Source organism: Enoplosus armatus, chromosome 19, assembly GCF_043641665.1.
Source record: "Enoplosus armatus isolate fEnoArm2 chromosome 19, fEnoArm2.hap1, whole genome shotgun sequence".
Classification (NCBI taxonomy): Eukaryota; Metazoa; Chordata; class Actinopteri; order Centrarchiformes; family Enoplosidae; genus Enoplosus; species Enoplosus armatus.
Genome location: NC_092198.1, coordinates 21,387,304 through 21,457,216, shown reverse-complemented (window position 1 = coordinate 21,457,216; position 69,913 = coordinate 21,387,304). Strand labels below are relative to the sequence as shown.

Sequence of the window (69,913 nt, the reverse complement as noted above, 5' to 3'; positions counted from 1 at the left end):
CTGAACGTGAACTTATGATTCAAATCCGCTCCAAACTCACGGTTTGACTCAAAACAGGTCAAATATGCAGTTTGAGACTGAACGAGGGCCCAAAGTGAAGCTTTCATTCAAAACAGGAGGAAAGGACAAGTTTTCAGTGAAAGTGGCCTGAATGTCAAGTTTTCACTCAAAACAGCTCCAAACTCACGGTTTGACTCAAAACAGGTCAAATATGCAGTTTGAGACTGAACGAGGGCCGAAAGTGAAGCTTTCATTCAAAACAGGAGGAAAGGACAAGTTTTCAGTGAAAGCGGCCTGAATGTCAAGTTTTCACTCAAAACAGCTCCAAACTCACGGTTTGACTCAAAACAGGTCAAATATGCAGTTTGAGACTGAACGAGGGCCCAAAGTGAAGCTTTCATTCAAAACAGGAGGAAAGGACAAGTTTTCAGTGAAAGCGGCCTGAATGTCAAGTTTTCACTCAAAACAGTTGAAAAGGTCAAGTTTTGACTGAAATAGGCCTGAACGTGAACTTTTCATTCAAATCCGCTCCAAACTCACGGTTTGACTCAAAACAGGTCAAATATGCAGTTTGAGACTGAACGAGGGCCCAAAGTGAAGCTTTCATTCAAAACAGGAGGAAAGGACAAGTTTTCAGTGAAAGCGGCCTGAATGTCAAGTTTTCACTCAAAACAGTTGAAAAGGTCAAGTTTTGACTGAAATAGGCCTGAACGTGAACTTATGATTCAAATCCGCTCCAAACTCACGGTTTGACTCAAAACAGGTCAAATATGCAGTTTGAGACTGAACGAGGGCCCAAAGTGAAGCTTTCATTCAAAACAGGAGGAAAGGACAAGTTTTCAGTGAAAGCGGCCTGAATGTCAAGTTTTCACTCAAAACAGCTCCAAACTCACGGTTTGACTCAAAACAGGTCAAATATGCAGTTTGAGACTGAACGAGGGCCCAAAGTGAAGCTTTCATTCAAAACAGGAGGAAAGGACAAGTTTTCAGTGAAAGCGGCCTGAATGTCAAGTTTTCACTCAAAACAGCTCCAAACTCACGGTTTGACTCAAAACAGGTCAAATATGCAGTTTGAGACTGAACGAGGGCCAAAGTGAAGCTTTCATTCAAAACAGGAGGAAAGGACAAGTTTTCAGTGAAAGCGGCCTGAATGTCAAGTTTTCACTCAAAACAGTTGAAAAGGTCAAGTTTTGACTGAAATAGGCCTGAACGTGAACTTATGATTCAAATCCGCTCCAAACTCACGGTTTGACTCAAAACAGGTCAAATATGCAGTTTGAGACTGAACGAGGGCCCAAAGTGAAGCTTTCATTCAAAACAGGAGGAAAGGACAAGTTTTCAGTGAAAGTGGCCTGAATGTCAAGTTTTCACTCAAAACAGCTCCAAACTCACGGTTTGACTCAAAACAGGTCAAATATGCAGTTTGAGACTGAACGAGGGCCGAAAGTGAAGCTTTCATTCAAAACAGGAGGAAAGGACAAGTTTTCAGTGAAAGCGGCCTGAATGTCAAGTTTTCACTCAAAACAGCTCCAAACTCACGGTTTGACTCAAAACAGGTCAAATATGCAGTTTGAGACTGAACGAGGGCCCAAAGTGAAGCTTTCATTCAAAACAGGAGGAAAGGACAAGTTTTCAGTGAAAGCGGCCTGAATGTCAAGTTTTCACTCAAAACAGTTGAAAAGGTCAAGTTTTGACTGAAATAGGCCTGAACGTGAACTTTTCATTCAAATCCGCTCCAAACTCACGGTTTGACTCAAAACAGGTCAAATATGCAGTTTGAGACTGAACGAGGGCCCAAAGTGAAGCTTTCATTCAAACAGGAGGAAAGGACAAGTTTTCAGTGAAAGTGGCCTGAATGTCAAGTTTTCACTCAAAACAGCTCCAAACTCACGGTTTGACTCAAAACAGGTCAAATATGCAGTTTGAGACTGAACGAGGGCCCAAAGTGAAGCTTTCATTCAAAACAGGAGGAAAGGACAAGTTTTCAGTGAAAGCGGCCTGAATGTCAAGTTTTCACTCAAAACAGCTCCAAACTCACGGTTTGACTCAAAACAGGTCAAATATGCAGTTTGAGACTGAACGAGGGCCCAAAGTGAAGCTTTCATTCAAAACAGGAGGAAAGGACAAGTTTTCAGTGAAAGCGGCCTGAATGTCAAGTTTTCACTCAAAACAGTTGAAAAGGTCAAGTTTTGACTGAAATAGGCCTGAACGTGAACTTTTCATTCAAATCCGCTCCAAACTCACGGTTTGACTCAAAACAGGTCAAATATGCAGTTTGAGACTGAACGAGGGCCCAAAGTGAAGCTTTCATTCAAAACAGGAGGAAAGGACAAGTTTTCAGTGAAAGCGGCCTGAATGTCAAGTTTTCACTCAAAACAGTTGAAAAGGTCAAGTTTTGACTGAAATAGGCCTGACGTGAACTTTTCATTCAAATCCGGTCCAAACTCACGGTTTGACTCAAAACAGGTCAAATATGCAGTTTGAGACTGAACGAGGGCCCAAAGTGAAGCTTTCATTCAAAACAGGAGGAAAGGACAAGTTTTCAGTGAAAGCGGCCTGAATGTCAAGTTTTCACTCAAAACAGTTGAAAAGGTCAAGTTTTGACTGAAATAGGCCTGAACGTGAACTTTTCATTCAAATCCGCTCCAAACTCACGGTTTGACTCAAAACAGGTCAAATATGCAGTTTGAGACTGAACGAGGGCCCAAAGTGAAGCTTTCATTCAAAACAGGAGGAAAGGACAAGTTTTCAGTGAAAGAGGCCTGAATGTCAAGTTTTCACTCAAAACAGCTCCAAACTCACGGTTTGACTCAAAACAGGTCAAATATGCAGTTTGAGACTGAACGAGGGCCCAAAGTGAAGCTTTCATTCAAAACAGGAGGAAAGGACAAGTTTTCAGTGAAAGCGGCCTGAATGTCAAGTTTTCACTCAAAACAGCTCCAAACTCACGGTTTGACTCAAAACAGGTCAAATATGCAGTTTGAGACTGAACGAGGGCCCAAAGTGAAGCTTTCATTCAAAACAGGAGGAAAGGACAAGTTTTCAGTGAAAGCGGCCTGAATGTCAAGTTTTCACTCAAAACAGTTGAAAAGGTCAAGTTTTGACTGAAATAGGCCTGAACGTGAACTTTTCATTCAAATCCGCTCCAAACTCACGGTTTGACTCAAAACAGGTCAAATATGCAGTTTGAGACTGAACGAGGGCCCAAAGTGAAGCTTTCATTCAAAACAGGAGGAAAGGACAAGTTTTCAGTGAAAGCGGCCTGAATGTCAAGTTTTCACTCAAAACAGTTGAAAAGGTCAAGTTTGACTGAAATAGGCCTGAACGTGAACTTATGATTCAAATCCGCTCCAAAATCACGGTTTGACTCAAAACAGGTCAAATATGCAGTTTGAGACTGAACGAGGGCCCAAAGTGAAGCTTTCATTCAAAACAGGAGGAAAGGACAAGTTTTCAGTGAAAGAGGCCTGAATGTCAAGTTTTCACTCAAAACAGTTGAAAAGGTCAAGTTTTGACTGAAATAGGCCTGAACGTGAACTTATGATTCAAATCCGCTCCAAACTCACGGTTTGACTCAAAACAGGTCAAATATGCAGTTTGAGACTGAACGAGGGCCCAAAGTGAAGCTTTCATTCAAAACAGGAGGAAAGGACAAGTTTTCAGTGAAAGCGGCCTGAATGTCAAGTTTTCACTCAAAACAGCTCCAAACTCACGGTTTGACTCAAAACAGGTCAAATATGCAGTTTGAGACTGAACGAGGGCCCAAAGTGAAGCTTTCATTCAAAACAGGAGGAAAGGACAAGTTTTCAGTGAAAGCGGCCTGAATGTCAAGTTTTCACTCAAAACAGTTGAAAAGGTCAAGTTTTGACTGAAATAGGCCTGAACGTGAACTTTTCATTCAAATCCGCTCCAAACTCACGGTTTGACTCAAAACAGGTCAAATATGCAGTTTGAGACTGAACGAGGGCCCAAAGTGAAGCTTTCATTCAAAACAGGAGGAAAGGACAAGTTTTCAGTGAAAGCGGCCTGAATGTCAAGTTTTCACTCAAAACAGCTCCAAACTCACGGTTTGACTCAAAACAGGTCAAATATGCAGTTTGAGACTGAACGAGGGCCGAAAGTGAAGCTTTCATTCAAAACAGGAGGAAAGGACAAGTTTTCAGTGAAAGAGGCCTGAATGTCAAGTTTTCACTCAAAACAGCTCCAAACTCACGGTTTGACTCAAAACAGGTCAAATATGCAGTTTGAGACTGAACGAGGGCCCAAAGTGAAGCTTTCATTCAAAACAGGAGGAAAGGACAAGTTTTCAGTGAAAGCGGCCTGAATGTCAAGTTTTCACTCAAAACAGTTGAAAAGGTCAAGTTTTGACTGAAATAGGCCTGAACGTGAACTTTTCATTCAAATCCGCTCCAAACTCACGGTTTGACTCAAAACAGGTCAAATATGCAGTTTGAGACTGAACGAGGGCCCAAAGTGAAGCTTTCATTCAAAACAGGAGGAAAGGACAAGTTTTCAGTGAAAGCGGCCTGAATGTCAAGTTTTCACTCAAAACAGTTGAAAAGGTCAAGTTTTGACTGAAATAGGCCTGAACGTGAACTTTTCATTCAAATCCGCTCCAAACTCACGGTTTGACTCAAAACAGGTCAAATATGCAGTTTGAGACTGAACGAGGGCCCAAAGTGAAGCTTTCATTCAAAACAGGAGGAAAGGACAAGTTTTCAGTGAAAGCGGCCTGAATGTCAAGTTTTCACTCAAAACAGCTCCAAACTCACGGTTTGACTCAAAACAGGTCAAATATGCAGTTTGAGACTGAACGAGGGCCCAAAGTGAAGCTTTCATTCAAAACAGGAGGAAAGGACAAGTTTTCAGTGAAAGCGGCCTGAATGTCAAGTTTTCACTCAAAACAGCTCCAAACTCACGGTTTGACTCAAAACAGGTCAAATATGCAGTTTGAGACTGAACGAGGGCCCAAAGTGAAGCTTTCATTCAAAACAGGAGGAAAGGACAAGTTTTCAGTGAAAGCGGCCTGAATGTCAAGTTTTCACTCAAAACAGTTGAAAAGGTCAAGTTTTGACTGAAATAGGCCTGAACGTGAACTTTTCATTCAAATCCGCTCCAAACTCACGGTTTGACTCAAAACAGGTCAAATATGCAGTTTGAAGCTTCACTTTGGGCCCAAAGTGAAGCTTTCATTCAAAACAGGAGGAAAGGACAAGTTTTCAGTGAAAGCGGCCTGAATGTCAAGTTTTCACTCAAAACAGCTCCAAACTCACGGTTTGACTCAAAACAGGTCAAATATGCAGTTTGAGACTGAACGAGGGCCCAAAGTGAAGCTTTCATTCAAAACAGGAGGAAAGGACAAATTTTCAGTGAAAGCGGCCTGAATGTCAAGTTTTCACTCAAAACAGTTGAAAAGGTCAAGTTTTGACTGAAATAGGCCTGAACGTGAACTTTTCATTCAAATCCGCTCCAAACTCACGGTTTGACTCAAAACAGGTCAAATATGCAGTTTGAGACTGAACGAGGGCCCAAAGTGAAGCTTTCATTCAAAACAGGAGGAAAGGACAAGTTTTCAGTGAAAGTGGCCTGAATGTCAAGTTTTCACTCAAAACAGCTCCAAACTCACGGTTTGACTCAAAACAGGTCAAATATGCAGTTTGAGACTGAACGAGGGCCCAAAGTGAAGCTTTCATTCAAAACAGGAGGAAAGGACAAGTTTTCAGTGAAAGCGGCCTGAATGTCAAGTTTTCACTCAAAACAGCTCCAAACTCACGGTTTGACTCAAAACAGGTCAAATATGCAGTTTGAGACTGAACGAGGGCCCAAAGTGAAGCTTTCATTCAAAACAGGAGGAAAGGACAAGTTTTCAGTGAAAGCGGCCTGAATGTCAAGTTTTCACTCAAAACAGTTGAAAAGGTCAAGTTTTGACTGAAATAGGCCTTAACGTGAACTTTTCATTCAAATCCGCTCCAAACTCACGGTTTGACTCAAAACAGGTCAAATATGCAGTTTGAGACTGAACGAGGGCCCAAAGTGAAGCTTTCATTCAAAACAGGAGGAAAGGACAAGTTTTCAGTGAAAGCGGCCTGAATGTCAAGTTTTCACTCAAAACAGTTGAAAAGGTCAAGTTTTGACTGAAATAGGCCTGAACGTGAACTTTTCATTCAAATCCGCTCCAAACTCACGGTTTGACTCAAAACAGGTCAAATATGCAGTTTGAGACTGAACGAGGGCCGAAAGTGAAGCTTTCATTCAAAACAGGAGGAAAGGACAAGTTTTCAGTGAAAGAGGCCTGAATGTCAAGTTTTCACTCAAAACAGCTCCAAACTCACGGTTTGACTCAAAACAGGTCAAATATGCAGTTTGAGACTGAACGAGGGCCCAAAGTGAAGCTTTCATTCAAAACAGGAGGAAAGGACAAGTTTTCAGTGAAAGCGGCCTGAATGTCAAGTTTTCACTCAAAACAGTTGAAAAGGTCAAGTTTTGACTGAAATAGGCCTGAACGTGAACTTTTCATTCAAATCCGCTCCAAACTCACGGTTTGACTCAAAACAGGTCAAATATGCAGTTTGAGACTGAACGAGGGCCCAAAGTGAAGCTTTCATTCAAAACAGGAGGAAAGGACAAGTTTTCAGTGAAAGCGGCCTGAATGTCAAGTTTTCACTCAAAACAGCTCCAAACTCACGGTTTGACTCAAAACAGGTCAAATATGCAGTTTGAGACTGAACGAGGGCCCAAAGTGAAGCTTTCATTCAAAACAGGAGGAAAGGACAAATTTTCAGTGAAAGCGGCCTGAATGTCAAGTTTTCACTCAAAACAGTTGAAAAGGTCAAGTTTTGACTGAAATAGGCCTGAACGTGAACTTTTCATTCAAATCCGCTCCAAACTCACGGTTTGACTCAAAACAGCTCAAATATGCAGTTTGAGACTGAACGAGGGCCCAAAGTGAAGCTTTCATTCAAAACAGGAGGAAAGGACAAGTTTTCAGTGAAAGCGGCCTGAATGTCAAGTTTTCACTCAATACAGTTGAAAAGGTCAAGTTTTGACTGAAATAGGCCTGAACGTGAACTTTTCATTCAAATCCGCTCCAAACTCACGGTTTGACTCAAAACAGGTCAAATATGCAGTTTGAGACTGAACGAGGGCCGAAAGTGAAGCTTTCATTCAAAACAGGAGGAAAGGACAAGTTTTCAGTGAAAGCGGCCTGAATGTCAAGTTTTCACTCAAAACAGTTGAAAAGGTCAAGTTTTGACTGAAATAGGCCTGAACGTGAACTTTTCATTCAAATCCGCTCCAAACTCACGGTTTGACTCAAAACAGGTCAAATATGCAGTTTGAGACTGAACGAGGGCCGAAAGTGAAGCTTTCATTCAAAACAGGAGGAAAGGACAAGTTTTCAGTGAAAGAGGCCTGAATGTCAAGTTTTCACTCAAAACAGTTGAAAAGGTCAAGTTTTGACTGAAATAGGCCTGAACGTGAACATTTCATTCAAAACCGCTCCAAACTCACGGTTTGACTCAAAACAGGTCAAATATGCAGTTTGAGACTGAACGAGGGCCGAAAGTGAAGCTTTCATTCAAAACAGGAGGAAAGGACAAGTTTTCAGTGAAAGCGGCCTGAATGTCAAGTTTTCACTCAAAACAAAGGTCAAGTTTTGACTGAAATAGGCCTGAACGTGAACTTTTCATTCAAATCCGCTCCAAACTCACGGTTTTGACTCAAAACAGGTCAAATATCCAGTTGAGACTGAACGAGGGCCGAAAGTGAAGCTTTCGTTCAAAACAGGAGGAAAGGACAAGTTTTCAGTGAAAGCGGCATGAATGTCAAGTTTTCACTCAAAACAGCTCCAAACTCACGGTTTGACTCAAAACAGGTCAAATATGCAGTTTGAGACTGAACGAGGGCCGAAAGTGAAGCTTTTATTCAAAACAGGAGGAAAGGACAAGTTTTCAGTGAAAGCGGCCTGAATGTCAAGTTTTCACTCAAAACAGCTCCAACACACGGTTTGACTCAAAACAGGTCAAATATGCAGTTTTGAGACTGAACGAGGGCCGAAAGTGAAGCTTTCATTCAAAACAGGAAGAAAGGACAAGTTTTCAGTGAAAGCGGCCTGAATGTCAAGTTTTCACTCAAAACAGCTCCAAACTCACGGTTTGACTCAAAACAGGTCAAATATGCAGTTTGAGACTGAACGAGGGCGAAAGTGAAGCTTTCATTCAAAACAGGAGGAAAGGACAAGTTTTCAGTGAAAGCGGCCTGAATGTCAAGTTTTCACTCAAAACAGCTCCAAACTCACGGTTTGACTCAAAACAGCTCAAATTGGCAGTTTGAGACTGAACGAGGGCCGAAAGTGAAGCTTTCATTCAAAACAGGAGGAAAGGACAAGTTTTCAGTGAAAGCGGCCTGATGTCAAGTTTTCACTCAAAACAGTTGAAAAGGTCAAGTTTTGACTGAAATAGGCCTGAAAGTGAACTTTTCATTCAAATCCGCTCCAAACTCACGGTTTGACTCAAAACAGGTCAAATATGCAGTTTGAGACTGAACGAGGGCCGAAAGTGAAGCTTTCATTCAAAACAGGAGGAAAGGACAAGTTTTCAGTGAAAGCGGCCTGAATGTCAAGTTTTCACTCAAAACAGCTCCAAACTCACGGTTTGACTCAAAACAGGTCAAATATGCAGTTTGAGACTGAACGAGGGCCGAAAGTGAAGCTTTCATTCAAACAGGAGGAAAGGACAAGTTTTCAGTGAAAGCGGCCTGAATGTCAAGTTTTCACTCAAAACAGCTCCAAACTCACGGTTTGACTCAAAACAGGTCAAATATGCAGTTTGAGACTGAACGAGGGCCGAAAGTGAAGCTTTCATTCAAAACAGGAGGAAAGGACAAGTTTTCAGTGGAAAGCGGCCCTGAATGTCAAGTTTTCACTCAAACAGTTGAAAAGGTCAAGTTTTGACTGAAATAGGCCTGAACGTGAACTTTTCATTCAAATCCGCTCCAAACTCACGGTTTGACTCAAAACAGGTCAAATATGCAGTTTCAGACTGAACGAGGGCCGAAAGTGAAGCTTTCATTCAAAACAGGAGGAAAGGACAAGTTTTCAGTGAAAGCGGCCTGAATGTCAAGTTTTCACTCAAAACAGCTCCAAACTCACGGTTTGACTCAAAACAGGTCAAATATGCAGTTTGAGACTGAACGAGGGCCGAAAGTGAAGCTTTCATTCAAAACAGGAGGAAAGACAAGTTTTCAGTCAAAGCGGCCTGAATGTCAAGTTTTCACTCAAAACAGTTGAAAAGGTCAAGTTTTGACTGAAATAGGCCTGAACGTGAACTTTTCATTCAATCCGCTCCAACTCACGGTTTGACTCAAAACAGGTCAAATATGCAGTTTGAGACTGAACGAGGGCCGAAAGTGAAGCTTTCATTCAAAACAGGAGGAAAGGACAAGTTTTCAGTGAAAGAGGCCTGATGTCAAGTTTTCACTCAAAACAGTTGAAAAGGTCAAGTTTTGACTGAAATAGGCCTGAACGTGAACTTTTCATTCAAAACCGCTCCAAACTCACGGTTTGACTCAAAACAGGTCAAATATATAGTTTGACACTGAACGAGGGCCGAAAGTGAAGCTTTCATTCAAAACAGGAGGAAAGGTCAAGTTCTGACTGAAATAGGCCTGAACGTGAACTTTTCATTCAAATCCGCTCCAAACTCACGTTTGACTCAAAACAGGTCAAATATGCAGTTTGAGACTGAACGAGGGCCGAAAGTGAAGCTTTCATTCAAAACAGGAGGAAAGGACAAGTTTTCAGTGAAAGCGGCCTGAATGTCAAGTTTTCACTCAAAACAGTTGAAAAGGTCAAGTTTTGACTGAATAGGCCTGAACGTGAACTTTCATTCAATCCGCTCCAAACTCACGGTTTGACTCAAAACAGGTCAAATATGCAGTTTGAGACTGACGAGGGCCGAAAGTGAAGCTTTCATTCAAAACAGAGGAAAGGACAGTTTTCAGTGAAGCGGCCTGAATGTCAAGTTTTCACTCAAAACAGCTCCAAACTCACGGTTTTGACTCAAAACAGGTCAAATATGCAGTTTGAGACTGAACGAGGGCCGAAAGTGAAGCTTTCATTCAAAACAGGAGAAAGGACAAGTTTTCAGTGAAAGCGGCCTGAATGTCAAGTTTTCACTCAAAACAGCTCCAAACTCACGGTTTGACTCAAAACAGGTCAAATATGCAGTTTGAGACTGAACGAGGGCCGAAAGTGAAGCTTTCATTCAAAACAGGAGGAAAGGACAAGTTTTCAGTGAAAGCGGCCTGAATGTCAAGTTTTCACTCAAAACAGTTGAAAAGGTCAAGTTTTGACTGAAATAGGCCTGAACGTGAACTTTTCATTCAAATCCGCTCCAAACTCACGGTTTGACTCAAAACAGGTCAAATATGCAGTTTGAGACTGAACGAGGGCCGAAAGTGAAGCTTTCATTCAAAACAGGAGGAAAGGACAAGTTTTCAGTGGAAAGCGGCTGAATGTCAAGTTTTCACTCAAACAGTTGAAAAGGTCAAGTTTTGACTGAAATAGGCCTGAACGTGAACTTTTCATTCAAATCCGCTCCAAACTCACGGTTTGACTCAAAACAGGTCAAATATGCAGTTTGAGACTGAACGAGGGCCGAAGTGAAGCTTTCATTCAAAAACAGGAGGAAAGGACAAGTTTTCAGTGAAAGCGGCCTGAATGTCAAGTTTTCACTCAAACTGTTGAAAAGGTCAAGTTTTGACTGAAATAGGCCTGAACGTGAACTTTTCATTCAAATCCGCTCCAAACTCACGGTTTGACTCAAACAGGTCAAATATGCAGTTTGAGACTGAACGAGGGCCGAAAGTGAAGCTTTCATTCAAAACAGGAGGAAAGGACAAGTTTTCAGTGAAAGCGGCCTGAATGTCAAGTTTCACTCAAAACAGCTCCAAACTCACGGTTTTGACTCAAAACAGGTCAAATATGCAGTTTGAGACTGAACGAGGGCCGAAAGTGAGCTTTCATTCAAAACAGGAGGAAAGGACAAGTTTTCAGTGAAAGCGGCCTGAATGTCAAGTTTTCACTCAAAACAGTTGAAAAGGTCAAGTTTTGACTGAAATAGGCCTGAACGTGAACTTTTCATTCAAATCCGCTCCAAACTCACGGTTTGACTCAAAACAGGTCAAATATCAGTTTGAGACTGAACGAGGGCCGAAAGTGAAGCTTTCATTCAAAACAGGAGGAAAGGACAAGTTTTCAGTGAAGCGGCCTGAATGTCAAGTTTTCACTCAAAACAGCTCCAAACTCACGGTTTGACTCAAAACAGGTCAAATATGCAGTTTGAGACTGAACGAGGGCCGAAAGTGAAGCTTTTATTCAAAACAGGAGGAAAGGACAAGTTTTCAGTGAAAGCGGCCTGAATGTCAAGTTTTCACTCAAAAACAGTTGAAAAGGTCAAGTTTTGACTGAAAATAGGCCTGAACGTGAACTTTTCATTCAAATCCGCTCCAAACTCACGGTTTTACTCAAAACAGGTCAAATATGCAGTTTGAGACTGAACGAGGGCCGAAAGTGAAGCTTTCATTCAAAACAGGAGGAAAGGACAAGTTTTCAGTGAAAGCGGCCTGAATGTCAAGTTTTCACTCAAAACAGCTCCAAACTCACGGTTTGACTCAAAACAGGTCAAATATGCAGTTTGAGGACTGAACGAGGGCCGAAAGTGAAGCTTTAATTCAAAACAGGAGGAAAGGACAAGTTTTCAGTGAAAGCGGCCTGAATGTCAAGTTTTCACTCAAAACAGTTGAAAAGGTCAAGTTTTGACTGAAATAGGCCCTGAACGTGAACTTTTCATTCAAATCCGCTCCAAACTCACGGTTTGACTCAAAACAGGTCAAATATGCAGTTTGAGACTGAACGAGGGCCGAAGTGAGCTTTAATTCAAAACAGGAGGAAAGGACAAGTTTTCAGTGAAAGCGGCCTGAATGTCAAGTTTTCACTCAAAACAGTTGAAAAGGTCAAGTTTTGACTGAAATAGGCCCTGACTGTGAACTTTTCATTCAATCCGCTCCAAACTCACGGTTTGACTCAAAACAGCTCAAATATGCAGTTGAGACTGAACGAGGCCGAAAGTGAAGCTTTCATTCAAAACAGGAGGAAAAGGACAAGTTTTCAGTGAAAGCGGCCTGAATGTCAAGTTTTCACTCAAAACAGCTCCAACTCACGGTTTGACTCAAAACAGGTCAAATATGCAGTTTGAGACTGAACGAGGGCCGAAAGTGAAGCTTTCATTCAAAACAGGAGGATAAGGACAAGTTTTCAGTGAAAGCGGCCTGAATGTCAAGTTTTCACTCAAAACAGTTGAAAAGGTCAAGTTTTGACTGAAATAGGCCTGAACGTGAACTTTTCATTCAAATCCGCTCCAAACTCACGGTTTGACTCAAAACAGGTCAAATATGCAGTTTGAGACTGAACGAGGGCCGAAAGTGAAGCTTTCATTCAAAACAGGAGGAAAGGACAAGTTTTCAGTGAAAGCGGCCTGAATGTCAAGTTTTCACTCAAAACAGTTGAAAAGGTCAAGTTTTGACTGAAATAGGCCTGAACGTGAACTTTTCATTCAAATCCGCTCCAAAACTCACGGTTTGACTCAAACAGGTCAAATATGCAGTTTGAGACTGAACGAGGGCCGACAGTGAAGCTTTCATTCAAAACAGGAGGAAAGGACAAGTTTTCAGTGAAAGCGGCCTGAATGTCAAGTTTTCACTCAAAACAGTTGAAAAGGTCAAGTTTTGACTGAAATAGGCCTGAACGTGAACTTTTCATTCAAATCCGCTCCAAACTCACGGTTTGACTCAAAACAGGTCAAATATCCAGTTTGAGACTGAACGAGGGCCGAAAGTGAAGCTTTCGTTCAAAACAGGAGGAAAGGACAAGTTTTCAGTGAAAGCGGCATGAATGTCAAGTTTTCACTCAAAACAGCTCCAAACTCACGGTTTGACTCAAAACAGGTCAAATATGCAGTTTGAGACTGAACGAGGGCCGAAAGTGAAGCTTTTATTCAAAACAGGAGGAAAGGACAAGTTTTCAGTGAAAGCGGCCTGAATGTCAAGTTTTCACTCAAAACAGCTCCAAACACACGGTTTGACTCAAAACAGGTCAAATATGCAGTTTGAGACTGAACGAGGGCCGAAAGTGAAGCTTTCATTCAAAACAGGAAGAAAGGACAAGTTTTCAGTGAAAGCGGCCTGAATGTCAAGTTTTCACTCAAAACAGCTCCAAACTCACGGTTTGACTCAAAACAGGTCAAATATGCAGTTTGAGACTGAACGAGGGCCGAAAGTGAAGCTTTCATTCAAAACAGGAGGAAAGGACAAGTTTCAGTGAAAGCGGCCTGAATGTCAAGTTTTCACTCAAAACAGCTCCAAACTCACGGTTTTGACTCAAAACAGCTCAAATATGCAGTTTGAGACTGAACGAGGGCCGAAAGTGAAGCTTTCATTCAAAACAGGAGGAAAGGACAAGTTTTCAGTGAAAGCGGCCTGAATGTCAAGTTTTCACTCAAAACAGTTGAAAAGGTCAAGTTTTGACTGAAATAGGCCTGAAAGTGAACTTTTCATTCAAATCCGCTCCAAACTCACGGTTTGACTCAAAACAGGTCAAATATGCAGTTTGAGACTGAACGAGGGCCGAAAGTGAAGCTTTCATTCAAAACAGGAGGAAAGGACAAGTTTTCAGTGAAAGCGGCCTGAATGTCAAGTTTTCACTCAAAACAGTTGAAAAGGTCAAGTTTTGACTGAAATAGGCCTGAACGTGAACTTTTCATTCAAATCCGCTCCAAACTCACGGTTTTACTCAAAACAGGTCAAATATGCAGTTTGAGACTGAACGAGGGCCGAAAGTGAAGCTTTCATTCAAACAGGAGGAAAGGACAAGTTTTCAGTGAAAGCGGCCTGAATGTCAAGTTTTCACTGAAAAGAGTTGAAAAGGTCAAGTTTTGACTGAAATAGGCCTGAACGTGAACTTTTCATTCAAATCCGCTCCAAACTCACGGTTTGACTCAAAACAGGTCAAATATGCAGTTTGAGACTGAACGAGGGCCGAAAGTGAAGCTTTCATTCAAAACAGGAGGAAAGGACAAGTTTTCAGTGAAAGAGGCCTGAATGTCAAGTTTTCACTCAAAACAGTTGAAAAGGTCAAGTTTTGACTGAAATAGGCCTGAACGTGAACTTTTCATTCAAAACCACTCCAAACTCACGGTTTGACTCAAAACAGGTCAAATATATAGTTTGACACTGAACGAGGGCCGAAAGTGAAGCTTTCATTCAAAACAGGAGGAAAGGTCAAGTTCTGACTGAAATAGGCCTGAACGTGAACTTTTCATTCAAATCCGCTCCAAACTCACGGTTTGACTCAAAACAGGTCAAATATACAGTTTGAGACTGAACGAGGGCCGAAAGTGAAGCTTTCATTCAAACAGGAGGAAAGGACAAGTTTTCAGTGTGAAAGCGGCCTGAATGTCAAGTTTTCACTCAAAACAGTTGAAAAGGTCAAGTTTTGACTGAAATAGGCTGAACGTGAACTTTTCATTCAATCCGCTCCAAACTCACGGTTTGACTCAAAACAGGTCAAATATGCAGTTTGAGACTGAACGAGGGCCGAAAGTGAAGCTTTCATTCAAACAGGAGGAAAGGACAAGTTTTCAGTGAAAGCGGCCTGAATGTCAAGTTTTCACTCAAAACAGCTCCAAACTCACGGTTTGACTCAAAACAGCTCAAATATGCAGTTTGAGACTGAACGAGGGCCGAAAGTGAAGCTTTCATTCAAAACAGGAGGAAAGGACAAGTTTTCAGTGAAAGCGGCCTGAATGTCAAGTTTTCACTCAAAACAGTTGAAAAGGTCAAGTTTTGACTGAAATAGGCCTGAAAGTGAACTTTTCATTCAAATCCGCTCCAAACTCACGGTTTGACTCAAAACAGGTCAAATATGCAGTTTGAGACTGAACGAGGGCCGAAAGTGAAGCTTTCATTCAAAACAGGAGGAAAGGACAAGTTTTCAGTGAAAGCGGCCTGAATGTCAAGTTTTCACTCAAAACAGTTGAAAAGGTCAAGTTTTGACTGAAATAGGCCTGAACGTGAACTTTTCATTCAAATCCGCTCCAAACTCACGGTTTTACTCAAAACAGGTCAAATATGCAGTTTGAGACTGAACGAGGGCCGAAAGTGAAGCTTTCATTCAAAACAGGAGGAAAGGACAAGTTTTCAGTGAAAGCGGCCTGAATGTCAAGTTTTCACTGAAAAGAGTTGAAAAGGTCAAGTTTTGACTGAAATAGGCCTGAACGTGAACTTTTCATTCAAATCCGCTCCAAACTCACGGTTTGACTCAAAACAGGTCAAATATGCAGTTTGAGACTGAACGAGGGCCGAAAGTGAAGCTTTCATTCAAAACAGGAGGAAAGGACAAGTTTTCAGTGAAAGAGGCCTGAATGTCAAGTTTTCACTCAAAACAGTTGAAAAGGTCAAGTTTTGACTGAAATAGGCCTGAACGTGAACTTTTCATTCAAAACCGCTCCAAACTCACGGTTTGACTCAAAACAGGTCAAATATATAGTTTGACACTGAACGAGGGCCGAAAGTGAAGCTTTCATTCAAAACAGGAGGAAAGGTCAAGTTCTGACTGAAATAGGCCTGAACGTGAACTTTTCATTCAAATCCGCTCCAAACTCACGGTTTGACTCAAAACAGGTCAAATATGCAGTTTGAGACTGAACGAGGGCCGAAAGTGAAGCTTTCATTCAAAACAGGAGGAAAGGACAAGTTTTCAGTGAAAGCGGCCTGAATGTCAAGTTTTCACTCAAAACAGTTGAAAAGGTCAAGTTTTGACTGAAATAGGCCTGAACGTGAACTTTTCATTCAAATCCGCTCCAAACTCACGGTTTGACTCAAAACAGGTCAAATATGCAGTTTGAGACTGAACGAGGGCCGAAAGTGAAGCTTTCATTCAAAACAGGAGGAAAGGACAAGTTTTCAGTGAAAGCGGCCTGAATGTCAAGTTTTCACTCAAAACAGCTCCAAACTCACGGTTTGACTCAAAACAGGTCAAATATGCAGTTTGAGACTGAACGAGGGCCGAAAGTGAAGCTTTCATTCAAAACAGGAGGAAAGGACAAGTTTTCAGTGAAAGCGGCCTGAATGTCAAGTTTTCACTCAAAACAGCTCCAAACTCACGGTTTGACTCAAAACAGGTCAAATATGCAGTTTGAGACTGAACGAGGGCCGAAAGTGAAGCTTTCATTCAAAACAGGAGGAAAGGACAAGTTTTCAGTGAAAGCGGCCTGAATGTCAAGTTTTCACTCAAAACAGTTGAAAAGGTCAAGTTTTGACTGAAATAGGCCTGAACGTGAACTTTTCATTCAAATCCGCTCCAAACTCACGGTTTGACTCAAAACAGGTCAAATATGCAGTTTGAGACTGAACGAGGGCCGAAAGTGAAGCTTTCATTCAAAACAGGAGGAAAGGACAAGTTTTCAGTGAAAGCGGCCTGAATGTCAAGTTTTCACTCAAAACAGCTCCAAACTCACGGTTTGACTCAAAACAGGTCAAATATGCAGTTTGAGACTGAACGAGGGCCGAAAGTGAAGCTTTCATTCAAAACAGGAGGAAAGGACAAGTTTTCAGTCAAAGCGGCCTGAATGTCAAGTTTTCACTCAAAACAGTTGAAAAGGTCAAGTTTTGACTGAAATAGGCCTGAACGTGAACTTTTCATTCAAATCCGCTCCAAACTCACGGTTTGACTCAAAACAGGTCAAATATGCAGTTTGAGACTGAACGAGGGCCGAAAGTGAAGCTTTCATTCAAAACAGGAGGAAAGGACAAGTTTTCAGTCAAAGCGGCCTGAATGTCAAGTTTTCACTCAAAACAGTTGAAAAGGTCAAGTTTTGACTGAAATAGGCCTGAACGTGAACTTTTCATTCAAATCCGCTCCAAACTCACGGTTTGACTCAAAACAGGTCAAATATGCAGTTTGAGACTGAACGAGGGCCGAAAGTGAAGCTTTCATTCAAAACAGGAGGAAAGGACAAGTTTTCAGTGAAAGCGGCCTGAATGTCAAGTTTTCACTCAAAACAGTTGAAAAGGTCAAGTTTTGACTGAAATAGGCCTGAACGTGAACTTTTCATTCAAATCCGCTCCAAACTCACGGTTTGACTCAAAACAGGTCAAATATGCAGTTTGAGACTGAACGAGGGCCGAAAGTGAAGCTTTCATTCAAAACAGGAGGAAAGGACAAGTTTTCAGTGAAAGCGGCCTGAATGTCAAGTTTTCACTCAAAACAGTTGAAAAGGTCAAGTTTTGACTGAAATAGGCCTGAACGTGAACTTTTCATTCAAATCCGCTCCAAACTCACGGTTTGACTCAAAACAGGTCAGATATGCAGTTTGAGACTGAACGAGGGCCGAAAGTGAAGCTTTCATTCAAAACAGGAGGAAAGGACAAGTTTTCAGTGAAAGCGGCCTGAATGTCAAGTTTTCACTCAAAACAGTTGAAAAGGTCAAGTTTTGACTGAAATAGGCCTGAACGTGAACTTTTCATTCAAATCCGCTCCAAACTCACGGTTTGACTCAAAACAGGTCAAATATGCAGTTTGAGACTGAACGAGGGCCGAAAGTGAAGCTTTCATTCAAAACAGGAGGAAAGGACAAGTTTTCAGTGAAAGCGGCCTGAATGTCAAGTTTTCACTCAAAACAGCTCCAAACTCACGGTTTGACTCAAAACAGGTCAAATATGCAGTTTGAGACTGAACGAGGGCCGAAAGTGAAGCTTTCATTCAAAACAGGAGGAAAGGACAAGTTTTCAGTGAAAGCGGCCTGAACGTAAATCTTCACCTCCGCCCAACTTTCAGTCATAAATTGCCTATCACACCTGTTTTGAGTCAAACTGTGACTTTGGAGCTTATTTGAATAAAAACTTCACGTTCAGGCCTCTTTCAGTCAAAACTTGACTTTCAGGCCTCTTTCACTGAAAACTTGATCTTTCCTCCTGTTTTGAGTGAAACCGTGACTTTGGAGCTGATTTGAATGAAAACTTCACACTCAGGCCTCTTTCACTGAAAACTTGACCTCTACTCCTGTTTTGAGTGAAAACTTTCGCCCCTCTTTCAGTCATAAACTGCGTATTACACCTGTTTTGAGTCAAACCGTGACTTTGGAGCTGATTTGAGTGAAAACTTCACTCTCAGGCCTCTTTCACTGAAAACTTGACCTTTCCTCCTGTTTTGAGTGAAACCGTGACTTGGGAGCTGATTTGAATAAAAACTTAACTTTCAGGCCTCTTTCAGTCATGACCTGCAGTTTCCACCTCATTTGAGTTAAAATGTCATTTTGAAGCTGATTTGGTCAAAAGGTCACTTCGGAACTGATCTGGGTGGAAAAGTCATATCGGAGAAGATTTGTATTTAAACTTGAGACTTTCACCTAATTTGAGTAAAAACGTCACTTCTGAGCAGATGTAGGTGAAAACTTGAGTTTTCCAGCTAATTTCAGTGAAAACGTGGTTTTGGAGTTGATTTGGTTGAAAACGTCATTTCGGAGCTGATTTGGGTCAAAAGGTCACTTCTGAGCAAATTTCAGTGAAAATGTGGCTTTGGAGTTGATTTGGATGAAAAAGTCACTTTGGAGGCGATATTGGTGAAAACTTGATATTTCCATCTAATTTGAGTAAAAACGTCACTTCGGAACTGGTTTGGGTGAAAACGTGACTTTGGGGCCAATATGGGTGAAAACTTGAGTTTTCCAGCAAATTTCAGTTAAAACGTGGCTTTGGAGTTGATTTGGGTGAAAAAGTCACTTTGGAGCCAATGTGGGTGAAAACTTGAGTTTTCCACCTCATGTGAGTGAAAACGTCACTTCGGAGCTGATTTGGGTCAAAAGGTCACTTCCGAGCAGATTTGGGTGAAAACTTGAGTTTTCCAGCTAATTTCAGTGAAAACGTGGTTTTGGAGTTGATTTGGTTGAAAACGTCATTTCGGAGCTGATTTGGGTCAAAAGGTCACTTCTGAGCAAATTTCAGTGAAAATGTGGCTTTGGAGTTGATTTGGATGAAAAAGTCACTTTGGAGGCGATATTGGTGAAAACTTGATATTTCCATCTAATTTGAGTAAAAACGTCACTTCGGAATTGGTTTGGGTGAAAACGTGACTTTGGGGCCAATATGGGTGAAAACTTGAGTTTTCCACCTCATGTGAGTGAAAATGTCACTTCGGAGCTGATTTTGGTCAAAAATTCACTTCGGAGCTGATTTGGGTCAAAAGGCCACTTCGGAGCTGATTTGGGTCAAAAGGTCACTTCCGAGCAGATTTGGGTGAAAACTTGAGTTTTCCAGCAAATTTCAGTTAAAACGTGGCTTTGGAGTTGATTTGGGTGAAAAAGTCACTTTGGAGCCAATGTGGGTGAAAACTTGAGTTTTCCACCTCATGTGAGTGAAAACGTCACTTCGGAGCTGATTTGGGTCAAAAGGTCACTTCCGAGCAGATTTGGGTGAAAACTTGAGTTTTCCAGCTAATTTCAGTGAAAACGTGGTTTTGGAGTTGATTTGGTTGAAAACGTCATTTCGGAGCTGATTTGGGTCAAAAGGTCACTTCTGAGCAAATTTCAGTGAAAATGTGGCTTTGGAGTTGATTTGGATGAAAAAGTCACTTTGGAGGCGATATTGGTGAAAACTTGATATTTCCATCTAATTTGAGTAAAAACGTCACTTCGGAACTGGTTTGGGTGAAAACGTGACTTTGGGGCCAATATGGGTGAAAACTTGAGTTTTCCACCTCATGTGAGTGAAAAATTCACTTCGGAGCTGATTTGGGTCAAAAATTCACTTCGGAACTGATTTGGGTGGAAAAGTCATATCGGAGAAGATATGTGTTTAAACTTGAGATTTCCACCTCATTTGAGTAAAAACGTCACTTCGGAGCTCATTTGGGCAAAAAGGTCACTTCGGAGGTGAATTGGGTGAAAACTTCACTTCGGAGCTGATTTGGGTGAAAAAGTCACTTGGGAGCTTACTTGGGTGAAAACTTGAGTTTTCCAGCTAATTTCAGTGAAAACGTGGCTTTGGAGTTGATTTGGGTGAAAACGTCACTTCGGAGTCGATTTGGGTGAAAACTTGAGTTTTCCACCTCATGTGAGTGAAAACGTCACTTTGGAGCTGATTTGGGTCAAAAATTCACTTCGGAGCTGATTTGGGTCAAAAATTCACTTCAGAACTGATTTGGGTGGAAAAGTCATATCGGAGAAGATTTGTGTTTAAACTTGAGATTTTCACCTCATTTGAGTAAAAAAATGTCACTTCAGAGCTCATTTGGGCGAAAAAGTCACTTCGGAGGTGAATTGGGTGAAAATTTCACTTCGGAGCTGATTTGGGTGAAAAAGTCACTTCGGAGCTGATGTGGGTCAAAAGGTCACTTCAGAACTGATTTGGGTGGAAAAGTCATATCGGAGAAGATTTGTGTTTAAACTTGAGATTTCCACCTGATTTGGGTGAAAACTTCACTTCGGAGCTGATTTGGATTAAAGCTTGAGTTTTCCACATCACTTGAATGAAAAGGTCACTTCTGAGCAGATTTACGTGAAAACTTGAGTTTTCCAGCTAATTTCAGTGAAAATGTGGCTTTGGAGTTGATTTCGGTGAAAATTTGAGTTTTCCACCTCATTTGAGTGACAATGTCACTTTGGAGCTGATTTGGGTGAAACGTCACCGTGGAGCTGTTTTGGGTGAAAATTTGAGTTTTCCACCTCAATTTACTGAAAACGTGACTCTGGAGCTGATTTGGGTGACAACGCGACTTTGGAGTTGATTTGGGTGAAAACTTAAGTTTTCCACCTCATTTGGGTGAAAACTTGAGTTTTCCACCTAATTTGGGTGAAAATGTGACTTTGGAGCTGATTTGGGTGAAAACGTCACTTGGGAGTTGATGTTGGTGAAAACTTGAGTTTTCCACCTAATTTGGGTGAAACGTCACTTTGGAGTTGTTTTGGGTGAAACCACCATGTTGACATTTTAACTTATCACAGTGTCTAAAATGTGACTATCTGCTGTCTGGAGCGAAATCCTTCAAGAAAAAGGAGATGAAAACCTTTACAATGGGGAAATTTAAGATTTGCTCAAATTAACATCTGCTGGCTCTACAGTATAAATGACATTTAAATCACACCATGTTGACAGTTTAGCTTCACAGAAAGAAAGAAAAGGCAGATGAAAACCTTTACAGTGGGGAAAATGAAGTTATCCCTCAAAGCTCAAATGAACGTCTGCTGGCTCTACTGTGTAAAAGACACTTAAATCACAGCATGTCTTCCTTCATAGTTTGGAACCCACATTCATAGTTTTAACCCACATTATCTTTCCTGCTAAAATCTCTTCTTATCGGACTCACAAAAGGTATCATTATAACCATAATATGATAAAGTTAAAATTGGGGTGTTGGGTCATGTTTTCAGTGTAGGGTTAGGGTTAGGGTTAACCCAAATCTAAAGCTCTTATTAAAAGTTCAAACTGAATTCTGGTACAATTTTGTTTCTCCTTAGTACCTAAGGCACAATTTCACCTTGCTCATCTGAATGCAAGCGTTGACCTGCTGAAGGTGATACAGCTCTATGAACATCCTCTATGGAGTTTTCAGAGGTACACACAGGAATGAACAGCTAAAACCAGGGGATAATTTCAGTGTAGGAGAGGTCACAGGCAGTGACCGTGAAACTGATCTGTCCTTTTTCTATCCTGATCTGATAAAAGCCTCTGATAGTAGATGTGAAAGTTAGAGACATGAGACTCAAACCCACATCAAGGACCTTGAAATGCACTGCCACATACCCTGAAATAGCACTTAATTCGGTGATCTTTATTTCCAAAAGGCAATCACTACATATAATGTAATGGTTGCACAAGAGATACTGTGAGCAACGTCCAAGTACAGAGCATGTGCTGCTTGTGAGTCTTAACACGGGCAATTAAAAAAAAACATGGTAAGCATCATCCTCTGAAGCATGTGGTGGTATACAATCAACACCATATACATCGTAATATAGTTTTGCATTATAGCATGCCTTTTTTGTTCCATGTCTTAGTTTTCTTCTAAGTTTTGACATTTTTGTAGTTCTTAGAATCATTTTTATCATTTTTTAACACATGTAGTCCTTGCTTTTGCTGCATTCACACTACACTTAGTAATGTGAACAGTAGGATCAGACAGTGTGCACACACAGATAGTGAATACATGAGAAAGACAACGTGAGCATCATAACATCACTGTAATACAATCAGTGGTACAGTTCACAGTTTTATGCATCTGGTATCATATTTCCCTTAATGGTACACAGCGAGTATTAAAATGTATTGTACTTTGTGGGAATAATATTGTCTGCTCAGGCAGCCACCATCATGGCTGAGAGCTGCAGCCGATGCAGAAGTGCCTCACAAGGCAGTACCTCTAGCAAAAAGTATCCAACTGCATAGAATTCCATTCAGAAAGTCCCAACATTTCTGCAGGAATACAGTTTTTTTTCCACATGAAATTTGGTTCTGAAGAGCTAATTTCCCTTCTTCTGTGTGTCGTCAGGGTGAGTTTGAGAATCCACCAACGAGGTATTAAGGCGCCTAGAGAAGTATGTTTTGGAGCATGTTTGCTTGATTTACAGGTGTCCCAGCCTATCAACCGTTTCAGCTGTGGTGGTTGCCACTTGTTTGTTTCAACTAAGGTCCATCCAGGCTCCTTACGCTTTATTCCAATCTGTATTTTCCAGGTTGTGGATGAGGGATAAGCCCAAATCCAAGCTCCAAAATGTCCCTTGAGGAACTTACGGGTTATCCATCATATGTTTTTCAACAGTCTGTGGATATACTTAAATCAAGTACAATGACAAGTACACAATACATTCTCACAGTAACAGCAGTGCGCTTTATAATCTCAAACCCATCCATCACTTCATTGGTGTTTTGTGTACAGTATGGAAATGTCCATCTTCTTGCATTATGGCTTATCTTCCATTCTGTTGTCATTAATTTTCATAGAGCGCAGGTGCAGTTATTATCCCCTCATCCTTTCAAAGTGTGAATGCAGCACTTGTTAGACAATGTCAACAACAAATATTAGGACAACAAGCCCTGAGATAGTGTTCAAAGAGGTCATGATCTAGGTAGCATTTTTGGACATTGGGGGACCATGCACAGATAACATGTGGCATGTTCTAAATTGTTTTCATTCACATTTAAATGCACATTTTAAGAATTTTGTTTCAATAGGCAACATGAAAAACAGCATGACAACACACACATAGGGAAAGTGTTACATTTAAATCAAACAACACTTTTTAAAAATGTTGAGAATGGCTGCATTTCTCAAATTTCTGTTATTTTTTTAATCTGCATTGTCAGCTTTCATCTAGGCCCCAATCTCCCACCAGAATGAATCTGACTTTCCTGGCTGACAGCTTGTACAGCTAACACATCTTGGATGTGACTGACAGCCTCCCCTTTCTATGTTCAAGGATAATTCCAGATTTATTCCAATTGATAAATCTGGTCTAGTTGTAATAAATCTGAAAACAACATAGTGTTGGCCACCATTTCTATCAGAGATGCTAACATTATACTTATGTTACATCAAGTTGGTTGCTGAAATCTGGGACCATGCCAACATGACTACAACAAAGTACGCAGAGGCAAGGCACAATAAACACAAAACGTGTCTTCCTAGATATCAACAAGGGCAAAGTCTTCAGTCAAACATAAGAGGGGAAGTTTTTCTGCCACACCAACATCAGCAGGTGTTTGCTTAAATCAACTTTGCTGCTTAAATCAATAGCATGACACTATCTGGGAGGGACCAACAAAAACACAAAATACACATCGGACACAAAGCAATAAGGTATGAGGACCAAAAACAATGTTTTATATACATATGAATCAGTGATGGTGTGATTCAAACAGACACCTTGTGTATTGTCTAGATCTGTGCACGATGTGCAAAGGATACAGAACTGACCCAAAACTTTGGCGAGCACGACGTGTATGCTAACATGAAGCAGGAGGTATTCAGTGAACACATCCAGTACCGTTATGCAGATGATAAAACTAACTATTGAGTGAACAAATTGTCAAACTGCCCCTCATAGATATTATGCATCTGGTTCTCAGTAATTACTTTAGTTCAATAACTACAATGTTATCTTAACTGAGAGAAAGAATGGCTAAAGCTGCAAAACTAACACTCAAGTTGTTATCCTTTGAACACCTATTAGCTGACTTTTCTTTAAAAAAAATGTATAAATACGACCATCATTTGGCATAGCACAGCTGCAGAAACCCTACCAGGTCTTGCATTCATACAACACAATGTGTGTCAATGAGATACATAGGGCACAGTGAATATGTGAAAATTACAGTACATAGCACAAAGGGACAGGTGTTGTCCCTGCTTAAGCACACACTGGAATAAGGGAGACCTAAGGCACTAATGGTGGTTTTTAAAACCTCATAGTACACACTGTCTACGGGCCCATCTGAATATGCAGATCTTTTGTTTTAAGTGTTTTCTCACTGTCTTTCTCTTTGGTCTGCTCCGGAATAAACCCATTCTGAGGCTTGCAAGCTTCCACAAACAGTGGAAAATCAGACAAGCTAGTGTTGCACTCCTTGTCTTCATTCTCTTCCTCTTCTTCGTCCTTCTTTTTCCCTTCATCTGCAGTGTGTGGGCTGCAGTCGAAAGTGGGCGTGCTGCAGCCGTAGGCCTCGCTGTGAGGCCGACGAGTCTCATCCGGGATGTTTTTCTTCAGGTCCCGATTCCTGTTGCGCTTGGCCAGCTTGGTGACAGAGCCCAGGCGGTTAAAAATGTTGTCCTCAGACGTGGTCTGGTGGTTAGAGCGCCGGTCACACTGCTCGGCTCCCCGCAGCCGAAGATTGTTCAGCTTGGTGTCGATGCTTTCCTGCGAGGAGGTCTTATAGCTGTTGGTGTCCAGGCTGTTGAAGATGGCGCGGCGCTCTGGGGACAACATATCAAGGGACACGGCCCGCTGGTCCAGGCCCAGCTGCCGTCTCTCCATGCTCCGGATGGTGGCGGCTCGCTGCAGCTTGTCGTGGACCTCGACACTCATACGCCGACGCGTTTCCCGGAACTCTGCTCGCACATTGGCTTTCCACTCTGCTGCATGAGCCTTGATCTCTCCAACCTTGGCCAAAGACAGTTATTACAAATCTGTTATCAGTGCATATATACTTTTTTCAAAAATAATGCTGTTGCATAATGATTACAGTGACGAAACGTAAGCTCATCCCAATCATGTGTTTCAAACATACATCAGTGGTACTCATTCTGAAGGCTGGGACCCCCCCCCCCCAATGGATCATGATGCCGATCGAGGGACCCTATAGAAATTGCTTTGTTTTAGGGGGATGCAAGATAAAGAAGTTGCGATCTACTGCATCGTATAACATGCGAACAGACAGTTTAAAGTAATTTGCTTTGAGTCCAGCAGAGAGCGCTCACCAGCTTGACCTATTGCATTCCCTATTGACCTGTAAAAGTCAGTAAAACTCATTAAAGTATACTAATAAAAATGGGGGAAACAGAAGTAGTATGTGGAAGTATTTTGGGTTTTGACTAATGACTAATAAAGGTGAGGCTGTTGTCTCGCATAGCCAGAGAAAGGTCTGGCTCAACCCATTGTTGTTCTGGGACAGGGAAAAAAAAACGCTCTGGCTTGTTTGTTTTTCTTTAAACCAATCAAAATTGTCTTGGGCAGTGCTAAGCACAAGATGCAGCGACGGTGCCCTTGCAAAATAGTTTCTGGTCTGGGGGGAAACGTTGTTTTGGTGGAACATTTGCACGTGGGGAGACGACACATGACATTAAACGCCACATAAACAAGTTGTGATTTTACAACTTTCACCGTTAAAAAAGACAAACATAGCATGATCATCTGTGCCCTAGAGGTGAAACCTACTTATAATTTAGTTCTGGAGGAGCTCACTTAGAACATCAGCTGAGAACCCTCGCCAGAGGCTTGTAAAATACAATATGCATATGCTACATGGGGAGCGTTCTAGTTCATTCATTCAAACTAATTTTGAATTTGTTTGAATGAATTGTTAATTCAAATTTGTTCAAATTTGACTTTTTAAAGTGACAGCCTTAGTCTATTAATAGTGCAACTACAGGAATTGACTACAATAACAAAATGAATCAATGCTTTTGTAATGGATTAATTATTCTCATCATTTACCAAGCATAAAGTCTATTTGTTTGTTCACAGATAAAAAATTGAATTGCTTTCTTCTCTGATTCTGATCATTAACTGACTACTTTTATGTAGTATGTATGTTAGTTCAGCAATTTTTATCATAATCAGTATAATATTCAAGAACAACCAACACATATTTTTCACCACCTGTTACTTTGTACACAGTAATGTTGTCTTAGACCCCATTTCCATTAACATGTGATCTGTATCTGATACATGTCTGAATAATACCATCTGATCATAGGCTCTTGCATTTACACCTGGTGTTAGTAAACAATGTAATCAGCTTTATTCATCCTGTATTGTATTTTGTTCTCAATATGCAAATTAGGTAGGCATGGTGCCAGCCATCGTCAACAAACTTGTCAACAAACAGGGTGAGTCTCAGGTCAAAATAAGTGATGTGGAATCTCCCACTGCAATGTGTAAGGTGGAGGTCATGTGACAGAAGGCCTCTGTAGGTTACTTTTGGTCAGCCTTGCAAACTAGGCCAACTTTACTTACACTGAGAATTTAATCAGAGCCAGTGAGAAAGTTTACTAGCAGTAGTGCTAGTTCGGCTAAACCTCGCGTGACTCCGTTCTTGCACGTCGTAGGTGCCCTTCAAGTCTCCTGAAGTGATGCTGCTGTATGGACAGATGAAGGACTTGCCTGTAGCTTTTTGATATCAGCTTGATATCAACAATGCAGGTGACCTGCCAACATGTTGTTGACTGATCCGATTGCATTCAGATTGCACTACGTTCTGCAATTACACCTGCACTAACTAAGGTGTTTTTCCTCATCCAGACAAGATGTCCATATATAAAACGATCATGTTAACCAGACCAGACAGATGATCTTAATCACAAAAAGTATTTCCAGAATATTGTTGATAGCTTGTGATAAGATAGGATGTAACATATTCTGACATTAATAGACGAAATCAATCAATTCATATACAAAATAATTAATAAATTGTGTAAAATAAACATGATTATTGGTTGTAGTCCTATTTGGTGAGTGATAAATCAGAAGATGCCAAAGTTTGCCCTACCCTGGTCAGGAATATAACGCGAGCGTCAACATCTTCATCATATCAGCATTAATCATTCCTTATGAGAGCATACCTCTTCTTTTGTCTTTTTGGACAGCACCCTCAGCCAATCACCAATCATGTTCAGCACTGCAGCAAAGTAGGCCAGACCACCCAGGATCCAGAACCACACTAGTGGTCTGTACCACTTCCGGTACTCAATCCTCCGGTCTCCCCCTGATTAGAAAGCAAGACATGAATGAATGAAGAAATGTACATCACTTTGCTGCTGCCAGCATGCATCTCCACCTAAACATTTCAAGGAATGAAGCTCAGACAATGAGAAATTCACAGATGAGTTCATTGTGTTTGGTTCTGTAGTCACAGTCAGGGATCATCTTCATCAAAGGTAAAGACACTGTCAGCCAATACAGGGTCTGTAAGTCCATTAATGGATTCTGCTTTAAAGAAAAGCAATAGTCAACAACTGCTTTTCCCATTGACTGAATGTGTTTTAGTGTGATTGTTTTTTGTGATGAGTTTTTGTTTCACTTGTGACAGGATGGCAATGCTGTTAGCTGTCAGTTAGTTTCAACACTTCATGATTACCACCAAATTCTCTAAGGATATTAATGATCCTTGGAGAATGATTGCTAATAATTTTGGTAACCCCCTAGAAATACTGTTGATTGTTTTCCTTTAACAATATAGTCCAAGGATTTCCATTAAATTTGATGTGGATGCTGTGAACTGCACTTAGTGAACTCCTTTCACAACAGGGACAGAGCCTGTTGAATTGTACTGGTGACTCAAACACAGCCCTTTCAATCCTCCTGGATTCAATTTCACCTCCTTCTACCAAAACTAAATGGTCAGCTGATGAAACACATGGTGTCAAAAATGCCTGTAGATTGGAGTCGTGGATCGTTGGATCGTGAATGATGTGAATAAAAACTGTAAACCTGCATGACATGAGAGTGCATTGAATTACAAAAGTGCTCTGTCTGCGGCCAAAGCAGCTTATTTCTCTCCACAAATCAGTAACTATAAACACAATCCAAGATTTCTTTTTGACATTGTAGCTAAACCGGCGTCTGTTAGCTCCTCACCCTTTATGGCTGATGATTTCTTAATTTATTTGTAGGAAAATAGATGAGATTAGATACAAAATGACTTCAGAACTGGTCGCACAACATTCTTATGCTGATTCCTAGTTAGTTTCAATTGTTTCCAGTGAGGACGCTGCACCCAATGTCTTTTATCAGAGCCCTCCGCTGTTCCAAGCTCTTCTAGTTGAAAATCTCAGAACTTTTCAGAAAGGTGCTGGAGAGGCAGAGACAGAAAAAGCCCATTAGTAAGACCAGAACGGCAGGACACAGAATTTTGCTAGTGAGTGTTGTGCTTTTATCAACCTATGCCTTTTAAGCTTGTTGTTAGCTGTGTAGTCAACCCCTTAATATAGCGTTAAGATATTGTTGTCATAGAAACAAAACCGACGTGTAGCATTTTTCTCTTACTGCACAAGCGCTTCACCGCAGCGCTGCAGCACCCTGCTTTTTTTGGACTCAAGCCCTTAAGCTAAACTTTAGCTTTAAAAGATCTCTGGCCATCTCTGGTACCTACAGTGCTGAATATTGTTAATTTGTCACTTACCACCTCTACTTACGAAACCAAACTTTGATCCAGGGTCTCTAAATAATCCCTGACCAGTCTTTCACCTTCCATTAAATACCACAAAGAGTTTTGTCTCAGCAACTTTCAGCCCACACATTTAACAGTAATCTTTTTGAATCTTTTCAATCTCTTTCAGGGCCCGTGACTCCACTGAAACTGCACATACTAAAGTGGTAAAATATTTTCTGCTTACTATGGATTCAGATTCCACCTCAGGTTAAGTCAGTACAAACAGTATGAAATGAACTTGATATACACAATGAGAAAACAGTATGAACATGTGCAGCATGTTGCATTCATGATGAACTTGTGCTCTTAACATATTTCTTACAGTATTTTTCTTCTTTTACAAATGTTAATATGTGATGGATAATATGTTAGAAACAAAACAGGTCAGGTATTTCCATTCCTGAATATTTCGACTATGAATGACAAGCTCTCACCTGCCACATAGTCACCTATTCCAACTGTTGTCAGAGTGATGACGACAAAATATGTAGACTCCAGAGCTGTCCAGCCCTCAATGTGTTTGAAGATCACAGCTGGGATGGTAACGAACAAGATGCAGCCAGCCAGGATGAAGAGGAGGGTGGAGGCCACACGGATTTTAGTCTGACTGATCTGGTTGTGTTTATTCTGTGAGAGAAAGTCACACACACACACAAAGTATTAACGGTGTAAGCAATAATACCTGTCTCGTTTTCAGCAGGTTTCTGACAGTTTGAACTCCTTGGCGGCAACCTTCTGGGGACTTGAATCAGTCACAGTGGCTTTATTATCGCATCAGCATGAACACTGATTATAATGAGAATGTTCAATGTATATGGCCATGAGGAGGGTTCAACAAGGAACAATTTGTTTCCTTTTATTTGTACCATGGTGGAAGTATTCTTTATTTTCTATTTTTGGCTTGTTAACATTTGTGCTGGCCAATTACAAGTGAACCAAGGTTTTTAAGCTAAGGACACACAGACTCACATGTAGATCATACAGTTTTGTTTTGGTATGTGTTTCAGTCCCATTTTTTCAATTGTCTTGTCTCACGTCTCTGTTTTGGAACAGATATGCTTCAATTTGAATCTATACAGCCGCACTGGTTGCATAATGGGTCATGCTGCACTTACGGTTTAAGCATGTAACTGCGACCTGAAGTGATTTTTTAGGTGTCAGGTCTATCTTTTTCTGGCTCTGGAATTTCAGCAGAATTACTTTGCTTTGTCTTTCTATGAAGAGACCAAACTAGCAAAACCTCTCAGCAGTACTAGCTTGGGTCTCTCACACTTAATGCAATTCAATTCAATTTCATATATAGCACCAAATCATAGCAGAAGTTATCTCAGGGCATTTTTCATAGAGCAGGCCTAGACCGTACTCTTTGTAATATCATTTACAGACCCAACAGTTCCCACCATGAGCAAGTACTTGGACATAGTGACAAGGAAAAACTCCCTTTTAAACAGGCAGAAAACTTGAGCAGAACCATGCTCTATATGTGTGTGTGTGTGTATGTGTGTGTGTGTGTGTGTGTGTGTGTGTGAGTGAGTGAGTGAGAGAGAGAGAGGAACTTAACACCTTGCGGCCTCGCTCAAAGTTCAATAACCTTCCATGTCTCTTATGGAGTAATTGCCATGTTTTGTGTTAAAGTAAAATGTATAATTCACAAACAATCTTTACTAGGCAAAGCTACTATCTGTATCTGTGTTTGTCACAAAAATATTGGTACTGAGATTTATACCGTCAGTGGTGTCTGTGTTAGCCCACTTCTCCTGCATGCCCTCCTCTTTTCAGAGATCAGGAACAATGTGCCAATTGTCATCATAACTGAAACTGAACTAACAAACTGTTTACAGATTCACCCCACGCCCACAGAGCGTGTCTAATATTTGATACGTCATGCGACGCTCTCTGCACAATGGCTACTTAGTGACTTTATTCTGATAAATTCACAGCTTACCTAAATGCAGTTTACGGAAAATAATAATAAAAGCTGGCTCTGGCACATACAGTATGTCCTTTAAAAATCCAATAAAAACAGAGCTAGACAAAGAGCATGCAACATGCTGACAAAAGTAGGAACCTAGCCAATGCTTCCTGTGTCGTCCTGGGTCTGGTTAGATTAATGTTTAATAATCATAATGTTCTGACTACTACATTCTATTAATTTGTCAGGATGTTGTCAATTTAATGTTCCTGCAAGGTTACATGTTGACAGTGGTATAACGTTAGGTTTACTACATCCATGTTAACAAGGGTAGAAGGTTTTCAGAAAGTTCAGAAAACTGAAAACTTTGTCAGGATGTTGTGAAAATGACGTACTCAGGTTAACAGAAGAAGAATATCCTCACTGTAATATTCTGAGAACATCTAAGGACACTGTCAATGTAATGTTACTTGTTGAACATTCAAGCAACGTTGTATGTTAACAGAGGGAGAATGTTCTGACTGCAACATTCTGAGTATGTTCATTGTCACTGTAATTTCAATAACCTTCCATGTCTCTGAAGGACAGTATTTTAAATAAACCCTGATACAGCTTTCATGTTGAAACTGAACATAGAAAAATCACTAACCTTAAGACATGACAATGAACAAATTGTGCTAAGTGTGTCTGTCTTTGTTAAATATTACTGGGTGTCTTGTCCTCTGGTCTATTGCTCATATTTTAAACCTAAGAACTTCATTAAAAATATGTATTTCACAACCATATCATTTCCACAAAGCTGAGTCATAGATAATAGGACATTTACATTGTGACTCACCCGGAACATCTTCTCCACCTTGGCAATGCTTTTGACAAATATGGTACCTAGCTGGTCCCCAACGCCTGCCAGGAGGAATCCAAACAACGGGATACCAAATATTGCATATAGAATGCAGAAAATCTTCCCTCCCTCAGTGCTTGGGGCAATGTTACCATACCCTGGTGGAGAAAAGGAGACAAAAAGCAAAAGTAAACAAAAGCACGGGGCAGATGTAGTTACACATTGCAGTGGTTATACATCATGCATCTACTTTAATTACTAACAGAGTATCTTACATTTTCTTACATTCCTGTGTTTAAAATTTAAATAAAAACTGTAATTGTTCTCTAGATGCCGGGTTAGCACCATAAATAAAAGTGGGAAAGAAGAGTAACTTAATCCCCCACTGAAATTCTTGTCTTTGCTGGCGTCCAGTGGTTACAGGTTGTAAGTTGTTGTATATTGCTGGATATGATTTTCTCAATTTTACCTTTCACATGTTATATTTTCAACCTGTGTTTACATTTGCAACCTTTAAAATGCTTCATTGAGCATGTTTTTGCTGGTCCAACATGCTGATACAGTATGCCAAAGTGAAAATATAATTCATACAGGTACAGGTGATGTTGTGCAGAAGAAAAATATACCAAACATTGGCATGGTAAACATTTTTTAGAGTGGTGTATAAGGCAACATCCAAAGTATTCAAAAACAGCCAAAATAGCCCAAGACTTCTAAGGGTTGCCATATGTGACAATATGCAACAATGTACATGTATTAATCGCTTTTTAATGCCAATGTGTGAACAGAGTGTAACGTCATTAAAATAATTAGACCTGACTCAGACCCTGACTTTCTCGGTTGCCTGTAACAGCCTGTGGACTGATTTCTATGTAAAGGACTCGGGACAGTTTTCCAAAGGAGGTGACATTATGCACTCCCAACAGGTTGCTCTCTGGGTTAACTCACGACCAAGAGCCTGACGCTGAGCACCGGCTCTCAGTCAGCCAAATAAAATCGCTCCCAAAAAAGCAACCCTATAACGTTAATGTACATTTGCTTTGTACCATTTCATCATTTATTGTTGGCTAAAAACAAACGCTGTTTGTCATAATACATCAGTATCATGGATCAGTTATCATCAGGTAGTATTGTGCTGGTCATATTATTAGCGAGAAAGCTAATGTTGGCCAGCTAGCTGTAACTTAGCTGCTGCATGGATCTGGTGTTTATGTTGTGGGCTGATAAAGTGATTAGCAAATGGCAAGTTATTAGCCAGATTAGCCCTGGGAGTGTGGATGAATTACCTGACATTATTCACTCAAGACAATATTTTGCTACGTTAGCTAGCTAGTAAGTCGTCTGTCTTAGCAAGCAAGTTATGTGAACTTTGTGTTGGGCTCAGCGTTTTGGTGGGTGTCGGCCTTTTGTTGAGGGTAGTGGACTTAGCTGAACATGGAGCTGAAGAGTGATAAAGCACTCAGGAGTGCATAAAGCAGAGAGGCCAGTGGTGACAGAGAGAGGCAGCAGGGGAACACAGTGTGTTACAGCCAGAATATTTTCACATCTAATTTGGTGGATTATGGATTTACTTAGACCAAAACGGAGTTGGTGATTGTTGGAACTGTGAATATTGGTAAAGATGGCGCCGCGGATGGCTGCCTCGGTCTGTTGGAGCGCATTGTTTTGCCTTGTTTTGTTTGTAAACAGTGTTTTTTGTTTTGGTTCACGGAGCTCTTTCACCAGAGAAGAGCTCATGAACATCAGGGGAACAACTCCAGTGGATTTGTTTCCCGAATTTCTGGCACCTTTAACTGCTTTATGGGACATTCTGGTCAAAGGTGCTCTCACCTTTGCAGCTCAACGCCGACGTAGAGGGAAACGTGCCGGTGCGCTCGTGCGTCTTCGCCGGCGAGGACAACGCACACCGCTACCCGGAATATTTCTCTCTAACGTGCGCTCACTGGGGAATAAGATGGACGAACTCCAGCTGCTGATGAGGAGAAACAAGGACTTTTATTCATCTGCTGTTTTGTGCTTCACGGAGACATGGCTGGGGGAAAGAACTCCTGACGCGGCGCTGCAGCTGGACGGATTCCAGCTTCTCCGAGCGGACCGCGACGCGCACCTCTCCGGCAAAACAAAGGGTGGAGGTATTTGTTTCTACATCAACAGCAGCTGGTGTAATGACGTGACAGTGATGCGACGGCATTGCTCTCCTTCCCTGGAAACTTTCATATATCAGCTTCTGTGAGGACTGCTGCGTACCAACTTGGACCAGGGTGAGTTACAACAACGACAAACCCTGGTTCACAGCAAGACTGCGACAGCTGAGGTTGGAAAAGGAAGAGGCGTTTAAGAGTGGCAACAGAGCGGAGTTTAAGGAAGCCAAGTACAAGTTTAGCAAGGCGGTGAGGGAAGCTAAACGACTGTACTCAGAGAGACTACAAGACCAGTTCTCCTCCAACGACTCTGCTTCTGTGTGGAGGGGGCTCAGGCAGATCACCAACTACAAGCCAAGAGCCCCCAACTCTGTTAACGACCGACGCCTCGCCAACAGCCTCAACGACTTCTACTGTCGCTTTGAAAGACAATGGGACAGTCCTGACACCATCCCCCACACCATCACCCTCCAGCTCCTGCCCAACAGCCCCAACCCCCTCATCACACCTGGGGCTGAACTCTCACACCTCCTACCACCACAGCTGCCCTGTACACCAACAGCTGCACCTCCAGTCACCAGTCTGTCAAGCTCCTGAAGTTCGCGGACGACACCACCCTCATCGGACTCATCTCTGGAGAGGATGAGTCTGCCTACAGGTGGGAGATTGACCACCTGGTGACCTGGTGCAACAGCAACAAACTGGAGCTTAACGCTTCAAAGACAGTGGAGATGGTTGTTGACTTTAGGAAGAGCGCAGCCCCACCCGCCCCCATCACCCTGTGTGACTCTCCAGTGGACACTGTGGAGTCCTTCCGTTTCCTGGGCTCCATCATCAGCCAGGACCTCCAGTGGGAGCTGAACATCAGCTCCCTCATCAAGAAAGCCCAGCAGAGGATGTACTTCCTGAGGCAGCTGAGGAAGTTTAACCTGCCACAAAAAATGCTGGTTCACTTCTACACTGCCATCATAGAGTCCATCCTCACCTCCTCCATCACCGTCTGGTACGCTGCTGCCTCCACCAAGGACAGACGCAGACTGCAGCGTATCATCCGCTCTGCAGAGAGGGTGATCGGCTGCAACCTCCCATCTCTTCAGGACCTGTACTCCTCCAGGACCCTGAGGAGAGCAGGGAAGATCGCTGCCGACCCCTCCCACCCCGGACACCATCTGTTCGACCCCCTCCCCTCTGGCAGGAGGCTGCGGTCCATCAGGACCAAAACCTCCCGCCACAAAAACAGTTTCTTCCCCTCTGCAGTCAAACTGACAAACTCTCACTGACCCCCCCCCCAGAACACAAACACAAGCTATACGTTATATTAACGTACATCACCCCTGTCCCCACTGCGTTACATTAACGCACCCACCCCCTACTGGACACTTTATCTGGACACTTTACTTTATTCTGGTCACTGCACTGTTGTTATTTATCTTATCTTATTTTTTATTTTTATTTTTATTCTTATTCTTATTTTAGCTTTTATATTCTACTTATTTGTTATCAAAACAATAGCACCTTCAGACCACAGCAAATTCCTTGTAATGTATGTTACTTGGCAATAAACAGTTTCTGATTCTGATTCTGATTCTGATTCTGAATTGCTGGCTGTTGGACTGACTGTGGCAGGCTGGAAAAACTTAACATATCGCCCAACCCTAGTGTATAACTAACAATTGGTTTCTTCTAGCCAAGGGCAACGCAAGGGCCTACCTACCTCTTTCACTCTATAAAGGGGGGAAAAAAAGAACACACAACAAAAAAAACCTCAGCAGCTCAAAGCCAGACCTCCTTAAAACGAAACACTAAACTAAACTAGCAAAAAAGAAAAGGGGTGGTAGTTTCTGGTCGTGTTGCTAAGGGGGCCTGTTGCTCGCCTCTTCTGTGGCCCAGTCTGCCCTCACCCCTCATTGTTGTGTAATGTTACTTATCATAATTTATATTATCATTTTATGTTGTATTTAATGGTTATTATCACATTATTTCAAGATTATATTATTATTATGAAATTGCTGATGCATCATGAATTTATTATCACTGTAACATTAACACTGTCTTTTTCTTTCTCTCCGGCATGTGTGTCGGGTTAGTTTGTGCATTCAGTTAGCATTCTTTCTACTAGATCAGTAGGTAACAAAACCTGCCTACTTATTAATACTACCGGCTGTTTTACTCTGCCTTTATCACAGCGCTGAGATCAAGGTTTCTTGATCAGATTGGGATTCTTACGGTTGTTTCTTGCTTTGGACAGTAGCCAGGCTGCTAGTGGTAGTTACTTGTTTTTGCGTGAAGCAATACTCAAACTTTCTCATTCCGAAAGTGGAGTGGAAACAAATACAGTGTGTCCTGTGTTGTTGGTAGCTGCTACGCTCTGAGGAAAACGGAAAACTTATCTGAAACTTGTGACAGTGGCGGCAACAATAATACCACTTGGGAATGCTGGGAGGGGGGGGTTGTCTATAGTCACTTTAAGCAAGCCACGGCCTGGTATTTTTGCTGGGTTTCTTGGGTCTTGGGTTTCAGCCAGGACTAAGAACATCTAATTTAGAAGACTGACATTCCGAGATCATCAAAGCTATGGTCAATGATGAGTGAATATTTCAACCAGACTTTTTGTTTTCCATTTATGTGAGGCTATTAGCTATATGCAGAAATAGTATTAGCTTCACACAATGTTTGTGACACGTACTGTATGTTTCAAACATAATTTAAAAACCAAATCAATTTAGGATCAGCCGTCCCCATTCTTCCTCTCTCTCTCTTGCAACACATTTTCTTTTGTTTGGTTTGGTTGCACTTATCTTCATTTTACCACGGTATACCATAATACACAACACTTTCACACATCCACTCACAAACACTACTGATCCACTGACTGACCATTTCATACATTTAGTCAACAATCTGCCTGGTTGGTAGTTGCCATGCGCAAAAGTACATGCCTTTATTTGTCTTTAAGCATTTTGGAGGGACTACACAGTTGTTTGAAGTTTTGCTTTAATAAAAGTTGTTTCATATGTTTTGCAACTTTTGTTTGTGGTCTGGGATTTATTCCTTAGACTCATTGTTTTGTAGTGTTATGCTGTGGGGTAGGGAAGTGTTGACTGTTGACAGTGTTCCCTGGTAGGCAAGTGGAGGTATCTTTTTGGGTCGTCTTTTCTGTTTTTGTTGTAAACTTAGTTAAAATTGGTTAAAATTTTTGCTCAAAGCACAGCCTGGGAGTTGCCAGATTCGGGTTGCTTTCCTGCAGTATTATGGAGTGGTGAATAAGTACCCCTCCCATGGAGGTACATGAAAACTAGGGGTGAATCTGCATGCGCTTTAATAAAATAAATCGCTGTAGCCTTAGAGTCTTACCTGCCTTTCATCTGTGAGGGTTTGGTTTCCTTGGTTGGTGATCATAAAGTCACAATATTGCGTGATACTGGTGCAGTAGACTCATTCAAGCTTCAGTGTTCTTTTTCAAATGACAGTAATACTGGTAACTTTGCTACTTTTCTAGGGATGGGGTTGAAGGTTTTGCAAGTCCCTTTTAATAATTAAAAATATAATATTGTGCTGTACTCAGATCTGTTTGAGGGCCAAGTAGAAGTTGGTGTGCATTCTGCACACACACTTAAATAGGGTAATAGGGCAGGTTTGGACTGACTTTCCCCAATTAATTCAGATTACTCAACTAAGTAATCAACCTGACAAGAGTGAGGAAAACTATTCCTATGGTTTCTCAGCAGGTGCAGTGACTCATTCAATGTCCTGTCAGGTCTGACGATACTGTGGCTGAAAGATTGACACACAAAGCATCAGAAGCATGTTTATTTTTATTGTCTAACTTGCCTCTGTCAGTTTCACAGGATGACCTGAGGGTGGAGCAAGGGATTGCATTGTCTAGGGCTCAAGTCAAGTCAATTTGATTGTTTATTACCATGTCTGTAATTCTGCTTATGTTTTTCCTTGTGCTTCAGTTCTTCTCTCTTAAATTGCTTCCCATAGTACCAGATTGCAGAGGAGGGTCATGGTATGCTGGATTATTGATAAGGCGGATGAACCAAACATCAGGTGACTTTGTTTTATTATCAGTTATTAAAATATACTATATAGTTTAGATCCGGAGTGGAGATAATGTGGACCATACTTTAACAATACAGCCCCTCCAGAAACTGAATTTTGGTTTAATCTGACGGATTGCTGATGCTGTAAATCCATTCTTAAATCTATATTTCCTCACAAACTGACCATCAAAGCAGCTAAGGAGAAAGCCAGCAAATATCCCATGAATTCATAGATGGTGGAGTACAGAGAAAATGATTTTGTGCAGTCAGCCCTCATTGCAAGTACAGAGATTAATTTAACCTGTTAAGTGTGAGCCATTGAGTAATGCCATAATCACAGTACCTATGGTTGTGATGACAGTTCCAGCAAAGAAGAAGGCACTACCCAGATCCCAGTGGCTGGAGTTGTAGGAGGTATCACCGATGGGATTCACTCCGGCATTCACAGCCTCCACAGAGTACTGGGAAGAGAAGTACAGACAGAGGCACATAAGAAAAGCTTGGTTGTTGAGGATTGTCTAACTGTGCTTTGGATTCAGCATCTTGCTAGAATTACCAATGCTCCACTCTCCAGTGTCTGCTGTGCTCTGAGGAGACAGTTGTCACTCCTAAATACTTCAAATGCTGCTGATGGAATGTTGGTGTTGATACTGCTGTAGTTATTGCTGCTACTGTTGTCTAGTTGAGGATAGTGTTAACCATAAGTCACATATGTTGAATCACACAAAGGTTTGCAGTGAATTAGATTGTTCAGCTTATAATGTTCATGTTTTATTCAAACTGTCAGAGGACTGATTAAACTAAAGGAAGTTGCACTCTATTGTCCGATTGATCAGCTGTTTGCAATATGCGTCACAATCATTGACTAGCAACATCCATCATATTCATGTAGGTGAACAGCACGGACATTATAACTGTTATAAGTCAACAGTTTGGAACCGTCTAGCCAGTGAGTTGAACATGAAACACAATTTTAGTTTTCAAAAGTGGTAAATCATTGCTAAAAGAGAAACATTGTCCTCACACCCTATACCCCTGTATAGACACACCAGTATTTTTATACTGGTATTGTATTTCTTTGTTCAATTTTAACTTTTAACAATCTGGGACCCAATTTCAGCACAGATACAGGCAGGTATGGTTGGTAATTACTTTTATTTTCAGCACATGCAGAGAATAATGCACGTAAAACTGGAAACAATGGGGAGGATGGAAGAGAGGATGAAGGGATGTGGGAAAGGATGAGCAGAGGGAGGGATGAGGTAGGGATAAGAGGGAACGGGAAAGGGAGGGTGGGTCGAGAAATCTGAGGCAAACGGTGCTGGATGGTTTGCCGGGTATAAGGTTAATTGAGGTGTGGTTGAGGCGTGCCCTGCTCCTGAACCTACGTTAACTAGTCAACTTCATTTCACTAGCAAGGACCACACCACAACAATGTCATTTACAGGTTTAATGAACATTCTAGTATTGAATGTCAGAGACTGATGAATGAACGTAAAGGGGAGGGGTGGAAGAAAGATGTTGTCTGTTGTCTGGGAGGTCATAGTGAAGACCAGGGCGGAGAAAGACTCAGTGTGGGGGTTCCGTCTCGGTGTGTTTTCCACCCGAGCTGATTACAGACCCCCCAAAAGAGTCAGATTAAGTTGAACCAAATTGAGTATGAGCTTGATGGAGATCGTTAAGATTGTTGCGTATGTAGGAGCAGTATGCCTGAGATGACCAGCGGCCGAGAACCTGGATGGTTTGATCTGAGATGTCCAGTCTGGCAGCTGTGGACGCTGAGAGAGTACTTGGAGTGAAGCTGTTAAGGATGGCTTCTTGAGAAGCATTACAGAGGTTTTCCAGCTGTGGAGCTAGTGGAATGTTGTGGCTGAAAACGGTGGAACTGGTGTGGGATGAACATCCGATTCTGGGGCCAAGTGTCGAGAAACGAGATAATGAATCAGTGATGCTGTTGTGACAACTGTTGTGCTGCCCTGACGATGAACTGATGTTGAGCCGAGATTAATGTGAGTCTGCGCAGGAATTGCATGATGGCTGGAGAACGAGATCGACCTTTGTTTAGGATTTCTATGACTGCAGTGTTATCGGAGTGGATGAGTAGGGATTTCCTGGACCATTCATGCCCCCAAAGGATGGCGGCTATGACGATGGGGTATAACTCGTGAAGCGCAGAAGAAGGAGATTCAGAGTCGAGAGATTTGAACTCTGGGGGCCAAGCGGAAGCGAACCATCTCCCCCATAGTAGCCACCGAAACCTATGGAAGGAGCTGCATCCGTATAGAGTTGAATGTCCTCGGTTTGAGTAATGAAGTCATTGTAAAAGAAGGAAATGCCATTCCAAGAAGACAGGAAATGTTGCCACAGACGCATTTCCATTTTGCATGCATCGTCCAACACTACTCTGTCATGGAGAGATGGGACGGCTGCAGCTTTATTCAAAAGGCTGGACGGGAAAGATTTTGCTTGTGGGATTATGCAAATGGCGTAATTGAGGTGGCCAAGGAGGGCTAGTAGCTGACGTTTGGTGCATCTGTCTGCCAGGAGATAGTTCGACAGTATTTTTTCTGAGGGCAGAGATGCCTGTAAGGAGATTGAGTCCAGGGTGATACCTAAGAACTCTATGGATGTGCTAGGCCCCCGAGGTTTTCTCATTGGAAAGAGGGACGCCAAGGTCTGAGAAAGCTGTTGTGAGAATAGTGAACCCGAGGTGAGGAGGGGAAGATCATGATTTTGGATCTAGGTGGAGTGACGACAGGAAAATCATCGAGAAGATGGAGTATGTAAGGGAGTCTGTAGTTGTTAGTGAGGATCCAGCACAGGGCTTCTGAAAGAGAGTCAAAGATCTTGGGACTGCTTCTGCAACTGAAAGTAAGGCGCATGGAAAAATAATAGGCTCCTTTCCAGTAAACCCCGAAAAAACGCCAGAAGTCTGGATGGATGGGCAAGACTTTGAATGCGCTGATGATATCTGCTTTAGAAAGCCAGGCTCCATGGCCTGCCGAACAGATGAGGGTGATAGCATGATCGATGGTTGCATATTGCATGGAGAAGTCTGGACTAGGAATGGCGCTGTTGATGCTCGGAATGTGTGAGCCGTGTGGGGAGGACAGCTCTATTATGAGCCTCTTTTTTCCGAAGTATTTCCGAGTGGCAACACCTATTGGGCTGATACGGAACACTGGGAAAGGAGGGATGTTGAATGGGCCTATCATAAATCCGTCTTTGACTTCTTTAGCCAAGAGGGTGTCAACGGTGTGTGGTTCTTTGAGCACGGACTGAAAGTTGTGTCAGATGTGGGAAGTGTCGGAGAGCATTTCTATGCCTGGATGGAAACCATGTGTGAAACCACTGACGAGAAACTGAACAAACTGTCTATCGGGATGGTTTTGCAGCGCCATAGCAATGACATTTACCTTAACTGGGATGCCAAGGTGCCGTGCTAGTCAGTCTGCAGGGGTGGCAGGTTTGTGGGGGAAGGCGCTCCTTGCGTAAGCACCTCCACAGAAGGAGCAGACGTGCAGGAGACGGCAGTTAGAAAGGGTGCAGCCCAGGTGGTTGAAGTTATTGCATACCATCCTGCCTCCCTGATAGAGGATTGGCCTTCCTCGTTTGTCGACTCCCTTCGGCATGGGGACGTTAATTGAAGGACGTATGTCTGCTGGCCTGGGGATGATGGGAGGTGGGGGTGCGGCGGGTGATACGGGAACGGGAACGGTTAACAACTGGGGTGTTGCGGGAGGAAGACGGACGTGAGCGAAGTGGTGGAGCACTGTGCATGCTGTGGCGGGGATGAAAGAGGAGGCTGAGAATCGCCAACTTGATTAGCCTGTGGTGCGGCCCTTTGATTTGCTGGATGGGACTCTTGTGCTGCAGTGTTGGCTGTGAAAGAAAAAGAAGGAGCAGAAGCCGTAGCACTGTAAGCAGCTGAAGGGTAGAAGAAGGGATGATGGAGTGAAAGGATGTATGTGCATGGGAGTTTTGTGAAACCTGCGAACACAGGGATGAAAAGAAAGCTGAGATCGCCTGAAACATATCGGACACAGAGGGAGCAGGCACAGGGGGAAATACGACCTGTCCCCCACCAGGGGAGGCTGATGATGAAGACGGTGGAGGCAGCTGATGTCCTGTGACGTCACACGTGACGATGCTAGCGGTGGTTGACCCTGGCAAGGAAGCTGGAAGCGCTGGAGGCCCGGTGGTTTCCGTTGCCGAAGTATTGATGGAGGCCAAGTAGAGATGAAACAACCTTGCTTTATTGTCGTTGCGGTGGAAGGGAATGCCCTTCCCTCTCAGGAATCGTTGGAGGCGCGCGACGGTCCAGTCTTGGATGCCGGGCTCCGTTTATGGACGCGGAGATGGCTGAACCGGAGAGGAGGGCGCGCCGCACCGCGGTGGATAAACGGTGACTGTAAGAGAGGGAGGCTGCCTGTGATGATGAGATGTTTTGGAGCCTATGCCTTTAGCGTCCGTGGTTTTCGGCCCTTACTGACGAAGGAGAGGAGGCCTGAGATCTACCGGGAGTCGGAGAGATCTCGTTAGGGGAGCTTGAGTGGAGATGCCGGCGGGGCCGTGGTATGTTAACCACTGAGCACACGCGGCTCTGCTGGTATGCTTGGCTGTGGTCAGACTGCTGTGTAGCGGCTGGAGGATAATCGATGTCATCAGAATCAGGCAAGTTGATTTGCAGTTCTGGATCCATGATCAAGTTTGAAAGAAGTTTCGGCGTTGGCCAAGTTTTTTTAACTGTGCGATCATGCGTGAAGCATGGGCTGTCTGTCCTTGAGAAATCTGAGGCAAACGGTGCTGGATGGTTTGCCGGGTATAAGTAGGCTTGACAGGTTAATTGAGGTGTGGTTGAGGCGTGGCCCTGCTCCCAAACCTACGTTAACTAGTTAACTTCATTTAGATACGTAGTATAAAAGTGGCGTAAAATAAAATGTGTAATTGCGTCTGTTACCTCATGCGTCGTATTTCCTCCTCTGTTTTGTTTATACAGTTGAGGCCAAAATTATTAGCCCCCCAGGAATTATGGAATTTATTTCCTAAAATTCTGCCCAATGTTTGCATCATTGATAAAACTTGATATAATCAACATTCACCAGTGCTATTTAGTAGCTTTTGGTACATTGTGGAATGTGAAATAAAATTTTAGGCTTGCTTTATATCAAATATAGTGAAAAACGGGGTGGTCAAAAATATTAGCCCCCATGTGAATTTTTGCTTTTAAAACACACCTAATCAACCAATCAGCTATCAAACCACACCTGTGCAGTCAACTGGCTTCCTAACAACACCTGAGCATTCAATCAGCATTGAGCTTTACTCTGTACTTAAGGGACTCAAGGAACAGGGCACTTGGAACACATTATTGAGAGGGACTACTCTTACTCACCATGCCAAAGACAAAGGAAATCAGTCTTGAGCTCAGAAAGAAGATAGTGGAGGCTCATAATGAGGGGGAAGGCTATACTGCCATTTCCAAGCGTTTTACAGTGTCTAGAACAGCTGTACGTTGCATCATTGCTAGGAGACAAATTCTGTAAGAAACAAACCTGGGCATGGTCGAAAGCGCAAGATTTCAAGAACTCTGGAAAGGAAAATAGTCAGAGATGTCAGCAAGTGGTGGGAGCATCATGCTGTGGGGCTGTTTTGCAGCCTCAGCCTTTTTCGGGTGCATGGCATCATGAAAAAAGAAAATTATGTTGACATTTTGAGGGATAATATGAAGAAATCTGCTCTTAGTCTAGGCTTAGGTTGTCGCTGGGTCTTCCAACAAGACAATGACCCAAAGCATACATCAAAATTGGTCCAACAGTTCTTAAAGGACACCAAAACCAAGGTCCTGGAGTGGCCCGCACAGAGCCCAGATCTCAATCCTATTGAGAATCTGTGGCGGGTGCTCAAAGTGAATGTCCATGCTCGGAGACCATGCAATTTGGACCAGCTGGAACAATTTGCAATGGAAGAATGGGCCAGAATCCCTCAAGAGACATGTGCCAACCTTGTAAAGAACTACTCTAAGAGGTTGTTGTCAGTTGTGGCTCAGAAACGGTACACTATTGACTATTAATGGCCAGGGGGCTAATAATTTTGGCTGTGTCATTTTTGCCTTTTCTTGTTTCAACGCATCAATAAAATATCCTAATCAAACTTTGTGGACATTTTGTCTTTGATATTTTGTAAACAAATAAACTATAAACACTTGTTGTTAATGGTCATTTCCATGGAGAAATCAAGGGTTTTGTCTGATTTCACAAGGGGGGCTAATAATTTTGGCCTCAACTGTATATGCAAGAAGGCTCCACTGCTGAGAGTTAAATTGTGTGTGCACTGGCCAAACAATGTTTGTCATGGTCAGCCATGTTTTTTGTTTACATTTGCCATTGTTCACCTGGAATGCTTGGAGGTCGGAAGTTGGAAATTTCAACTGGAAAATTCCGACCTCTGACTGGAACTGGAACGCAGCATAACACCTCTCAGGGGATTGTGAAAAGTAAAATTCCTGAGACTTCTCCAATCCATCACCCCATACCACTGTGGCTTCCTCTCTGCAGTGTGTACCTCTGCACAATGAATGAGTTTGGCTGAGGTGCAAGAAGAGGGCACAGAGACGATGCTGATATCAGGAGCAGGTGACACACTCAGTGCCAGTCTGCCCTGCGAGTGTCCGTCCTGGCAGATGGAGTCTCAGTGTAATGAGCCACACTCAGGGTGTGACAGAAAGCTGTGTGGCCAGCTGAAGGGCAAACACAAGGACACAACTGATGCACCTCATCCACAGAGAGTCAAACTTTGATCAAAAGTTCCACTGTGTCACAGACTTGTATATTTTGCCACGGACTTCAAGCCTCAAGGACTTTTGCACAGCACATGTCACACTAAATAAAGATAAATAATGATAAAAGAGGATAGATAAGAAATTATCAGTTTTTGTCTGATTCTATGGCCTTTTTATTTGCACACCACAGCGTTTACTCTTGAGTTCCACTGCTAGTTAGCATCATACAAAAATCAAATCACAGGTTTATTGCAAAGTAAGTTTTCACATACAAGGAATTTGGCTTGGTATTTTTGTGCATGGCAATAAACATAGTAAGAGAATATAAAAAAAGATTTAAATGTACTATATGTAGCAATATGCAACAATTCACATATGTAAAAATGTATTAATCACTTTTTATTGCCAATATGTAAACGCAGTGTAACATCATTTAAAAAATGAGACCCTCCCCGACTTTCTCGGTTGCCTATAACAGCCTGTGGACTGATTTCTATGTACTAGCAAAATACTGTCTTGAGTGGATAATGTCTGCTAATTCATCCAGACTCCCGGGTCTGATTTGACTAATAAATTGGCTAGCTTTCCGTCTGTAAATCACTTCATCAGCTAATGATACCAAGGAACCAACGCCAGATCCATGCAGCGTGGCAGTAGTCACAGCTAGCTGAATAACCTTAGCTTGCTCGCTAGCAAAATACTACCTGAGTGGATCTGTTAGTTGGCTAGCTTGCCTAATTACTCCACCAGCTAACGTGATCCATGATACTAACTGATGCATTATGACGAACAGAGTTCATTTTAGCCAACAATAAATTTTCTAACGGTACAAAGCAAAGGTGTATTAAAGAGGACCTATTATCTTTTCCTTATTTTCTGTCATATACAGAGTGTTACAATGTTGGATATTAAACGTTACCAAAGTTGCCAAATCATGAGGAAAATGTATGTAAAAGTAATCCCTGTGAGCCAAAAGCTCAGTCTTCAGACTGCTCAGAACGCTCCCTTTGCTTTTCGTGTCTTACTTCCGTGAGATGTATTACGAAATACATCCCGTATTTCCTCAGATGGTCATCTGCTCAGGGCACAGCAGTGACAGAACGCCCATGAAGAAGAAGAAAAAAGGAATAAAAAGCATGCCCAGGAAGTAGAGTAGGACACGCTCATCCACCCGCTCAGTCTGTCTGAGTTATTGGGCTGCTCTGCTCAGGATTGCTCTTTACTACTACTCAGGTTGTTCAGAATCAGAATCAGAAATAATTTATTGATCTCCGGGGGGAAATTACACAGTACCGGTGCTCCCATTCAAGAGTAGAAAGTAGCATAGTATGTCTCACAGAAAGTTTTCCTGTTGTGAAGGAAAGTAGGTAGGTAGTACGTAGTTACTTGATGGACAGATGGCTTTACTTGTTGCTAAAGTACTACTAGTACTACTACTACTAACTATTGTTAACTACTACTAACTGTAGCTGCCATTCGCTAGTTAGCTGTGCATTTAGCATTCCTCTTAGTTATAGATATATATCTATATCTATGCTCTTAGTTAGCGGACTCTCGGAGCCCGGGACTGAAAACCTCCTCCTCCCGGCAGTGCAAAACTCCTGTGCTGGCGGTGTAAACACCAACACTCCCCTGCTACTTCTTGTCTCATTTGTGGTCTAAGTTACTGTTGCTGTTATGCAGTTGACCACAGCAACTCAAGTATGAAGCGGTGTGCTTGGCTCAGGGCTGCCCCTCGTGGGCTGCCGGGAGCTGGCCAATCAGAAGAAAGTGGGCTTTTGTTCAAGCGGCCTTGAAGAGACAGTCAGACCGAGGGTGAACTGAGGGGCTGCATGAAGGGCCAGAATAAGATAAATAAGGACTTATTTTATCTATGAATCATGCAAAGCTGCTCTAGTGGTGTCCCAGAATAAAGATATAGAGCTGGAAATGAGCATAATACCTCTTCTTTAACGTTATAGAGTTGGTTTCCTTGGGCCATTTTATGTCATTTTAATTGGCTGATTGAGAGCCGCTGCTCAACAACGGGCTCTCTTTCAGCCAGCAAACCCAGAGAGGCCAGCAGTGACAGAGAGAGGTAGCAGGGGAACACATTTTTCAGACAGACAAATCTGTAGAAAGTTAACTTTGTTCGAGATTTGTCTCTGGCAACACAGATATCACTTCTTGCTGCTGGTGCTGAACAGGCTGTGAATAAAAAAAAACTAAAATGAAATGTGTGTTTCTTTGCTTAATAACACTATTGTTATTATTTAAGTGTTTTTGGAGGGGGGGGGGTATTACTAGACAAATAAAACGAGCGGCAAAATAATAATTCACACACTGGTGCTGGTCTCCATTGGGAGCAACTTAGGGTTCAGTGTTGTGCTCAAGGACACTTTGACATGATGAGGAGCAAACCCCTAACCTGCTCTATCCTGCTCTACCTCCTGTGCGACAGTGCTAACCACTGCGCCACCATGCCAAGACTACTAGCCAAGAGTGATCCAAATAAATAAATATATAGGAACATAACAGGTAGTAACGTTATTATAAATATGATTGTAAATCAATCTGGTGTATGCCAACAGAGTGCCACAAGTGCACGTGCAACAGGATGCTGCCCGCAGCACACAAGCAGCTAATATTCAGTTAATACTCACTACCAGGGCTGCACTGGGACAAAAAATCTGGCATTTTTGGCCCAGAGCGGCCCCCCACAATCGGTCGAACACTACCCACTAGTGCTTGCAGTCCCCTTAAATATGCATACTGTACTATTCCCCCAAACCACTACAAAGCTGACTAGAAAGTGCTGTAGACAAGTGGACCAGCGTACTCATTCACTCTTGACTGATTCCCTGGTGATCAGAGGTGACTGGAGTACACAATTTCCATACTCAAGTAAACAATCTTAAATCCACTGTACAATGTTTTTCCATTTAAATGCAAAAAGTAAAAGTTGCATGGATTGTATACTCACTAAATCAAAATGTACAGGTAGTTACCCCAGAGATAATATCAGTAATCCATATCATATACTGTATATCAAAATAGTTACCACATACCTGAAAACAAACATGGGACAACTTTGTTGCCTGTTGTTGGAAATTAAAACAACCTATTATACAGCCTTTTCATGCATCTTTATCAAGGAACTCTTAGCCTAATATGCTGAGACAATATGGACCTTGGTCACTCACTGCTTAGCCAACGCTAACGTTAGCTAGTTAATGTTAGAATAGTCAGCCTAAGTTGTGACAGCTTTAGGGAACAATGCTAGGCTACAAAACACTGAGTGTGGCTGAGTGAGTGAGACCATATGACCATATTATAGTCATTGCATTAATCATCATTCATCATCGTCATCATGGCATGGCACACGCACTACCTCCCTGTGCCCTATTTCACTGCATACTACTCTCTGCTTACCACTTCAACTATATTCTCCTCCTGCTCCGCTGCCTGGCAGTGGCCATGGCCAGTCACCTCTCCACTTTCCATCTGTTACTGCATAATAGCAGGTACTGCTGTCGCTGTGTATGTCGAAGCTACTGCTGCAGCCCCTGCAGCAAACATCTGTGATTTTTGCACATTTGGCGGTATCCGCATCTAGTTACTTCATTTTGTTGGCCCGCAATTTCTCCATGCCACCTTTACGTTATCCGTCTTTTTTTGTGCAGATGCGCATGCACTGTTTAATGATGCACTGAGCCCAAAGGGGAAGGGGTTTAAAGATGTGATTGGGCCAGCCCAGTGTTGATTAAGAAAAAAAAACAATGGGCCAACCTACCTGTTTTATGAGCCGGTTAGAAAAAAAGACAGTTGTCAGCCCAAAAGGCACGTCTGCCCACCGGGAAAGTGCCAAGTCTGCCAGATAGCCAGTCCAGCTCTGCTCACTACAACAGGTTGCTTCACTTCAGTGCAGTAAGGACAACTCTCTTTTGTTGTTTTAAGAAGGCAAAAGGGAGGAACTGTTTATGGCCCTGTGAAATTCCTCCGGGTTCGAATAAACCTTTTTCTGAGACTTCCCGGGATCTGCAAACTGACTTAACACCCCTCAGCAGTAAAACTGTCCCAGGCCTGGTACCAATACTCTCTTACTCCCCTAAAGTTAGTCAGCAGATGTGACATAAATCTTTGGATACCCTCTTGATCAAAGTGCCTTAGGAATATTCCCGTTGTTTAATCCAGAATCTATTTACGCACATTTTAACTTAGTGTAATAATCAAATAATCAAATAGTGTAATAATCTATAAATTGCCATTTAAATTACCCGTTCCCTGCATTTATTGTGTTCTGATTTCACATCATATCATTATTAATGATATGGTGTGAAATCTCATTTATGCACTATTCACTTGTTTCATTTATCACCAGGTCATTGTCTGTGAATATTTCCTCTAAGCAGAGAGAGAAAGAGAATTTAATACTTTGGTTATGAGATTGATTTAATAGTTACTAAAATTGATTAATTTGATTAATTCGATTTATTAATTTCCTCTTGGCTGTAGACCGAGAGTGGTGCCCAAACATTGATGATGAGAGCAAATATATCATATTAAAGTGGTATTTTACGCATCTAACCCAAATACAGACCCTCAGAGATAAAGACTTGCTTGTTATATGGGCCTCAGGAGAGTATAACCTGAATGAATTAATCATTAACTTCATTACTCAGTTCTTGAGTACAGTCTCAAGGGAAACAGTGTAATACCAACTAAGAGTAATCACAGCAAGGACTCACAGAGCTGAGACCAATTTTCAGGGATGGACAGAAGTCCATTAGCCCTTTTCTAGCCCAGGAACAAAACAAATCTGCGAGCTCATGTTTCATTTGCTCTGGCAGATGCGTCTGGCGCCCCTCCCATTCAGACAGATTTCCAGCAGACCTGGCCCAGGTCAGGCCAATCACAACCATTTATCTAATGTGGGTTTGATGCAATGACTGGCAGAGATGCGCAAAACAACCAAGGTGGCTGCCGCTGATGTAGAACGATCTCTTGAATCCGCTATCACAGAGGTCTTCAACAGGGGGTCCGCAACCCCTAGGGGGTCTGCCGAGGTACTGCAGGGGGTCTCGAAATTTTTGGTTGATTAGACAATTTTTTATATTTTTTTAATTAATTTATTTTTTTCCAACCACTTTTTTTCCACAAATTTAAATGTCTTTAAATACACATTAAAATGAATCCAACATATTGTAGCGAACGGATAAATGGAGGCAGAGGACGTTATCTTTCAATCAGCAATGCACACATTCAGCGACACACAGGAGCTCTCTCAAGCTGGGCACCGGTTCACTCACAGCACGAGACTAGCCTAGACCTGTCCCTCCAAGCCTCCTGTACACAAAGAGGAGGACCCGCCCCTATCGCTGCTGTGCCAATCACGAGGCCGCATGTTACACGCTGGCTCTGTCAGGTTCCCTGTGATTGGCTGAGAGCCTATTCAGTCCCCAGCTGACTAAGATCCCAGACACAAGGACGCACGCTGCAATATTATTGAAAAGAAGATACCTTTGCAAAAAAAAAATAGAACAAATAACAAAAAAAAAAACGACGACATTTAGGTCACCCACGAATCCATTTGCAATCATTTTTGCAAGATATTCCTGGTCTAAAACACTGCAGCTCCTATCCACAACAGCCAGTACTGAGGCCAGTATATTATTATGCCAAGTGTATGGACATTGTTATGAGCGAAAATGGATCGTTTTGTAACTCAACCAAAAAACTCCACAAGCACAAGAGAGATACCCTCCACCTCAGAAACCACCGCTGAAAATGCAAGTGGCGAGGCGGCACCTGCTGCTGATGTAGCAGCTGATAAGGGTAAGTGCAAACGAGAGAAGACCCGAAAATGTACAGATAATTATCTGAAGTTTGGATTTGCCTTCAAGGAGACAGATGGCATTGAATTACCAATGTGTGTCATTTGCTCTACTGTGCTGTCAAACGAATCTATGAAGCCATCAAAGCTGCAGCGTCACTTGGAGACAAACCTGTTGAATACTTCCAAACTAGTCTCAAATCCCTCCAAGGTCAACAGACATTGATGAGAAAATCAGCCAAAGTTGGTGAGCTAGCTTTGAAATGCTCTTATCAAGTTGCTCTTCGGATTGCCCAGAAGAAACAGACATACACACTTGGAGAGGATTTAATATTGCCTTCAGTAACTGACATGTGTAAAACAATGTATGGGAATGATATTGACATTAATAAACTGAAAACTATTCCAGTGTTGGACACAACCATTGCTCGCCGTATTGACGAGATGGCATCTGATGTGAGGGTATAACTGATAGAGAAGCTGAGGTTGGCAGATGCATTTGCATTACAATTGGATGAATCAACAGATGTGTCAAAGGACGCCCAGCTTCTGGCGTTTGTGCGCTTTGTCGATCAAAAGGAAATGCAGGAGGAATTTTTGTTTTGTAAGCGGCTTCCTGAACGCACAACTAGTTCTGAAATCTTCAAAGTGATTGATGTTTTTTTCAGAGAAAATTACATTCTATAGGCAAAATGTATTGCGCTGTGCACCGATGGTGCAAGAGCCATGGCTGGTTTAAAAAGTGGGCAAATCGCGCTTGTAAGGGATGTGGCTCCGCAAGTGATTTGGACGCACTGCATGCTACACAGGGAGTCACTTGTTGCCAAAGACATGAGCGCTGAATTGTCAGATGTCATGGACTCGGTCGTGAAAGTTGTCAATATAGTCAAGAAGAGTGCTTTGCAAACGCGTCTCTTCTCTAATCTCTGTGCTGCTGAGGGAGAAGAACACACTGTGCTACTGTACCATTCTGAGGTTCAATGGCTTTCACGTGGAACAGTGTTGTCACGTGTGTTGGAATTACGCACGTCTATTCTGGAGTTTTTACTTCTCCAAAAGTGCACAGAGCTGGCTGCACTTTTCAGTGACAATGTCTGGGCCACCAAACTTGCATATCTTGCTGACATTTTCGCTGAGCTGAACAAACTTAACAGTTCTATGCAAGGTCGCGAGCATCCAGAAACGGCTCCGGCAACAAATAAGGAAGGGCAAGGAGAGCTACAGGAGGAAACTGGAGGAACATCTGCTGAGGAGGCTGAGGTCCTTTGGTGTGTGCAGGAAACTGCTCCGGACTTTTTATGACACTGTGGTAGCTTCGGCTATCTTCTATGCTGTGGTCTGCTGTGGTCTGCTGTGGGGGGGGGGGCGCACGGACAGGGACAGGAGGAGGCTCAATAGACTGATTAGGCGAGCCGGCTCTGTTCTGGACTGCCCGCTGGACTCCATTGAGGAGGTGGGGAAGAGGAGAATGTTAGCCAAGCTGACATCCATCATGAACAACACCTCTCACCCCCTGCAGGAGACTGTGGGGGCCCTGAGCAGCTCCTTTAGCAGCAGACTGTTACACCCGCGTTGTAAGAAGGAGCGCTACCGCAGGTCGTTCATTCCGACTGCTATAAGACTGTTTAACTGCACATAAATCTGCACAATTTGTACATACTCTATATTTTCCGTGTATATATTTATTTTTGTCCCCCATATTTTTTATATCTGTATTTATTATTTGTATATAGTTTTTTCTTTTAAAAAAAATACTTCTAATTCTTATCGACACAGTGCTTGTCTGCTGTGTGTTTCTGCACCTTTCTGTCTTTGCTGCTGTGGGATTAATAAAGTCTAAGTCTACATCTAAGTATAAACTAGGGCCCACAGGATTAAATGACTACAGACCCGTTGCCCTGACCTCTGTGGTCATGAAATCATTTGAATTCCTGGTTTTGTCCCACCTCAAATCCATCACTGACCCTCTGCTGGGCCCCCTGCAGTTTGCCTACAGAGCCAACAGGTTTGTAGACGACGTCGTCAGCTTGGCCCTACACTTCATCCTCCAGCACCTGGACTCCGCAGGATCCTACGCCAGGATCCTGTTTGTGGACTTCAGCTCTGCCTTCAACACGATCGTCCCGGCTCTTCTTCAGGACAAGCTCTTCCAGCTTAACGTGGCTGACCCCACCTGCAGGTGGATCATAGATTTCCTCTCTGACAGGAAGCAGCACTTGAAGCTGGGAAAACACTTCTCAGACTCGCGGACAATCAGCACCGGCTCCCCTCAAGGCTGCGTTCTTTCTCCTCTACTCTTCTCCCTGTACACCAACAGCTGCACCTCCAGTCACCAGTCCGTCAAGCTCCTGAAGTTCGCGGACGACACCACCCTCATCTGCCTACAGGTGGGACGCATACATGCCCGAGCCTGCGGTGAACTGCATTAGTTTTATGAACAATGTGATAGGAATTATCAGTTAAAGGTGTGATGAATTAATTGCCAGATGCAAGGTATATACATAAATACTGCTATAAATACTGTGTCAAATTACAACGAATTAAACATAGTTGTTCTTGTGTTATTGAAAGACATTGAAACCTGTGCTTTTAGAAAGGAGAGAGACTGGAATGACTTTTTTGTGCATGATGATCCATGGCTTATACGTTGCTATCATCTCCCAAGAAGTGTTCTGTTAGATTTGTGCATGGATTTAGCCTCATCTTGAAGGGAAGACACGCTGTAATCAGACAATACCTGTATCTATTCAAGTTCAGACCACTTTGGGATATAAAGAAAAAAATGTTTATTATAAGGCAGGTGCCGTCAATTTAATTTAAGTTCATTTGAGATTTATAGATACTTATGCAAGTGTTTAAGTTGCAAATGGGCTTCTTAGAACCTGAGTAAGCAAGGTTTGTTATGCTCAGTATCTTTTATGAATCGACGAAAGCACATCACTGGAAATTATCTAAAGACCAAGTATAAATCTAAGAACATTTTTATAAATGAGGCCCGTGGATGATATGAGGAGTAGACTTCTGATGAGCTAAACCAGACCCTGAATGTAATGACTGGAAGTGAGTGGGGTGGAGGAGGGTCACAGCAATTCCACACTGAATTGACAGCTGACAGCAAGCGAGAGGAGAACAGATTTAAGTTTTCACTGCAGCAACGCGACTGACTGATGGCGATCATGGCAAAATCGGGTTGGATAAGTAAGAGAGTAAACACCCATAATCAGCTGATAAGGGAAACAGGAGGAGAGAGGGGGGGGGGGTGTGTGTGAATGAATGAGGCATACAGATAGTCCTGATTGAACTTACACTGAGCTTCATTTGTAAGATTCATCATGTTGTGACTACAAAGACACAAATTCTTGAATAGAGGAAGGAAGGCAGTGCGATGCAGCTAGGAGAAGGCTTTAACAGCAAGCTTTTAGCTTTTTCCTTTAGACGTGGTTGGACGACGCGTCATACAAACTAGTTTGTTTCTAGCATACTGAAAGCCCTACATTTCCTCAAGTCAATCCTGCCTCTTTGGGCTCAAGTGCACTAGCTTTTGAGGCTATTTCTGCTGTCGTTACCACCACTGCTAGTCTAAAGAACAAAATATTCATTTCTTGGCAAAAGCTTTCAAGACCCGGCGACTTGATTTAACTTCTCTGACAAAAAAATGTGTGCAATTATCGGTGCATTTGTCAGCTAATGTGTTAGCACGCCTAAGGCGTCACAGCAAATGGGAAGTCTTTCTAAGTTTGAGATAAGAATTGCGTTTACAAAAAAACACAAGCTCTGTACTGCAGCACTCACACAGCAGCCATCCCATGAGATATCTATGACTGTTTAATGGAAGCCATTAAAGTAAGTGCACTGCTGCTTGCCATTTCACTGCAAGAGCATGTGATGTAGCAGACTCACAAGTCACAGCATGATCATCTTAAGTCAGTGAGTTTTAGCAGCTGTACTCAGTCTGTCTCCCTGCAGGCTGCAGCTTTCAGCTCATTCTACAGCAGGTATTTTCTAGAAGGGGAATTGATTTGATAGCTCTCTGGTTTTTGCTCATTTCCTTACTTTGCCTAAACAAGATTAATGATCACCTCAGTATTTGCTTTTAGAACTAAGGCATGCAATTACAGCACTCACTTCTAATCGTGGCATATGTGAGTGCTGTTAGTTACAGGGGTGGACAGGTTTACTATGCAGCTCTGGGTTTATGTGCCAGCGACTGTGTCAGGCAGTGAAACAGAGCTGGCACTGATCCACAGCAGCTTTCCGGGCTCAGCTGCAGCAGCTGTGCTCTGCATTATCCTGTCCATTATCATAGAGGGTTTCACTGCTGCTGAGGTCAATAGCCGTCCAGGCCAAAAAACTGGGTGTTACTACGCTGCTTTACGAGAGGCTGTGAGCATTTGGCCGTGAAAAGCCCTGGTGTTAGCAAAAGTGAGAGTGCTGCCTCACAAATTAAGATCTGTTTATGAGACCTGGCTTTCCAGCCTTAATTAATGTTCTCTTGCAATTAATCATCAAGGTCGGCCCTCTGGTAGTTTGTAGAAATTTTGGCACCTAACACCCAAATAATAGAAATTGTAAAATATACACTCATACTCTCACATATGCACTTTGTTGCATTAATGTGTTGGGAATTATACATGTTGCAGCATGGAAAAGTGGTTTGATGCACAATTTTGGACCTACAATCAGCAGTGCCCTTTGTTCTGTGCTAACATGAAAGAAAATCAATATCAATAGTTGTCTGTTCCACACTACTTCTCTTGCTTACCAAACAAAAAAAGATAAGGTTGCGTATTTCAATGGCATATACCCAAAATGTCCCACTTGGTAAAATACAGCTCAGAGTACAATACAGAGTTCAGGTTATAGGAAGCCCCAGGTTACAGGTAGTGGAAAAAGGCTAATAGACTCCTGTTATTCCATCTTGGGAGTATTCACACATTATTAAATGTGTTTTCCTTCATTTTTTTCCTCTGGAGATGTTGGGCAAAAGAGAAAAAAATGGTCCGCTTTGATTCCAACTGCTTATAGTTTGAATATCCAGCACTGTTCATACAGCATGTGAGCTTATGTTATTCTTAACTTGTCTTGGGCTTTGTCAGACTGTATAAAATAGGCAGCAGAATTCTATATTCAATCTTATAAATGATGAAATTGATGAAAAAAAGCAATGAGGGGATCTCCTAGTAAGAAGCGTGAGCACTCACCCCTTGCACTCAACTGGTCAGTCATTAAGCCTCCAATTGTAAAATATGTTTTAAAATCCATCAATGATGCAGCCTGTGAGAGTCTCCTTTGTTGGTATCATTATTTTCCAAGTCACCACTGTTGTCTCTAGCAGTAGCAGCAGTGACAGCACTCCCTCTGTGGACAAGGTAACAAATATACTGCAAGCATTGCAGCTCTATCTATAATTCTCCTGTCACCTCTGAATAAAGCCTGAACAAATAAAAAGCCATTACTGTAACAGATGGAAGAAGCCAGCAACGTTACCAATTTCAGGCCTAAAAAACAGGGAAAAGTCAGTCAGTTTGTCAGTTTGAGTGGCCTCCACACAGGGACTACAAATGGAAATTAGCTTCTATATCTGGTGCAATAAATGGATTGTGCATTGTCCCTATTAAATAAGAAATAAAATAAGAAATAGGAACGCTGTTCAGGACTGCTTTAGTGTAAAAGAGAGCATCAGCTTGGGGTGTTGTAACTTTCATAAATAGAAAACCAAAGCTCTTCTCTGAATGCCGGTTTTCCTTTCCCATACTAAGAATCCTGGATGGATTATGAGATGACAGGCCCCTGGGTGACGTTTTAATTCAACACATTTCCACTGACAGTGAGCAGTAATGTCATCCTCTACCATCACCACAGAGGGCACCTGGTGGCAACAGCCAGGACCTGAAGGACGTCACATACTGGCATTTATAATAAAGGACAAAGCCAACATAACAAGCACCCAGGTTATCATCAATCAGAGAGAACTCCACCACCCACAGGGCACCAGTGACAGACACCCACAGGCAAACAGAGTGGCAGTGCCCACACACCACCTGACATCTTACTCAATGACTTCAATAACCTTCAATGTCTTAGGATTTATATTGTAGGCTTTGTAAACAGCTGCTCCACTGCATACTCTAGGTAAGACAAATGCACACTTTCATTTATGTCATTTTTCTGTTGAATTAAGGTTTCAGCATGGTGATTAAACCTCCTGAACTCTTGATTTTCCTCTGAGATTTACCTTAGGGGAAAAATGCACACAGAACACATTGCAATTGGAATATAATCAGACCCTGCAGACCACATCGGTAGGTGTAATTGATATCTGTACAGCTTAGCCACATACTTAAGAAAAAAATCAATCTGACCAACAAGTTGAAAGGTAAAGCTGCCTCTCCCTGCTATGTCAAGCTGCTTGTCAAAAGAATTACAGGTAGTAGCTAGTATCTTGCCTACCAAAAACTTACTTAAAATGGATGACAAGGTGGCCTAAGGTCCAAGCCCAAACAGCAGCATGGCTTACTTGGCTTATTGGCTTCCATTTGATGCAGTCATTAAAAATATGGCCTCTTTGATTTTAATGTTTAATGTCAATGTGTGCAATTTTCTTTAATACACATGCCTAATATAATGTTTCTGTGATTATTTCTTATTTGAGAAATAAGTTCTGGATTTGGTCACACCAGCTATTTCTTAAATCCATCAAATACACGTTTGTATGGGAAATCCTTTCTAAGTTCTTGGTAACTACTAGTTAGTTTCAAACTACAGATTTACTTGAGGTTCACAATTTTGTCTGTTTATAGTCAGGTGCCAATAGAAATGCTGAAACTGGTTTTGCTTGCTGTAATCACTCCTCCTGTTCATAGTAGCCCATAGAAGATCTGTTCATAGTGCACCTTCAATGTATGTGATTGGGGATAAAATCCACAAGTCCTTGTTTTGAGTAAAAATGTATTTCACAGTAATGGAATGTACAGATATATTTCAGACTTAGTCTTTTTAGTATAAAGTTTCCCCTTTTTCTGCACTGAGCTGCGGTGGAGGGATAGTAACACAAAGGAATTTGCCTTTAGAATGCAATGTTACACAGAATGAGGACTGTGGATTTTGTCCTCCATCACGTACACTGAAATTGATTTGGGAACGGATCTCTTCAGAGCCAGTATGAACAGGAGGAATGATGACAGCAAGGAAAAATAAATCTGTTTCAATGTTCATATGGGTAGCCGGCTTTTGCTTTAAGACATACTTGAAAAATTGTGAACCTATCCTTTAATCCTTTTAAACGCCTTCGCTAGCGAAGACCTTAGTGATGTTTAAATAGGTTGCTAGGAAACATTTGTAGCACCGTCCACTCATGTAAACAGGAAGTCACTGTAGCATCATAAGTTGAAACATAAATTTCTAAACTAACAGTTGGGAACAATATATTGAACTTGATAATACTTAATTATTTATGCAAACATGGGGACATGTGTTTCAGAGGGAGTAGTAGTCAGAGTGACTGGGAAATACTGCAACCTTATATGCGTTTATCGTTATTGGACATTTTGTAATTCGAGGTGAATTGTTTTATTATTGAGAAATAGTCCCATCACTATTAAACAGCATTTCAATCAAGGTCAAGGTTAAATATAGTTACCATATTTCATGTTACCTCATCCAATCTTCACTCTAAACAAGTCATATATTAGCAAGCTAATTCTGCCAGTTCTTTCAGTCAGCTACAAAAGTTACTTGGTGTAAAATTTTAGCAACAACTAATCTCTATGTAAGAATGTTGGTGCAGCTGGCTCCTGCTGGTTTGAACCACACTTACAAAGATCCACTCAGCATCATTATTTCTTATTTTTTCGATTCATATGTCAATTTTTGGGGGGATGAATCAATGAAGCATTTAGTCAATAAAATCTGAGAGAAGAATAATGAAAAATGCTCATTTAAATTTCCCAGAGTGATGTCACAACTTCAAATAGGTTTTCTTTGTCCAACCGACCAAAGTGATTCAGTTGATCAACTTACAATTTTCAGATTCACACAACTTCAAGGAGTTTCAAGGATGTATGGGAGCCCTGAAGACATCTACACTTTTGTATGTGCTAGACAGTTCAATGTAGTTTGTATCGAATTCCAGGGTGGCTGGCAGAGGGTGGAGTATGTGTGGAGCTTGAATGGCGTCAGATCGATATGAAGCTCAGGTTTCAGTAGACCTGAGTCCCCACTGGGGACCACATCCAGGGCTGAGGAAAGGCTAGAGTATCGACCACCGGCTGCTCTTACCTTGATGACAGCCTCCAGCTCATCAGGGGACACACATGGGTGTTTCTGCAGGAAGGCTGCCTTCTCTGCTGTGATGGTGATCTTCTGGTTGTTTTCAAACGGCTGCTCCAGTGCCCGGAATACCAAGCCCCCTGCCACCAGGTAGGCCACTACCACCACGAACACTGCCAGCACCGTCTTCAGCTTCATCATGGTGAATGGGGCTGAGCCATCGGCCACCGCCTCCATGCTGGCCACCATGCTGGGGGGACGAGAGGAGACGGAGAGCCGCGGCAGAGTGCAGCCCATCGGATTCTGCATGGTGGCCACACTGGCCTGCACCAGGCTGGACTGAAGCATGCCTGACTGCACCTTCTTGGGGGGGACCAGGTTGGTCTGGACTGCCACTGAAACAAAGGACAAATGAACAACTGTGTGCTGTGTGCTGCAATATCTGCATGATACAGAGTTGTTTCCTGCTGATGAACGCTGTGATATACAACAGGTGACCTTTCATATGAGCTCTGGCAAGGACATATTGTTTAATTTTAAAATGTCTGCTAATACCTTCAGGCAAAAAGAGAGAGGAAGAAAGAAAGACAAAAGGAAAGAACATCCTCAGTGCAAGTCAATCTTACACAATAGTTCAAATGGGGACAATAGGGTGATCAGAGACAGGCTGAATTCTTTTTACAAACAGATTTTAATGGCACACACAGTGAGACCTTTGTGATAGAATGGAGGAATATCTTTCAGCAGACGGACTGATGGGCCTTCAGGGCAGACAGGCAGAAGAGAGAAGACACTAATGTCTTTTACTAACATCTATTAAGCCTAGCTATACAGTATGTGATAGCTGAGTGCTCCACCTGGGTGCTCCATCATCACCTCTCTGCTCACAAATGCTCCTCTGTCAGACATAAACAACAGTAGGAAAACCCTGAATACAAATACATGACTTCTAAATAATAGTGACAGCCTCCACCTGATGAACTGTCTAAAAGCATAAATGTCCTTATGTAGCCATTTTACTTCTCTTTATATACATGTATGTGGTACAGATTTACTGTATTTAAAGGAGCACCCCTTATATTTTACATGTGAAATACAGTAGATGGTTAGTACAACTTGTCCTAGCTTGTGCAAACAGTTGTATAATGTCTTCTGTGGCTCTGGAGAAGCACTGTCAAGTCTGAGAAAATAACCTGCATGGTGTCATAGTGGCGGCACTGGGGTTATCTCATCTTGGGCATGGAAACTACACATCTGTCACAAAAAGACTGAGCTATAAAGTGGAGGTATGATGTGAGCATTCACCTGACAAGGAGAGCAGCGTATGACACATCAAAACACCAGCACCCATTATTTTATATGTAAGCCTGCACATTGGCTGTGTCTTCACATCGTGGGTTGACTCTCTTCAGAACGTTTTTTTTTCAGAGAATTTTTTTAAATCACATTCCCTGGCCAGATCAGCACATCTCAGCCACTGTACCTGGACTATTTCTTCTGTTCGCATGACACGAGTGATGGAGGCTATAATTGATGTGCGTCAAATAGCAGCCGATGTGTGTTGCACTCAAAAGTCAGGATATCTGTGCTTCTGCTATATCGATTTACATACATACATAAAATGCTCTCTCTTGCAAGTCCTCCAACTTTATAGAGTGCTATGCTAAATCTATAGTGGACCCCTTAATCAACTGAACCATCATTACAACATTGTTCATATCCTCAGAACTGGGCCTTTACTATTTTCTTACATTTTATAGACCAAATGATTAATTAGTTGATCGAGAAGATAACTGAAGGATTCATCATTAATGAAAGTAATAACAGGTTGCAGCCCTAGGAAGTTCATTCTTGACCTTGGACAGAAAAAACGTAACTCAAGGTCTACTTATTTGCTTTGTTCTGAGCTTTCAACTACATCTCACAATCTTCATCTGCAGATGGCGTTTGCTGATGTGGATAAAGTTTTGAGTAAGAACTGTCATTGCCATTGTAGAGTTGAAAACAGCTGAAGAGAATGTGAGATGCTGTTGAAAGCTCTGGAAAAAGCTGGGGGGGGGGGGGGGGGGGGGGGTTAGGTTAGTTAATAAATACTGCAATGGGAATGGCTTTACCTGGCTTCATCTCATTGGTGTATCTCATTAAAAGTGTTTGGTGTTAATACAGAAAAGGGAACATATCGCTAAATATCACAGCTTTTCCTGCTATGCTGCCAATTATCTCTTCTCCTCTTCAACAGGCTGGTGACTGTGAGTTGATTTGCTTACATTTCATCATCTATTCACTAAATAATGTTATGTAACACTGGGTTGGGGAATTGTGACAGCCACTTATAAAAACCAATAGAATCAACTGCTTTGATTTGTGTAACCAATCAGCAGCAATGTGTATAGAAAACCGACTTCTTTGCACTGCTCACATGCAGGTTCATGATGAACGGCACGCTTCAGAAAGCATAGAACTAATGGTGAGAGAGCAACACTTGGAAATGAAGGAACGTCATGTGCTGAACATATAAATCACTTGTACAGGCTGTAATGGCTAGGAAAACTTGTGCTGATGCTGATGCTGTGGGAGGACGTGACACACATGCAGGATTTGGGGGCATCTACCTGGCGTGGATGAGGTAATGCTTCAACCTGTGTGCATCTCTCCACTGCATCACATTGAAGCTTTTGTTGACTGGCAGCACCTGTTTAGGTTTTCCTGCAAAGCCTCGTTGTGGGCATAATTAACTAATATACCTAGTCTCCTCACACTGAATAATTTCTCAGGTAGCACGACATCAACCCTTGTGTTTTGAGCACTGGGGAGGCCACAGTGAAGACGGCTGCAGTATTCTTCCATAGTAAACTTCAGCATGCAGCATCAGCCTGTATATAATCCTCTGGAAAGTCAACTTCTGGTTCATTGGCGATTGCCTGCTGTTGCTGCCTGCTAAAAACAATCACAGTGGCTGCAGACCAGGTAAAGCCTATAAAGACTGCATAAAGGAACAGCTTCACAGACTGCAGCATTTCATTTCAAAACATGCAATAATGAGAGGATCTTAAGGACTGTCGCCAAATTGAGTATAGAATCTAATGGGACGCATTGCAGCCTTTTCGAAAATATTACAAAAGATAAATTGACAGTCTAACCTGGTGGAGGGTTCATGTTCCCTGGTTTTCTTGGATTCTCAGTCGGAAATTTCATCTTGATTCTTGTGGCTCTTGGTGCTGCTGCTGAGTGAAATAAATGCCTTTAATCTCTCAGGGTCCCTTCGTCGACTCCGTCAACTTTAATCGGGAGAGGATGGAGAACGGCAGGGAGTAGACACGCATCATCCGCAGCGTGTGGTTCCGCTGTAGTGGCTCCTCTTCTCTCTTCACCCACGGCGGTCTTCAGGACACACACCCACTGCTCGCCGCATCACCGTCTGCATAGTGCGGTAGTAAACACCGTGGGCGCGCGCAGCGGGAGACGAAGCTCCATTGAAGAATCTAACGTTTACATTGTGATGGATTTTTTTTTCTATTGTGTATTTACGTCAGGGTGCAGCGGAACAGCGACTCCGCACTGCTAGATGTCAGAATCCACCTCTCTCCGTCGCAGAACTGCCTCTGGTGCGCTTTGGTTGGATCTCCACGCCGCGGCGCACCTGCGTACCAGGCGGCTGCATACTACAAGACACGACGTCACTTTACTGAAGATAACATTTGGCCTGGAGGAAAGGAGGGAGCACTGGAGAGAGAGGGGAAAGGAAATGAAATGATTACAGCACGCCCGTTTCGATGTTCAAATGGGCTTGAAGAAATGTGAACCTGTCTATTAAGGAGTCCGTTATTTATTTATAATACTGACATTTTATTCGTTTTTTAATTTCTTCTTCCCCCAATTGAGAGACTGTGGACAGGCTCTCCTCTTCTCCTGCTGGACCCTGAGGGAGGAGTTGAGGTTTGTCAAGGAGAATTTGTGTCAGTCAGCGTGTCAGCAACATATTTTTTAAACAGAACTTAATGTCAAGTCAATGTGTAGCAGGATCTTGGTATCAGACCTGCTCATGTATGTATTTTATTTATAGCAGTTTTTGGGCAATGGATTCTGTTTTTTAGGTTTTCTTGTGGTATTCAAACACAAGTAAGCTGAGAATTTCCTATACACTGGATACACCCTTTGGCCAGAAGTTGCACTGCCCCCAGTGATCAGAGGGAAGTGACAATATCTGCAACTGTTATGATGCTTACATTTGACTTTGTCAGTCATAAATAGAAGTATCCTATTACAACCAGACAAGACACAGGCCAATATGTACACACATTTCTGATGTGCTTGTGTGTATTTCTTATTGTTAACTCAGTCAGAAATGGCTAGCGTCCTCATTGTTTGCACACACAGTCCCCACTGCTGTATGAAAATAATAACTCTCATGGTCACAGGTTGTCATTTGTCATTTTGACTGGTTGTCAGTGTCAGAAGGGCCGGTGTTACCTAATATGAGGGCAGATGGAGTGGGAGTAGATGAAGATGGAGTGGGAGTAGATGAAGAAGAGAGGGGAGTGGTGTGCTGCAGAAAGCGCAACTCTTTTTATCGTCATGGTGATGGACAATGAATGATAACCCTTATCCCTGAAGGAGTTAGTTTCTCTCCGCATCTAATTGTTAATCTAAATGAACTGAACGTCAAGCTCAGCGCACGGTTGTCAACACAAGAAGAGAACTGGATCAGGCCCCCATCCTTTCTTGTTGATTGACAGCCAGAGTCATATGTTGTGGCCTGTTAGTCACAGCCATAAGGTTCAGTGGTATTTAAATCCCCTAGATCTACAATAAATAATTTTATCAATACTACCTGTGCCATTAAACAACTAGAATTGCTAAATCAATTATTTTTCCCCCATTTTTATTTTATTAATAATTGTTAATGTAAATTACAGTAGTGATAGTGTAGAAATAACAGTATAATGCTGCTGACCACAGCTACAAGTAGTTTACTGTAATTTCACAAGGAAATTTGTTAGTGTTTAGTATAAAACAGGTTAAAAAAAAAGGAGAATATAAATTACTGTGCAATTACAGTGCAGTGAGGATATGAATAAGAAGTCCCAAATTTAGTTTTATTAAAGGCAGTAGCAAACGGAAAAGTCTTAAGCCTTCATTAAAAAGAACTGGGAGTTGGAACAGACCTCAAGTTTTCTGCAAGTTAGTTCCAGATTTGTGGTGCATCAATTTGAATGCTGCTTCTCCATGATTAGTTTGGATTCTGATGACAGTAAGCAGACCTGTCTCAGATGATCTGGATGGTTCACAATGTAGCAGCAGGTCAGAAATGTTTTTGGGCCCTAATCCATTCAGTGTTTTATAAACCAACAGTAGAATTTAAAAGTAAATTCTTTGACAAACAGGACGTCAGTCTAATGATGTGAGAACTGAACTGATGTGATCCATTCCCCTGGTCTTATTGAGGACTCTGGCAGCAGCATTTGGAATCAGCTGCAGCTATCTAATAGACTTTTTAGGGAAACCTGTAAAGACAGCTTTACAGTAGTCAAGCCTTCAGAAGAGAAATGCATGGGCGTGTTTTTCTGAATCCCACTGAGAAGTAAGTAAGTAATTTGATTCTGATTTTGTAATTGTCATAAGGTGGCTATTGGAACTTAGGCCTGAGTCTAACTCCACTAAGATTGTAGCAGAATATCAAGGCAGCAAGAGGTGGATTTCAGATGTTGCACATTTTATCCAATTATTTTATAGCTGATAGGATCAAATTATTTCATGCTAATTTAATTGGTTTTAAGTGGATGCAATACAGAACAAATACCTGATATGGAGGTACTGACCACTTGTCTAATCTTCTGAATTTTGTCAGTAAAGAAGGAGGCAAATTCATTGCATGACTGATATAAATGAATGCACCAATGCATGTTACTAACTCTTCCCCGGAGTTTCTTTGTGCTTTCTCGTCTCGCAGGTTCCTGTGGATCGTGGTCCTGGCTGATCACGACAGTTATTATTTTTAGTCGTAGTTCTGTTACTATTAAAGTTGTTATTGCTATTATTAATCACATCTCAGTTATTATTACAGCTGTAACTACTATTATCAGTCATATTTCCATTGTTATTATAATTATAGCTGCAGATGTCTAGCATGATAGAGAGATAGTCATCTAGCTTGGATCTGCGTGCAGGAAAGGCTGTACAGATAATGTTGCAGTACAGAGAAAAAGACAGATAGACCAGTTGGAAATGAAGGAGGAGGCTGAGAATCATTCGCTTGATTAACCTGTGGCTTTGAGTCGCTGGATGGGTGCTGCCATGTTGGATATGAAAGAAAAGGGAGGAGCAGGAGCCGTATTGCTGAAGGAAGGGTAGAGGAAGGGATGGTGAGATGAAAGGATGTATGTGCAAGGGAATTTTGTCAAGCCTGTAAACACAGGGATGAAAAGAAAGCTGAGATCACCTGAGACAAATCAAAAACAAAGGGAGCAGGCACAGGGGGAAATACAACCTGTCCCCCACCTAGGTGGCTGATGATGCAGGCTGTGGAGGCAATGGAGGCCCTGTGGCGTCACGCGTAGCAACGCTGGCGGTGGTTGGCCCTGGCAAGGAAGCCAGAGGCTGTTGCTGGAGTGTTGATGGAGGATAAGTGGAGATGAAACAACCTTGCTTTGTTGTTGTTGAGGTGGAAGGGAATGCCTTACTCTTTCAGGCATTGTTGGAGGCGGGCAACGGTCTGAGATCTGCCCGCAGTCAAGAGAGATCTCGTTAGAGGAGCTTGAGTGGAGAGTAGTTGAATAGTTAACTTCATTTCTTTAGAGCTGCTGTCCTGGGGATTGTCAACATGACTTTTAAAATCGCCTATAGTAACAAATTTCCCATAAGGCATCTGCTTGCACTGGATAGAATTATTAAATAAAATGGCAACTCCACTTCATTTCTCATGCTTCAAAACTGAAGTTGGGAGGGGTTGACTCAATATGAACTGCTGCACTGTTATCGTGGTGTAACCAAGTTTCAATTAAGAACATACAATCAAGATTATGCTTGATAATTAAAATGAATTAAAAATGTTTTACTTTCCAAAGACCAAGGGTCTCCTTTATAACAACTGCGTTACAAATTGGGGCCGGAAAGAGGCTTAAGCCACTTCCCACGCAAAAGTTGTGATCTATTAAAACAAACTTGACAAGACAATGTGCGCACCTGTGCGTACAAACGTTTCGGAGACGCAGGCAGTGAGGTGATGAATTGAAACTAGATTGTATAATGATGCCTCTCACGCATTTAAATTCACATAATAGCAAACATTAAATATAGATCCATGTTATCATAAACATTCAAACCAGCAGTGTTATTTGTACTTGTGCTTGTAGTGAGCCATAACTATTTCATAAGCACCTTTCACTTTAAAAAGATATAAGCCAAATCTGAAATCAAAGTCTGCTCAATATTTCATAGTGATAGTGACATTTACATGTTTATTATTGAACTTCTTCATCTTTCTGAACTGGTGCAGAGTTCAACAAGGTGACAGCTGAAGAAGCTGTTCCTCAGCCTGCTGGTCCCGGAAAGGTGAGTCCTGTAGCGCCTCCCAGAGGGAAGGAGGGCAGGAGGACAAAGCTGCATGCCCTCCGCAGACACATCTTGCGTTTGGCAGTTTTCACCACCCTCTGTATTTTTCGGTCCAGGAGCAGTTGCCATACCACACTGAGATGCAGGTGGTAAGGATGTTCTCAATGGTGCAGTAATAGAAGTTCACCAGAGTCTTGGGAGACAGAAAGAAGAGACGTTGGTGAGCCTTTTTGACCAGGGATGAAGTATTGAGGGTCCAAGAGAGGTCCTCAGAGAAGTTGACACCCAAAAATTTAAAGCTGGAGACATGCTCAACCTCCATTTCGTTGATACCGAAAGGGGTGTGTGTGCCACCTTTAGTCTTTCTGTAGTCCACAATGACTTCTTTGGTTGTCTTGGTGTAGAGGGCCAGGTTGTTGTCAGTGTTACTCCCCCAAACCAGCATGGTGAGGGAGAGGTGTATTCATAAATCCTGTAGCTCTGTGTATAAAACAAAGAGGCAGAAACTTTAGCTTCCGTTCAGCTCGACTGCAGAATTTATTCTGCAACATCAACATAAATACTGTACATGAGTAAATACTCATCAACTAACTGTCTGAGGTTATTAACAAAATGTTCATGGTAGCATCAGGTAAGTTACAGCAACCTAGTATTTCAGATATTTCAATATCGTCAGAAAATACACTTGTAACCATAACATGTGTTAATACATTGATAACTGAAGCACCATAAAGTGAACAACTGAGTATGTGTCCTTGTTCTTTCATTACATATTAGCCATAAGAACAACCAAAACCCATTTACTCTCATTTGACTACTGTACATATTTTATAAAATACATTAGACAATAACATAGAACACTGTAGTGTGTGACTATTATATATACTTTTCACATTCAATTCAATTCAATTCAATTTTATTTATATAGCGCCAAATCACAACAAAGTCATCTCATGACACTTTACAAAATAGAGCAGGTCTAGACCGACTCTTCATAATGTTATTACAGAGACCCAGCAGTTCCCACCATGAGCAAGCACTTTGGCGACAGTGGCAAGGAAAAACTTCCTTTTAAGAGGCAGAAACCTCGAGCAGAACCAGACTCTAGGTGGGCGGTCATCTGCTTTGACCGGTTGGGTTTGAGAGGGAGAGGGGGGGGGGCAGACAGACAGACAGAAAGAGACAGAGAGAGAGAGATAGACGTAGAGACACAGATAGACAGACAGACAGACAGACAGACAGACAGACAGGCAGAGATGTATGGCAGCACTAGCAGTAGAAATAGCAGTTATAGTTATAATAATACTGGAAATATGACTGATAATAGTAGTTACAGCTGTAATACTAGCTGAGATTAATAATAGCAGCTTTAATAGTAACAGAACTACGACTAAACATAATAACTGTAGTGATGAGAGTCAGGCAGGCCCATGGCGGCAGCACCCAGGCGTACCAGGACCACGATCCACAGCAACCTGCGAGACGACAAAGCACAAAGAAACTCCGGGGAAGAAATAAAGTTAGTAACATGCATTGGACTGTGATGAATGTGCAAAGATGAAGAGGGAGAGGAGGAAAGCTCAGTGCATCATGGGAAGTCTCCCCAGCAGTGTAGGCCTATAGCAGCATAACTAGGGGGCTGGTCCAGGCAGGCCTGAGCCAGCCCTTAACTATAAGCGTTATCAAAAAGCAAAGTTTTAAGCCTACTCTTAAAAGTAGAGAGTGTGACTGCCTCCCGGACCCAAACTGGGAGCCGATTCCACAGGAGAGGAGCTTGATAACTGAAGGCTCTGGCTCCTGTTCTGTTTTTGGAGACTCTAGGAACCACAAGCAACCCTGCACTCTAGGAGCGGAGTGCTCTAGTGGGGTAATAGGGTACTATGAGCTCTTTAAGATATGATGGTGCCTGACCAGTAAGAGCTTTCTAAGTCAGGAGAAGGATTTTAAACTCTATTCTAGATTTTACAGGGAGCCAGTGCAGCGAAGCTAATACAGGAGAAATATGATCTCTTTTCCTGGTTCCTGTCAGTACACGTGCTGCAGCATTCTGGATCAGCTGGAGAGTCCTCAGGGACTTATTGGGACAAATAAATACGACTTAAACCAGCTTAGTGCGGTTCCTTTGATGCCAATTAAATGTTCCAGTCTCTGTAATAGGATATGATGGTCAATGGTGTCGAATGCAGCACTAAGATCTAACAAAACAAGTATAGAGACAAGTCCCTTGTCTGATGCAGTTAGAAGGTCATTTGTAACTTTCACCAGTGCTCTCTCTGTGCTATGATGAGCTCTGAAACCTGACTGAAAGTCCTCAAGCAACTTATTGTCATGTAGAAAGTCACACAGCTGGTTGGCGACTGCTTTCTCAAGAATCTTGGAGAGAAAGGGAAGGTTAGATATAGGTCTATAGTTGGCTAAAACCTCTGGATCAAGAGTGGGCTTTTTAAGAAGAGGTTTAATTACAGCTACTTTAAAGGACTGTGGTACGTAGCCTGTTAATAAAGACAGATTGATCATGTCTAGTAAAGAAGTGCTGACTAAAGGTAAAACCTCTTTGAGCAGCCAGGTTGGGATGGGGTCTAAGAGACAAGTTGATGGCTTAGATGAAGAGATGGTTTTAGTAATTTGGTGAAGGTCAATGGGAGAAAAGAAATCTAAATATACATCAGGTTTTACAGCTATTTCTGAGATTCCTGTGCTTGAAGGTAAGGTACTACCTGAAGACAGGAGGTGATCAATTCTGTCTCTAATAGTTAGAATTTTATCATTAAAGAAGCTCATGAAATCATTACTGCTGAGGGTTATAGGAATACATGGCTCATTAACTAACATTAACTTTTCACATTACATATTCTATTGTCACATATTCTCAAATCAGTAACAAAACAGGAATGATGAATGAAACAAACCCCGTTTGGCGCTTCTCATTAGCATTCCTATCGTACTGTGCACATAACACTACTCCATTAGCAAAAGTCCGCTAGCCTAGCATTACAATACATAGCTAAACAACTCAAGTTAAACACATCATAGTAAAACCGCTCAACTTTACACATTGTCCCTTTTCATCACGGATTCACTACACTCTTATCCCTTATACTGAATGAACATGAATGTGATTTTGAGGAATATTAACCCACCTGTGTATAAAACAAAGAGGCAGAAACTTTAGCTTCCGTTCAGCAGCGCGCCAGCCTCTTGGTGGTTTTGAGTTCCTCCAAAACTCTACGCACCATCTAGTGACATTGTTGAGTATTACACTAACACAGTAACGAGCAGAATGAAATGAATTTGGCATTCAATTGCTATATGAGACAACATAAGTATTTTTTTAAAATATATAGGGGTACCTGTTTTTAAAGCATTGAACTTATTATTTTAGCCCCATAATGCACTTTACTATAGATCCAATGACTTTTTAACATATTTATGCCATTTTTAACTTCTGTTGATAGATGTTTTTTCCACCCTTTTCACTTTGTGTATATTTCTGTCTTATCCACTTTTAACCCTTTACATCAGCAAATCACACCACCAGGTGCTGGACCTCCTTCAATTCAATTCAATTCTATTTATATACCGCCAAA

The 69,913-nt window shown here is 42.1% G+C and overlaps 1 protein-coding gene across 1 annotated transcript; it reads right to left on the bottom strand.

Annotated features, from left to right (window-relative positions):
* Window positions 1-24,527: 24,527 nt before the first annotated feature.
* Window positions 24,528-61,970, bottom strand: kcnk10a (potassium channel, subfamily K, member 10a). Its single transcript, XM_070925937.1, has 7 exons — window positions 61,916-61,970; window positions 58,785-59,170; window positions 38,258-38,375; window positions 31,725-31,885; window positions 29,409-29,601; window positions 27,386-27,528; window positions 24,528-25,205 (listed from the first exon to the last, which is right to left on the bottom strand). The coding sequence occupies exons 1-7, from the start codon at window positions 61,968-61,970 to the stop codon at window positions 24,528-24,530; spliced, it is 1,734 nt and encodes a 577-aa protein (XP_070782038.1).
* Between the last annotated feature and the right edge of the window lie 7,943 nt (window positions 61,971-69,913).

Excerpts from the sequence above, each read along its gene's own strand:
- kcnk10a (XM_070925937.1), bottom strand. The coding sequence starts at position 61,970 with ATGAAATTTCCGACTGAGAATCCAAGAAAACCAGGGAACATGAACCCT. Across the intron at positions 59,171-61,915 it reads GAACATGAACCCTCCACCAG|TGGCAGTCCAGACCAACCTG; the intron begins GTTAGACTGTCA and ends CCTTTGTTTCAG. Across the intron at positions 29,602-31,724 it reads AGGTGGAGAAGATGTTCCGG|AATAAACACAACCAGATCAG; the intron begins GTGAGTCACAAT and ends TTTCTCTCACAG.